This window comes from Vicugna pacos, chromosome 2 (assembly GCF_048564905.1).
Source record: "Vicugna pacos chromosome 2, VicPac4, whole genome shotgun sequence".
NCBI classification, from domain to species: Eukaryota; Metazoa; Chordata; class Mammalia; order Artiodactyla; family Camelidae; genus Vicugna; species Vicugna pacos.
The window spans coordinates 28,192,904-28,264,992 of NC_132988.1; positions in this window are offsets into that span (position 1 = coordinate 28,192,904).

Genomic DNA, 72,089 nt, shown 5'->3' on the forward strand with positions numbered 1-72,089 from the left:
ATAGTTATTTTCTATTGTTTAGTGCATTGGAATTTACAAAGTGGTACACATATCCAAAAATCAAAGGTTCAGAATTATGTAGATTAAATCTAGCAATCTAACATCAGAGATATTTAAGATTATTTTTATATCTTGTAGAAAATATTTTCAAAGATAAAATTTAAAGTCATTGGGAGATTGTGAAAGTAATACTTTCCAACAAAATTTTTATATTTTTCTAGAGTTCTTCAGTTATAAAAATCAGAATGTGTTCATATGACATTTGATGAAAAATGAGAACATGCTATTTCACATCTAAATGGATTAACAGTCAAGCAAGTTGTTTATGTTGGCCCATTCATGTAGTAGAATATGCTTCATTTTCTTGGGCATCTTTGGTAACATGGAGTTAAACATTTTGTGAATGACAAGATAATTATGAGTTCAGTACAGAGAAGAGTTATGGATGTAGAAAAAAATAGAGCAGAGATAAAAATTAGATGCAAAATTGGAATGATACTGAAAACAAGAGATGGAACTGCAGAAAATACAGAAAATGGGCTGATCACCCATTAATTTCTTTGCATGGTAAAAGTAATCTCTTGTCTATTTTGACAACTGAAATGAAAAATCATACCCTGGTGGAGATGTACACCAGTAAAGTTGCTGATCCCTATTATTTTATCAATTGTAGGAAATATATGAGAAAGACAATGTTTGTTCATTAGAAATCCTTTTCCTAAAATAGGAAGGAAGCACCACTGCATCTTTTTCATTTTCTTGCTCATATGTTTATTGTTTTCCTGACAGAATTTAACTTAAAAAATTTTTTTCAATATAGGTGTTTCCCATACTGTCCGGTTGAATTCATAGATGCAATGTCTCATGCAAGCACATTTTCCCCCATCACACAGCACATGCCACTAATCTTCAAGTGAGTCACCAGAGTATTTGTGTATCTTCACATAAACACATCATTGCAGCTTGAAAGATTATTTTGAGAAATTGTTGCAATATGAACATCTATCATTTTAAAAAATAAACAGAAAACTATTAACAAACAAATGAGTCGACAATCAGAAATTCAAGGATAGGAGTATAGCTTACTCTTCCAAAAATTTTGAAAATGAAGGCAAGATAATTTGATAGAACAGCTGTATTATCATTTACAAAAATGTTCCTGAATCTGTAAAGCAAGCAATTACTTTGTCATTTGATTTCCAAACAACTTAAAGAACATTTGTTTTCCAACCGTCCATTGAAAGAGTTTGGCAGGCTGTGTTGGTTGGCTCTCTACTTGAAGAGTTCTTCTTTATTATCTCTTCAGTATTTTCTCTATAATGGTGTGCACACCTTTGAATCTGAGCTCACAGTTGCCTTTTTTCTACTCCTTTTCAAAGAAGTCTGTTCTCTGTAATGCCCAATCACTGATTGGGAATTCTTTTCTATCTTCCACATTTCCTCTAAACATTCTCTCAAATATCCTTGCTTCAATTCATTACTGACTTTTTTCACTCTAAACCCTGACATCATTCTCTGTTTTTTGCATTTTCTGGGCTTTTTGTTTTGTTTTGTTTTTTGTTTTTTCCTGCTGTAAACATTAATCCTCCAGATTTCACCTGTTTTGCTCCTCACAATATTTAACTCTAAGGTAAATATTTCCTTATGCTTTTATTTAAGAGTGTCTCTCCATCTGCTTTTCTTTTTCTTTTTTCTTTTTTGTGTTGTTTTTGTCTGGGTAACATAATTATTACATTTACTGAAAATGTCTATTTTGAACTAAAGTATTTGTTTACTTTCTTAAAGTTGGCTTCTTAAGATGTACTGTGAGGTCAAAGAAGGTAAGCATGATATGTGCATGTTAATAACTGCCACTTTGTGTGAGTGTATTTTGTTTTATTTTACTGAAATTTTAGAAGTTATTTATCAAGTAATGGCTGTATTTCCCTGTGCTGTACAATATATCCTGATGCTTATTTATTTTATACTTAGTAGTTTGTGTCTCTTAATCCCATACCCCTGTCTCGCCTGTCCCCCATTTCTTCTCCCCACTGATAATCACAAGTTTGTTCTCTATATTTATGAGTCTGTTTCTTATCACATCTTTATTCTTTCATCTGTTCATGGACACTTGGGTTGCTTCCATGTCTTGGCTATTGTAAATAATGTTGCTATGCATGTTGGGGGGATGTATGAATCTTTTAATGTTAGTGTTTTCATTTTCTTCAGATATATACCCAGCAGGGGAATTGGTGGATCATGTAGTAGTTTTGACTTTTAGTCTTTGAGAGATCTCCATACGCTTTCCCATGGTGGCTGAGCAGCATACAATTCCATCTACAGTGTACTAAGGTTCCCTTTTCTCTATATCTCCTCCAACATTGTTATTTATAGACTTTTTAATAATAGCTAATTGGACAGGTGTGAAGTGATATTTCACTGTGTTTTTGATTTGTGTTTCTATGATGATTAGCAATTTTATGTGTTTTTTTAATGTATCTTCTTTGGAAAAATGTCTTCAGATCTTCTGCCCATTTTTTAAATTGGGTTCTTTGTTTGATATGGAATTGTATGAGCTGTTCATATATTTTGGATATTAACCTCTTATTGGTCATATCATTTGCAAATATATTCTTCCATCCAGTCGGTTGTCTTTTCATTTTGTTTCATTTATTGATGATTTCCTTTGCTGTGCAGAAACATTTAAGTTTAATTACATCCCATTTGTTTAGTTTTGCTTTAATTTATTTATTTATTTATTTGTTTGTTTGTTTATTTTTGCCTTAGAAGACAGATCTAAAAAATATTGCTACAATTTATGTCAAAGGGTGTTCTGCCTATGTTCTCTTCTAAGAGTTTATTTGTTTCAAGTCTTACATTTTGGTCTTTTTAATCCACTTTGAGGTTATTTTTGTATTTGATGTGAGAAAATGTTGTAATCTCATTTTACACGTTTCTCACTAGTTTTCCCAGCATCACTTACTGAAGAGACTGTCTTTTCTCTTTTGTATACTCTTACTTCCTTTGACATAGATTATTGTCCATAAGGGCTTGGGTTTACTTCTGGGCTTTCTATTCTGTTCCATTGATGTATGTGTCTATTTGTTTTATGACAGTACCATGCTATTTTAATTACCATAGCTTTGTAATATAGTCTGAAGTCAGGGAGCATGACACCTATAGCTTTGTTCTTTTTTCTCAAGATTGCTTTGGCAACTTGATGTCTTTTGTGCTTCCATTTAATTTTAGGATCATTTGTTCTAGTTCTGTGAAAAATGTGACAGGTATTTTGAAAAGGATTACATTAAATCTCTAGATTGCTTTGGGTAGGATGGCCATTTTAAGAATGTGGGATATCTTACCATTTGTTTATATCATTTTCAAATTTCTTCATCTATATTTTATCATTTTTAGAGTATAAATCTGACTTTAAATATTTTAAAAATTCTTTCCTCCATTGCGTTTTATAATTGAACTAACTTATTTCTTGGGAAAACATTCTAGCATTTTGATGCAACTGTAAGGTTAAGTTTGGAAAATTTTGTCATCTTTTAGTGTAAAAACCTTTTTTTTTTTTTTTTTTTAGTTTTAGAATAACCTTATCAAAGCTACTATGGACACGTGTTTATGGCTTATGGATTGAAAAGTTCATCTCTACCAGCTAATTAGCATTTTAATTTTTTGCCTACAATAGAAGACTGTTAGTATCTTTAGGCACAGTGTGTGACTTCACTGTCCTGTATTATATATACTTAATAATTATCATAAATAATGATAGTTCAAAGTGTTTCCCATTTCTTTTTTATTAGTTTCAACCTATTTCAGTGATATTTTCTCTAATTTAGGCTTTCTTGATTATTGCAGTGTATACTAAAAGTAAATTTTTATACTGAGCATTTAAAACACTTGAAAACTATCTTTACTATTTGTCAGCTTTTTCTGCTATTAGCACTGTTTAGCAAATGCCATGTAGCATGTCTACGAGTGATTTGAATCATATGATTTCTCTGATTCAAAACATTTCATATGCTTTAAAAGTCAAATTAGAAAAGAACAGTCAAGCCATGTAAAGATGTGATATTTAGAATACCAGTTATATAATAATGGAGGATAAGGTAGTTTTTGGAACATCTATCTTAAACATGAAATATTTAAATCTAATTTACAGTTTTTGCTTCAGGAACTTTCACACCACTAAAGGTAACATGTAAAGTGAGTGGAATTGCTAATTAAAACTTGGGAAGATTGATTATAAATTTTGAAGAAAATACAACAGAGAAAAATAATGGTCATAACTTCCCCAAGCCCAAGTAAATATTTTACCAATAGAAAAAAATAAGTAAAAATGAAAAGTTAAATAAAGCTACATATGTGTGTGTGTGTATGTGTGTGTGTGTATATGTATATATATAGTTTCTAAACAAAACATCAGTAACTAATAGAGGAGAACTGGAATTCTATTAAAAATATGTTCGAACCTTAATATAGATTGGATGTTTATAAATTTTTATAATTTTATAAAATATATACTTCTGAGTATAAAGTGTGCATAATACAAAAAAGAATCATTTTATCTTAAATTGTCAAAATTTCTTTTCTACCCTTTCTGATTACTCTCAATCTCAATGATATAAGGATAAGTGGCATTTATCATCCGAAAGAGAAAATTTTGGCATTTGATCCCATTAGATGGAAAATTATAATTTTTTGACATAGTGTTAATAGCAAAATTTATGTTTCTTATTCTAAGCAAGTGCTTAGTGGGATGAATCTGGTTAGTCTGTTAATGATTATTTGAGTTAAGCAGAGACCCGGAGAGGTAACCTGGAAGAAACGTTTATGTAGACAACACTAAATGAGAGAGACTTAAAACATCTGTAGTTGAACTTATTATAAATTTAAAGCAATGAAACTATTTGTAGTTAAGTAAATAAATAAATTAATTAAATTATCCCTTTCTCCTGCACATTTCATAGTGTTTTATTTTAGCTAGTTTACAATGAAAGCTTCTCATTTTTCTACTCATTTTAACCTGATTTCTGAGTAATGATACTGAAAAGAGGAAAATAGAAAAAAAAAAGTGATTTCCCAAATCTCCATATCTCTTTAGGAAGAGCTCTGGAGCAAAATCCTAAATCAGTGAGCTACACTTTCAGTGTTCTTATTTCATATGAATTTGGAGCACTCCATAATATTTCCAAAGCTGCAGAGCATAACAAAGGTGACCAATAAAGTTGGGTGGTTCTCATTTCAATTATAGAATTAGGCCAAGGCACCAGATAAGCAACAAATATTCACTCACCATCAGAAAGAGTTCTAAATTTAAATATTTCAATTGTTGTAACGGCCTGATGCCTATTGATGGTATTTTAGAAAATTTACTTTTTAAAAAATACTTTTCAGAGTGTCAAAGCTCTGATCAAATTATACAACTGACTTAATTTGCAATTCATCAAATCAAATATATAAAACAATGCAGTTAAAGTTAGAAAGCATTTTAAAATGGAAATAGATATCTTTATTTCTATTTTATATCCAGTGAGAATTGTTAGCTGCCTTATATCAAAAAAGTTATACAGAAAGCATGTTCACCCTATGGAAGAATCTCTAGTAATATTAGCAGCAATGACTTTTAAGGATAGAAGTAAGAATAAACAGAAATTGTACCACCAAATTCTCAAGGATTAGGTATAATTTCATTATTCTTTTTATATTAAGCATTAAGCAAGATCAGTATAAGAGCAGCAATATGCTGAAAAATAACATTAAAGCATTAAGGTGAGACTATATTGAACAAAATTCTTAAAGATAAGAAAAAAGGAAAACTAGTAATTTTTTCATACCCTCTTATTGGCCCTTTAATGGAAAAAAATATTTTCTAATTAATATTTCATTTACCTTGGGGACAAGTACATAATGCAGTCATCAATTTGCTTAGATTCTGAAATACCATTCATTTATGTACATATTTTCCTATTCAAATTTACTATTCATATCACTTGTCAATTTGCATATATTAAATCATCATGCATAATTTACCATATCTTGAATATTTTATTAATGAAAGTACCTTTCTAAGATTTTATATGCTCTTAAATTTTAAATACTCAAACATTTAAGAAACTTAAAACTCAACAGTTCAGTTTTAAAATACAATTTTTATGAAATGAAATATTGCATTAACATGTTAACTCTATGTTGTTGCTCTGACTATTGGTATGGACAGTGGGTAGTTATTGTAAGTTTTTTTATTAAGAATGGAATTTTTAAGAGTAACTTATTTAGGTTTTTTGGGATTGGGTGGGTAGGTAATTAGATTTATTTATTCTTAGAGGAGGTGCTGGGAATTGAACCCAGGACCTCGTGCATGCTAAGCATGCACTCTACCACTTGAGCTATACCCTCCCCCAAGAATGGAATTTTTAAAATAATATGTATTCTTTTCTTTTGTTATTTCATTTAAAGTTAGCATAGACATACATGTACCTGACCAATACTTTAGTTGTTCTTTTCCATTAACTCGTGATTACTTTAGCTCATGACTTTTTAATCAAGGATGATGATGTTTAGAAGTCGCTTCATTAACAATGTGGTGCATTGAGACAGAATAAAGTTAACTAATTTTGACAGTTTTATATTTCATGGGGTCTATTTCCAGCATTCCAATCTTATTTAATTTTATACACATTTAAAAAGTAAAATTTCCAACTCAAACAAATTCCTAGGCAAATAAATGGAAAGTTGTTGTATGAAAAAGATGCATACAAAGTAGTTATGTTTTTACAATATGAGAGTGAATTGTAATCGAGAAAAAAAATCTGCAGGTCTTATTGAGTAGTTCTACTTCAATAGTAAACTAGAAACTGGTAGTTCTGTTAAAGAAAAATTATTCTGATACTTCTTAAAACCATAAGAAAGACTTTATTTAGGACTATTGTGATAGGTGACAATATTATCGTAATAGGGGAGAGAGATTAGGTTCAACCCTGAACTCAGCAAAGATAGCTGGGGATGTATAGAAAAGGAACAGAGGTCGGGGTCAGGGGATGTCATCAGCGGATGGAAGATTACTAAGAGGAGACATAAAAGGATAGGGTAATTTTGTTAAACTGACTGAACAGGATTCTTGCTGAAGGCAGGCCAGTGTGACCAGATATCAAAGGTAGGAGATGAGTAATTTGATCAGCTATCATAAGAGATCAGATATCAAGAATGGGTTTAATTCCCTAAACTGATTTAGCAGGATTCTTGCTACAATTGGACTAGGCAGGCAGAGATACTGCCCAGAGATGAGACCGAGTCAAAAAGGGGGTCAGAGGAGCCTAAAATTTGGTCAAGAAAAGAATCTTTGTCTCTTCAGAAATTATTCCTTAAATTTCAATAATGAGCATCCTAATTACTGCCTCATGCTGAAGAGTGGACTCAGCAGCATGTATGCTATGAAAGAGATTAGGAAAAATCTCTGAAAAAAAGTTTAAAGGCAACATGAATATGGCCCTATGAAAAAATCAAATAGAACTCTTCTGGTCATGAGTGATTTATAAAATAGTTTTTAGATTGTCCATTGTGTGCATTAGGTATATATAAAATTTACCATGCTCATTTTTCAAAAATTGAAACATAGAGATACACATGCTAAAGCAATTTCTTTTAGTTCTTATAAGAATCTTTTTATGACCTATGTTACGTGATCCTGCAGTCTCTGTCTTAACTTTCTTACTGAACCTTATTTGAATTAATTAAAGAAATTAAGTCTGGACTATGTATGCCACAGTGTGTGAATTCATAGATGTAAATATTAGACATTAAAATAAAAATGGCCATTTAAATTTTCACAAAAATGATATTTCCAATTACAAATCTTTCTGAAATCTGACTCATATCAATCCAGAGTTTTCCAAATAGTTATTTAACTGATTTACTTGAACAAATATAGAAAATCTTATCGTAGTTTATTTACTTATTTTATTATATTTCTAGAAGTTTAGGGAAATATTTACTTCTTTTGATTCAATTTGGGTTTCTGGCTTAGTAAAAAATGTAATAATGGTTCAATAATGTGAATGTTTCTACCTAGGATGGAAAATACTCTGAATTATTTAGACAGATTTTCTCTGCAAGTAACATTTGCCTGAATAATATGGGCTAATATTAAAATCTATTTTTTTATATAGCAACACTTGGCAAATAGTGAATTTTCAAATGGTTCAGATACACAGTCTTAACAGGGACAAAGTTTCTCTTTTCTTCTTACTTTTCTCCCAAGCTTTTCATGTCATATTGCAAGACATCAGCTATTACTTCATTTATCCCATCCACAGTCCAGGCAAAATAAATACAAGCAGGAAGTCTGGCTAGCACATTTATACTTTTTCACAGAAACCTCTGCAAAAGCATCCATCTATACTTCAATTATAGGAAATGGTTCACATTGCCAAGCCTTTCTGAGTGAAGGCTAGAAAATCAAGAAAGAATTGTCATGAGCGCTTGAGAGCAAACAATTCTGGGCATAGGCTCATTGACCAAACTGAGGTTGTATAAATAAGAATTTAGGGTAAATTTTATACTGGGTTGGCAAAACCCATATTTATCTGCTTCTATTCATATAACTAAAATGTATATTACTAATCATGATAAATTGACTATTTCAAAAATGTATCCTAAAATTTATGACTACACTTAAAATACATTCATTAACTGTTGATATACTTTGGCATACTTGGATACATTTTTTTAGTGACTGATAGTGGGGAGAGGAGAGAAATCTTAAGTTTTAGAAAAATCAAAATTAAAGACCAAAACAATATAAATTCAAGTAAAAGAAAAGGTGGCAACAAAATTTTCAGCTTCTATATTAAATCTCAGAAAAAAAGTGAAACATATACCACCATTATTGAGTATTGAATAAAATAAATGGTAATAAATATAAATGAATTAATGAAAAATTGTGCATATAATATTGAATGATAAAGCATAGTGCAAAAATTAGTGATGGTAGGAACAAGTGATACCCACAGACTTAACAATTTGTTTCTAAAACCCCAAGTTTTCTAAATTCAAACTGGTAGCTTACAGAGGTCTTGAGAAAGGTTGGGGGTTTAGTACGATGATTGCATTTTGAGCTGTGCAACCGGATAGTATAGTTCATATCTCAGCACCACTATCAAATGGCTTTTTAAACTTGTTCATGTCACTGTTGGCTTCAGTGCTGGAAAGACCTCATTTCCACTGGCTTTCTAAGTGAAAGGACACTCTTGTGTCACCTCCTTTCTCATTCATTCCATTAAGAAATAGCTTATTAGCTGATTGACAGCTTCCAGCCCTGCAAAAACTAGTTTTTCTTTTGTTTTTGAACATAATCAGCCAGTGATGTGGACATGTTACTTTGACTTCTCAATTTTGACTCAAGGAGTACAGCACTTGGTGACTTCTCTCACACACAACATCCAGTCCATGAGCACCTACCTTTGAGATCTACCAGGTGACTGTCACTACCAGCTACCTCCAGGCAGCCATCATGGCCCTTAGATCATTGTAAAAGCTTCATCAATGATCAGCCCATTTCTCACCTTGTTTCCTAGAGGCCATCTTCCATCCAGTAGACAGAGTGATCTTCTTAAAACATAGATCAAATGACATCACACTATTGCTGATTGCTTCCTGAGAGCTCCCTTTCTCAGAGGAAAACCTAAAACTCCGCCACTGCGGGTGAACCTCCACATCGTCACATCCCCTGTTAGCCGGCCCCTCACTCTTTCTCTTACCACAGCCCTCATTGCTCTGGTTACTCTCTCCTCAGGATCCTTCTGACACTCCTTGAAAATGCCAAGCTTCTCCCAGATTAGAAACTTCGCTTGGCCCTTGTGTCTGCAGAAAAGCAAGGCCTGTAGACACTGGCACTACACCCTCCCTTGCTTTTGGGCCTGCTTAGCTGACACCGCTTCAGAGGAAACCTCCCTGACCACCTGCTGGCCTGTTTCTCTCTAGAACTTAACAGCATCGTAAATACTGCATTTTTCTTAAAATACCTTCTTCCCCCCAAAGAAAGAATGAAAGTTCTTTAGTTAAGAACTTTTATTTTTCTCTTTGCTCACTGTTTCACTTCTGGCTTAGAGTAAGTGGTTAATAAATATTTGTTGAATAACCTTGCATAAATTCACCCTTAGTTTGCAAACTGCTGATTCATTTTGCTCTGAAGTCAATGACAAAGTGAAAGAGTTGTAATTCTATTTTTTTTTCATTTTTTACTTAGAGCGAATATTTATTGCCAGTTTCATCTGTGCCCTGCAAACTGCTAAGCTTTCAAATCCACTTAGCTCTACTTATCTTGTGAGACAGTCACTATATCATTCAGAGTATATCCAGTAAAAGAGAAATTAGTGTAGGTCTTAAAAACAGTTTCATTTCAATACAGAGATAAAGTTATGCAAGTGGTTAAAAGAGCTGAGAAACAAAAAACCAGAGATGTGATAAAGTCCAGTGATTAGTACCAGCAGGGAGCCAACCCTTCTCTAGGAGATGGAGAGACAGTGGAGGAAAATAGTGGTCCAGGGCCAGGGTGAGGAGCCATTTCATGATAGAAAAGCTGCCGAGTGAGAGGTGGGGCCAGGGAGAAACCTTGATCTCTGACAGAGATACCATTAGAAACAAACAAAACAAAACAAAAATAGAAGAAAAAAACAGGAGAATTGGCCACCTCCTCACCTAGTCCTGCCCTCCCGTCTTCTGCTTTTGCCTTCCGTTGTCATTTTACAGAGGAGAAAATGTAAATCCAGAGAGGTGAAATAACTTGTAAGGACCCTACAGCTTTATAAGAACTGAACTGGGATTGAAAATTAAGGCACTCAGACTCCAAATCCCTCAGTCATTGCTAACAATGACATTTTAAGGAGAAAAAAAAAAAAAAAGCATGTTTTTTCCCTCTTAATAGGTATGGTGTTTTGATATTGCCAAATATGTATACATTTGTGTGTGTGTATGTGTCTGTGTGTGTGTGTGTGATGAGTCTACATACATTAAATCAAGCAGTTAACTTAAATTCCTCAAGAGAGAAAAAAGGAATGATTTTTCAGTAAGGGCTGGTGATATCCACCAAAGTACATTTTCAAGCACTAAAGTGACCCTAACTACCATTAAGGCGTACCATAGTAGCCCATAGCATACTGCCTAGTAAACAGTAGGCACTCAGTAAATGTCTTTTGATGGTTATTATGCCTTCGAGGGTATTACAATTCCAAAACCTTTCTGTGCATGTGAGATTGTACAAGGTTTGTAGTAGTTGTGATTGCTCCTATAATTCATATACAGACATTGCATTTTTAGTGTGAATAACCCATATATTTCACTTCTATTTATCCTTGTAACATTTACTTAATACAGACTTTATGTTCTTGCTGAACTCTTCAGTTAATGTTTTTGAAAGGCTTATTTGCTCTATAGGTTAACTGTGGAAAACTGTTTTATTCAACATTATAAGAAGGACTTTCCTTATTCCATTATTTCTACATGAACATCTATTACAAATGTATTTGTTTAAGTGACTATTTATCTGATAACTCACAAAATGATTTGAGAAAAATTTAAAGTTACATGGTCTGCTTTCCAAACATATAATATACACTACTAAGTAATTTATAAAAATCCATAAAATTGGAAATTAACTTAAAGGTCACTAAGCTCTCAGTAGAATAAATGACCTTTGATGCTAGAAATCACTGAAGTTTTTTTTTTCAGGTTTTGCATAATATATTATGCATCACGTCTCTTAAGATATTTCTTGTAAAAATTAAAACAAAATACACAGATTGAAGCATTATAAAATATGTAAATTTTTTAAGACTTTTATAATTGGATAGATACCTAAAGCACTGCACTGGGAGTAGAATTAGAAGATAAAAGGACATCTGTCTTAAAATAATAGGTTCTCTGTGATTTAACGTAGGTATAGATAGAGATTCTTAGGAAAATAGTGATAAAGTGAAATCACAGTAAAAATAATCTTTACTGATCAAATAACAGAACAGGATAAAAAATATTTTTATTAATGTACTTATCTTGGATTTGAAGAAAACATCATCAAGTATATAAAAGGCCAGTTTCATGTCAAGAACTGCCTTGGCTTTGATCTAAGCTAAAATTCTGAGGAAGGATTTTTGGGGGAGAGATTCTGCTGTGGTAACATTTTATATTAATTTCTTTTAATATACCCGATGCAAAATTTTGAATCAAGGGGTATGTTAGGCATTTCTCTACCTACCATCCTTCTAGGAGCTGATATTCATAACATCTGGCTGTTCTGTGGTGCCCAGTGAACCCCTGCGAGGACCTGGAATCATTCCTGACATTGGATTGCCTCTTTATCACCTTCTCATTATTTCTCACAGTATCATATTTTTGACGTTTATAATTCTTATATTTTAAGCATTTAAAAGACAGATTTTGAAGTTATTTATTCACAACTAAGTATTTACTCATTTAAATATTAATTCACATGTATTGAATCCAAACTGTGTGCCAGATATTCTTCCAGGTCCTGAAGATAAAGTAGGGTATAAGACAAACAAGATCTAATCTTTGTGGAGCAGACAACAGACACCTCCTTTGTCAGGTGCTAAACTATGCTGTGGGGAAAATAAAACCAGAAAAGTAGCTGGGGGCTACACTGGAGGTAGGAAGAGGAGGGTTTCTATTTTATGTAAGGAAGGCAGAGAGGGCTTTTAGGATTAAATGTCATTTTAGTGGAGATCTGAAGAATATAAATAAGCTCAAAACCATGTCTGAAAAGAGTGATCGATCAGAGGAAAAGGTAAATGCTTATGCTGTGGGGGAGAAATGTTCTTTATGTATGAAAAAAATGCACAAAATAGGTATGGCTAGAATGGGATGATGAAGGGATGGTTTTAAAAGGCACAAACAGGACAGAGGACTTGATAATTTAGGAACTTGTAACTCTTATTAAAGAATTCTATTTTAGTTTAAGTGAAATGTTAAAAAAAAAAAAAGGAAGATTTGGACCAGAGGAACAATTTGGCTTATGTGTTAAAAATATCACTTTGAGAGCTGTATTTAGTATAGGCTATAAATATGGACGTGGATATGGAGACTATTAAAATTATCCAGTCAAGAATAATGCTGCTTTCATCTAGTGGTAAAAATCGACATATTGTCACAGGTGAGAACTGGACAATTATCCTGATATATTTCAGAGCTAAGCTAAGCAAAGAACCTAATGGATTGCTATGCGGTGTAAGAGAATAAAAAAAAAAGACAAAATTAACTCCATGATTTTAATAATAGAGCAATAAGAAGGGTGAGTTTTCCATTTATTGATAATAGCAACAATTGTGCATTGTGTTAAGGTAATTTAAAGTGTGGGGCTTATGTGGAGATTACAAGTTTGGTTTTGGATTTGTAGTGTTGGAGATGCATTTTGATACCCATGTGGAGGGGAGTAGCAATTGATGGTTGATTATTAGTATCTGTTGCTCAGTGTGTAAGTCCAGGGTGTATGAAAAAAATTTGTGATTATCCATTGTAGAGGAATCATTTTTAAAGGCATGCAACTGACTGAGACCATCTATTAAATCAATGCATATAGAATAGATAAAATACGAAAAAATTGAACCTAGCATACCCTAATGATTAAAGGTGAAGGAACTGATGATGAAATAACAGCAGATTGAGATTTCAGAAGACAGTTGAAGAAAGTGTTAAGAAATAAGCAAAGATCATCAATTTAACATGAAGCTTGATAGGTTTATTTAGATAGGTCCTGAGAATTCAGTATAGTATTTGCTAAAGTAGAGATATATTTAACTGAAGATAAATACTTACCTCAGATATGATCAAAAATTGAATGAGAGATAGTGGAGTTAACAAAGTGTAGTAGAGAAATGTAGATGAGCTGGAAAAGGATGGATAATGAGAGAATTTTTTTAATTAATTTTTTTTGTTGCTTTTACAGTGGGAGACATTATGGCAAGTTTTTATATTGATGGTGATGACTTAGGACAAAAAGAAAATTGATTTTGTAGGAAGAGAATAACTGATGAAGTATGAGACTTTGAAATAAGATGACATGGATTAACAGTTCATGCATAGTAACAGGAGAAAAGTAGATTATGTGTATGTAGATTCAGGTGGATTTGGAAATATTATGGGGAAATGTAGTTCTTTTAAGATTATCTCAATATTCTCAGTAAATAGGAGAAATTAAATTGCAATTTTAGGTATTGGTCATGATTTTTTGATATTTGGCATTTTGGGAAATAATACTTTATTCACAAAGCGAAATACATGAATAGTAGGAATTCTTGTGCTCAGTTGGTGGTATTGAGGAGGATAGAGAAAGAACGTGTTAAACCGTATTTCATATAATGGAACCTCATAATGCTCCTCACATCACTGAATAGAAGCTAGTCATGGCACATATGCCATCCCATTATATTTGCATACTGATAATGAAGGAAGTGATGTCTGACATAGTTGTACTTTTTATGTTCTATTTACTTTAGAAATTAAGATTAATAGAATATGAGAATGATTTTTAGGGTAATGTCTGATGAGGAAAATACAGAAAACTGAAATTATAAGTTCTAAGATTTTATTTTAAAATAGTGTTTTCTTAGAGCCTATATTTGTAGGGCACTACCATGGATACTTTATATGGGTTATGTCTATAAATTTTCACAGTATAAGTATGAAAAATCATTATTATTACCTGATTTTCCAAAAGAGAGAAATTTCTGATTGTGTAAATTGTTAAACTACCACTATGTTTTAATTATTTGAAATATTGCCATGTGGATCAGTAAGATAGAAGGGAAAATGTATAATTTCATAATATAATAAAAGGCAACACTGATACTAACACACTGGAGATAACTGAGGCAACTGACACAGCATCAAAATAACTATGAAAAGAAAAAAAAACCCTGAGGAACTATATGAGCTATAAAATTATGTATCAATAAATTAAGAGGATCATTCTCATTGTGGGACAAACCATACTATCTATAGATAAACAGAGATAGTATATATTGAAAATTATGCATTGAATAACATGAGTTAGCTTTCTTTCAGATAGCTATAAGATATTTTCAGATATTGTTTATATTTTTTGCAAGAAAAAAGGCCATGCTGCTGTTGATGGAAATAATCAATAAACCAATTTATAATAGGAGTATAGAATAGTTTTATTTGAGCCAAACTGTGGACTGTAGCACAGGAGACACAAAATCAAGAAGCGCTTGAATTGTGTTTCACTGGATTACAAAATGGGGGGAGACTTATAAAGCCAAAAACTGCAAAATTGCATAAGCTGTCAAGAGTTATATGTAATTGGTGCTGGAAAGACGTAAGGTCACTTGTTAAGCAAGGGTTGCTTGGAGTCTGAAATGTTTGCATAGTTGCAAGGTGAGATCTTGAGGCCACAAGGTTGGCGCCGGCAGCCGCTATCAGATATTGTGTCCTTTTGGTTGTTGTTTGTTATTTGTTTGTTTTTTTTGTAATTGAAGTATAGTAACTTACAATGTGTCAATTTCTAAGGCTGGTAGTGTCTGTGAGTTTGATACAGTTCAGAAAATTCAGGTTCTCAGGGATGGAGGACTGTGTCTGAAATCACATCTACAATGGCCAATCAGCTATTTTGTAGGTAGCCACTTACTACATCTTGATTTTTAAATGCATTATTTTCTTTCTTAAATGGTTAAAGCAAAAATGTACAATGTTGGTTGACAGACCATAAGACAGACTATTCTAGTTAACACAAATGTCAAACCAAATCATGTATAAGCCAGAATGACCTCACTATACCTCAGAATGTGAAAATCAGTGCATTACAGAAAGTGGAAATATTAAGACAATATTAGTCCAAAGAAATATCCCCCTAAAAGGAAAGCATGTCATTACTCACAAATTTATAAAATTCCAATAATTACCTTGGTAAAGAAGTAAAACCTGTGATTAAACTCTTCAGAAGACTGAAATGAGACCAGTAAATAGAAAAATAGTGGATGTGTCCATGAATGTATTATAAGTATAGACAGATTAATATTCATTAAAAATTAGTAACTAATATTTTTTCAAATTATTTTTCTAAATAATTTCTAAAATTATTCTTTCAAATATTATATTTTTCAAATTACAAAACAAATGATGCTTGTTAGTCTGTTATTTAACAATTTTGTAGAAGTTTTAGCTCATGTCCTAAAAATTATATAGCCAAAGAGATGAAGACAAAATTGTCTTTTTCTATAAATAAATAGTAATGGATTTCCAGAGATCTTTCAAAAATATAATATTTAAGTATTGGAAGTAAAACTTTAGTAACAAATAAAATTATAAAATATATTCATGATAATCTAAAACTACTTATTAATATGCTGTAACAAGTCAGAAAATATGCTGGAACAACATTAATATTTTAAAAATATGCTGAAGCTACGAATATATTTATTAAGTAATGAGCAGATATCAAAAATAACTAAAACTTTACTATTTAAAGTAAGTGTTAATTCCATTCAATGAGAAAGGCTAGAATGCACTAATATGTTCTAAAACTCTAAACTAGAATAAGCTAATTAGGAATTAAATCATTTACTCATCCAAGAAAATAGTTTTAGAGTTTAGTCAGATCTTATCTTTTGACTTTGTCTTTTAGTTTTTTTTTTAAGATTATGATAATAATTAACATTTACTGGATATATCCATATAAATCAGATGTAGGACTAAAATTTTTACAGTTGTTATTTCAATTATTAATCACAATAATGGTATAGTAATGCTAAAATTGCTATGTTTTTTACATATGGAGAAATTAAATAATGGATGAGAAGCTGTGGTTCCAACTTAATTTGTAGTTTACCTCAAAACTCCTAATGTCTCTTTTCAAAATCATCAAATATTTCATATTTTGTTGTTTTTTTAAATAAAATATTTTTTGCCTTTAATATTCGCTAATTAGGTATCTTATTTATTCATACTAGAAATAAAACAATAATATGCTACATGAAATTAGCAAAATTCCCTAGTAAAAAGTATAAATAAAAGAAAAAATCCTGGTCTTCCTGGCCCCTGTCTTCATAATTATCTAAAGCCACTTCCCATAAAGAAACATATGTTAACAGCTCATTGTGCACACTCAAAGAAAACAATATGCAAACATTCACACCAACAGAATTTATTTATACAACCTGCTTTATTTACTTCAAGGTCTTAATGCACACTTCTCTGTAATTTTCTGTTTTAGATAGCCATCAATTATTTAAGTGTCTTCCTTGTAATCCACATTATACATATAATTATTTAATAGTCTCACTGTAAGTGACATAAAATTTTTTCTAATTGTCTTTTATACACAGTGTTACAACAATTATATCAGTAAATGCATCTTGTTGATTTTTGAATATTCATGTGGGGTGAATTTCTATTAGTATAATTGTTGATTCTAACTTGATATACATACTTTGTATAGTAGCTTCCAAGTTACCATCCTTTAATTATACCAGTTTAGAGTGTTGCCAGTAGTATGTAGGAATACCTGTTCCAGCATACCTTTGGCAATAGTACCTGTTAACAAACTGTAGTATTTTTTCTGTCCCCTTATATGCATTTACAAAGTGCTATGGATTGTTCTGTGCACTTCATATGCATTATATCAGTTAATCCTTGAATTGTACTTTCAGAAAATAACATTGACAGAGTTTCATTTACATTAATCTGCTTAATGAATTCTCAACTTTCTTTTATTATTTTAAACTTATTTTAATGTACTTTATTATGGATTATTTCTTTGACAGCAATATATGTAATTTGCTTTTAAAAATCCATAAATTCTCATTGAAGCCATCAACCTTTTTTTTAGATCATATTTATTACTCAGACGGGTCAGTTATCTGGACAGAATAGCATGGTGGCACCTATGCATCACTTGGGCATGGGTTTTCCTGACCAGAAGGTACAGACACATATAATTGTCTAGCAGGTCTCATCAGCGCACTGCCCTGGCCAGGGCTCTGTGCCTGCTAGGTTGGGAATGTGTATCAAAATGTTTGGTCTGTCTAGCATCTGCTTAAATTAACTGATTTAGTCAGCTACAAGACTGGAAGGATATTTGCAGCAATATATTCTAATCTGATTATATTCTAAGGTGTATTTTTTTTCTGATATCTATGATATTCATGCTACTGCAGAATAAAATGAAAATTTGGAATGGCTCAACACAGATGACTCTTGTAGTATACCAGGCGCTGAATTTCAATGTCTGTGTAGAGTACATAAAATCATGGTGGTCTTTATCCAAGCCTGGTAATACAGTTCTCTTTCATCCCAGAGTCTAGCATCCACTAATCTGCTTTGTGTTTATGTACTTTTGGCTTTTCTGAAATTTGATATAAATTTGAAATCCCTTCTGACTCCTTTCACTTAGTGTTATGACTCTGAGATTTATCCATGTTTCTACATGTATCATTTGACAATTTGTTATTATTGCTGAGTGATAGACATTGGATGGATATTCCAAAAATGTATTTATCCTTTCATTATTTGATGGACATTTAGCATATTCCAGTTTGGAGTTATTATGAATAAGGTTGCTTTGATCATTCTAGAACAAGTCTTTGTGGGAATATGTCTTTTCATTTTCTTGAGTAAATACCTAGCAGTGCAAATGCCTCCTCATGTGCTAGATGAATGTATTTGAGACACTGACAAACAGCTTTCCAAAGTGGCTGAATTAATTTTGCATTCCCACCAGCATTTATGAAAGTTCCAGTTGTGCCACATCTTCTCCAACATTTTGAATTGTAAGTCTTTTAAATTTTGTCCATGGGCTCTAGACATCTAATTTCCACCCTCCACAATAAACCGCACTGCAAGCAGGAGTTCTCTTTCTAAATTGCAGCTTGTCTTGCTCCTCTCTATTCCCAATGCTTACAATTCTTTTATCTCTGTTACATGCAAGATCAAGTCAGAATTCCTTTAATTACTGAAAGTCCCTTTAGATACAATCTCTACCTATGTTTGTAGCCTCATTTACATCCATATCCCTGCCTGCTCCTAGCAACAATGTCTTTCAAACTGTTCAAGTTCTATGTCTTTCCTTAAAGTAGTCTTAAAGTAGTCTTTCCCCGTTTATCATCCAATAATTCTTGATATTTAAGAAAAATGTCATCTTCTCTGGGATTTTTTTTTCTCTAATCTCATTGAGAAGTATTTGCTAATTTATTCTTCCAGGTAGGGTCTGGCTTAAACTTCCAATCTGTCATACCAATGTAATATATATTTCTTTAAAGTGTATTAAGGAGCATGCTTTGCAAAATTTACCACCTTAAAAATAACACAAAAAAATTTTAAGAAATACATATTGGTTATTAAGTGCTTTCTTTACTAAACTGGGTATTTATACACAAAATTTCAACAATAAATAAAATTTATATTGTGCAACAAAATTAGAAAAAAAAAATCTAAGCCCCAGTGTACTCTCTTGATCGCAACTGAGCCGAGCTGTTGAGGTGGTCAATTAAATCAAGCTAAAATGTAAGTAATACTTAAGCCACTAATTGCTTACTGAGACTGTATTAGGTTAAGCAAGAAAAATCACAGATTTCTCTTATGTTTCATTTTTCCCCTTGGAACAGTTCTGGGCAAGGGTCAAGTGGATCAGCACTGGTATGGGGATCTTCTCACTATCCAGGAGCCATGAACAGAAGGCTCTTCCTATTTTATAGCCATGGGGGTTTAGGGGTAGAAGAAGAGGAAGAACTAAGAGGGGAAATGTACTGAGTACTGAGTCAGAGTGGACAAAAATGTGTCCCCAGGGCTTCCTATAAAACATAGAAAATGATGACCAAAGTCCTCAGCAAACAGAGGGAGATCACAAAAGGAAAGGGAAAGAGAAATGACCTGATTTAAGAATGAAATATGTGGTACTCCTAAAAGAGACATGAATGGAGGCTTCCAGAGTAAACCCAAGGCCAAGAGTAAAGAGAGAAACAGAAGAAAATTTTGTTTGTATCATTAAGTAGAAATGCAAACATTTAAACTTTTCAGCTTTAGCTTCAAAGTAGAGAAAGAAATAGAGAAATGTGCATCAGAAATTTGCATCTAGCTTTTATGAAGTGTGAAAGAAAAACAATGCCCTTCAAGCAGTTTTTATGGAAGCCTATTTTTTATCAACAGTGTACCATAAGTTACATGAAAATATGTGTTTAACTTACAGAAGTTTATTAATAATTAAACTAACCATTTTATTTAGATTTTAAAATAATGTGATAAAATTTGAAACTGTGCAATGTTAGCATATTAGAGCCAGCCATTGTGTGAAAGTGCATATGGAGCAAAGTTCGTTTGTTGAGTCAAATATTTATCATGCATAGTTAATTAAAGAGTCTATGTTACTTGAAACACTCAATTTAAAAAAATTTAAACTTACCAAAGAGTAACTGAATTTTATAATCATATTAAATAGATAAAGAAGTAAATGTAATTAATGTTATCTTTATAATTACATTAAAACAAAGCATATCTGAATTTATACAATAAGGGAAATGTTCTATATCTTGACTTTGGCAGTGAATACAAAACTATATAGATTTGTCAAAAACATCAAATTGTCTATGAAAAAATCAATAAATTTTGCAAAGGCCAATTGTACCTCAGTAAATAGGGTTAAAGTACAATCCAAATATGTGTATTAATCCCCGTTAATAAATCCATGATATCTGAACTTATTATATAATATACTATTTAGTTAGAATAAAAAGTAGAAGTATTGGTTCATATTTTAATATTTGATAAGAATAAATATAATCTTGTTTATTTCAGTTTGTCATTTGCCTCAAGATTCTATGAATAAAAAGCTACTATGCTGCAATTGTTATGTTGTTGTATTATTAGGTTTTAATGTCTTGATCTTTTATAAGAAACAATTTAATTATTATTGAGAGCATTATTTGTGGAATATTATTATTCTACAATATTTGACCACCATGATTGAACCAGTTCTCAAATATGACACCTGAAGTAATTATAAGCAAAGAGAATACCAGTTACTATGACTCCCAGGTGAAGCATTTTTCAGTATAAAATACATAACGGATTTCTGGTCCAGACAGTATGCCACAGAGCCACATTTTTTCTTGTTTCTTCTGGTATGCACAACTATAAATTCTGGAAATGACACAAAAGACAAACTAGGGAAACCTCTGAAAGGTGTAAAAAGAAGACGAGCTACTTTGGGACTCTGGGTATTGGAGGAGAGGTACATCAGCCAGGAACCTTGTGTGACCCCACCAACAGTAGAAGGCTCCTAGAACTATTGTTTCCTGACCCCCAACCTACCAACAGAGGGCAGCCCAGTCAGTGGATCAATTAGGAGCCACTTATCAAGATCCCCATCAATAGTAACAGCTAGAAAAAGTGCTCCTCCTTCTTGACATACCCACGTCTACTCTCTGTAGTCTGAAGCACCAAGACAAGACTTACTGCACAGAGACACCCAGTGATGTAAGTACTGTTGTTATCCTTAATTTGCTAATGAGAAAACTGAGATAAAGAGAGGTTAAGATATTTTCCAATATCATAACAACAAAGAATTGATGAAGCCTGGATTGGCATCTAGTTAATCTGACTCCAGATATGACATTTTCCCCTATTATGGGAAAATGCCTGAGAGGAAAGTGGTGTCACTGAAGGCAAAGGAAGAGCATCTTCAGAAATGAAGGGAAAGAGAAGATACTGCAGTCATTTCAACAATGATGGCTAGGATAGAGAATGAAGTGTTCTCTTTGGAGTCAATCATAGTGTTGCCATTGGTGACCTAAGACGGGACAATCTATTGGAGGTCAGTTATTAGCTTAAGATATGAGGATGACAAAAGTAGTGTGTGTATGTGTGTGGAGGAGGCAGGGTTGTTGCAAGTGTGGATCCGTTGTGTGTGTGTTCTAAGAGTACAGACTTGAGTAAACTTTAAAAGATGATACAAGAAAGAATTTCTAAAAGGGAGAGTTTGAAGACAGATGGGAATGGCATAACTAATGTATTTAGGGCTCTGAGGAGTTTGGAGAGGATAATATTACAACCAAGTTGGTAGGGTTAGGCATACAGAGAAAGAAGCACATGTATCTTGCTCATATACCTAGATGTTGGCCATTACAGTAAATTGATGCTGAATTGAAAACTTTAGCTAGATTCTTTAAAAAAAATTTTAATATTTACTCAAATCTCAGAAAGTATAAGAACTTGAGCAAGTACCTAATATGTTATTCAACAACAGAACAGCTGATGGGAGCTATTGAAATAAACCTATCAATGTAAGAACTTGAAAGGATTTTAGCAATAAACTGTATAAACTTTTCATTTTCAATATAAGGATATTGGTCTCCAGTATCCTCACATTTATAATAAAACTAGTGAAATAGTAGAAATAGGGTTGAGACAATATATGTATTGTGACAGTCAAATGAAAATCTAATATTCATACAATCTCTTTTGAAAAAGTCTACCATAGCAAGACTATCTATCTCTATTTATATATTTATATTCATGTCCCTAAGCATGGTAGCTGAAAATAATGATTTATTCAGTTGACTTCAGGAATGTTAGAGTTATGACATTTTGATTAATTTTAAAAGGACTATGGTGGTCGTATTTTGGATAGGATATATCCTTAAAACATTTTACATTTGGAAATATCATTGATACTATACAGTCCAAGGCACCATTTATAAAGAGTTTCTATAAATGCACATGTTTTCATCTTTCATCAAAAATCAGTTTAACTTTTTTCAGTATTTTCTGTAAATACTAAATACAGCAAATGTAAATATAATATTAAAATCTCAAAGAATAGATATTTTATGTATTGTCACAGCTGTATTTTTGTCTGTAATATATTACAGTGCTATTAGACAGATATCTTACAGACCAGGAAACATACTAGTATGTGTTGTAAAGGAAATTTTTCAATGATTATTGTCATTTGACTGGCACATATGTAAAAGAAAGAAACAGCTATGAACAAAACAAATAAATAAGACATTGGGTCTAATTTGCAGTTTGCTTTTTTATTTCCAAGTAAATCGTCAGAATTGTTCCTGACAATTTCAAGTTAAAATATTTTTTGAAAAACTTCCTGAAAGAAGCAATAGCGTGTTCTGATTGGATTGCAAAATTTCTTTCCTTTTAACGAGGTTATCCAGATCCCTCAAGAAGTTATATTCTGAGTTTCATGATCATTCAAACTTAGAAAAGATGTGTGGTAGCAAGTCATTGTTCTGCTGAGCTATAGATAAATAAAGGATAAATAAATAATTGAAGAGTCTGGGACAGCTGGGTGTCTGTAGCAATTGAAGTAGAGGAATTCGCACTGTGAAGCTTTGGACTAAAGCATCTTGTTCACATAAGCTGACAGGGTGATAGGGGAAAATAAAACAACACATTTATTATAGCAAATGTTTGTCTATGATACATGATTCACTAAGCTGGAATTTATCATTTATATTATTTATGTGGATTATTAGTAAGTGCCTTTTGATTCTACTTACAAACAATTTAGAAAAATTCACGATGGGCCTGGAGAGGGACTAACACTGTCATACACATCATTTTAAGAACCTTTGACTATTGTTAAGTATTAAGCTATCTAATACTCTTTCTTTGCATATTGTCTTTTCTCCACAGAGCAAGAAAATAGAAACAAATATAAACCATTTGTCCTTTAGTCATATAATAATATTGTAATTCTCATCTTACAATAGCCTTAATAAGGTATCACTGAGGGAGAATGCTTTTGTTTAGTCATATTCCATTATTTCAGGCATTCATTTTTTTCACCTCACAAAAATCGTATCATAAATACATTTTTAATACACCTGTAAAAATTGAATTATTTATCCAAAGCTTTGTATCATCATGATTAATTAGATCATCAAGAAATACTTTTTATTTCACTTCCAATACAGGATGCCATATGGAGAGCAATTCTAGGACTCAAAAATCTGTGTATATTTGGGTGAATGAGATGATAGCTTGCAAAATACATTTATAAGCTTTGAAGCTATTGGCGTACGTTGTGTCCATGTGTGTACATTTGACTATGCATCCATTCTCAAATATATACTCTTATATATATGCATGTATACATTATATATTCTTAATCTATATATTGTCTACCTAAACATATGCATGAATATATAGACACATTATATTTCTCAAAAAAAAAAACAAACCACTCTAGGCATCAAAGATTCCCAAGAATATTCAGTAACAATTGATATTAAATTTAAAGAAGAATATGTTGCATCCACCATTTATAACACTATCATGTAAGTTCTTATTTAGAATATATTTTATTACAAAAAAGCCATGAAATTTAACTGTTAATGGGCATATTGGTATTCATTATAAAATTATTTCAGCTTTTTTGGATGTCTGAAAATCTTTATAATGAAAAGTTTAGAAAGAAATACAATAAAAATAAGTGTATAGTTTGATGCATTTTTACAAAATAAATACACTAATATAACCAACTTCCAAATCAAGAACTAAGACATCACCAGAATGAAACATAAACCCCTTCTACTCTCTTTCAGTAACCAATTTTCTCAGTGTCAACATTTTTTTTTTTTAGTGTCAACTTTCTAATTAGTGTTTCCTGTGTCTGAATTTTATATAGATGGATTCACATATTTTACTTTTTGTGTCTGGAGTCTTTCTCAATGTTACATTTGTGAGAACCATACCTGTTGCATTTCCCCTAAGGAACATTTTGTTTCTATCTAGTTTTCAGCCATTCTATACAGTGCCGATATGTTACTTTACTAGTTTGTGTGCATATGTGTGTATGTGTGTGTGTGACTGTGCACACGTGACTGTGCATGCATTTCTGTTGAATAGTGTAATAGACACTAAGACACAACAGCCCAGATCCAGGAAGAGCAAGAACCCACTGCCAGCTGCAAGGTCTTTGGTTAGCAAACAACTCCCAGCTGTAACCTCCTTCATGCTCTGCCCCAGACACAGAGAGCTACTTTGCCTGTGGTCACACACTTTCTGGGAAGCTGCATTTGAAAACAGAATGAAGTGAGGATATGGAGACTTGGGTCATTCAGGTTGTCCTGAGACAATTTTTTCAGGAACTTCTCCTTCCAGAGCTTTCCATAGGATTTGTTCAGGTTTTGTCAAACTTGCTTTGCTGCTTAACTTTTGACTTTGCCCAAGTTTGTTTCCTTCCACTTCTTTTATAAATATTATAAATATTGATTCTTATAACTTCTTATATCCCCACATTTAATTTCCACCCTAAACTCCATTTCACTGCTGGCTTCCAGGGGACCCAAACCACAGCATGTTTAAGCCTAGAAATAGAATCACTGTGTCACAAGCATGCATACTTTCACCTTTAATAAGTATTCTTGGTTAATTTTTCAAATTCTGTGCAACAGTGTCACCTCTACCACAAGGAAATAAGATTTCCAATTATTTCATATTTTTGTCTATATGTCATTTTTTTTTGTCATTTTAGCCATTCAGAGTGTAGTGGTATTGCATTGTGATTTTAATGTACATTTATTTATAATCATATTGAATACCTTTTTTTATTCTTATTATTAAGCTAGACATCCCCTAGTATAATCTCTTTATGTCTTTTGCTTGATTATTAGTTTCATTTGGCTTTCTTTCATGTTTTAAACAAAATTGGCAAATGAAAGTTTTTTATGTATTTCAAATTTTAGTCCGTTGTTAGAAGTATGTACTGCCTTGATCTTTTCTTTCTCTGTGGACTTCAGGGTTGTCTTCTCATAACAAATAAATTACTCTATTCAATATATCCAAATTAATCTTTTGTTAATCCTTTAGTAATTTTCGTGTCTAAGAAAAGCCTGTCTATTCTAAGGTCATGATGATAGTCTCATATGTTTTCCTTGCAAAGTTTTATCATTTTACCTTCATATGAAGATATGCAAGCAATCTGAAATTTCCTTTTGTGTACTGTGATAGAAGTTAATGTACAGTTTTTCAAATGAAGATTCAATTAACAAGTTTCTTTTATACATGTTAATCCTACCCTCTTTCACTGCAGTGACACATTTATCACAAATCAGGTGACCATATATATGTAATCCCTTATTGGACTCTGTTTCATTGTTCTGTTTCTCTAATAGAAATTAGAGAATTTCTAATTTCACATTAGTACCACACTGTCTTAATTACCATAGCTTCATAATGGGTTCTGATAACCCTTATAAAAAAATCTAGCTTTTTCTTTTTTTCTGGATTGTCTTGTTCATTTTTTATTTTTCATTTTTCCATAAAAATTTTAGAAACATGTTTATCAAGTTACACACACAGATACCTACCTAATCTACAGATCAGCTTGGGGAGAGTTATATATTTTCAACGTAGGATCTCATAATCAGTGAATATGGTATATCTTTCATTTATTTGCAATTTACTTATCTCAACATTTAGTCGTAATTTATGACAAAGCTCTTTCACATAATATATTTTTTAGATTTAAAAGTTGTCATGAAAATATTTTTTCTTATTTGTTGCTGGATTCCATTTGCAAGAATTTTTTGAGGTGATTTTGCATCAATGTTTATAGCAGAGTTGGAAGTGTGATTTCTTTTCTGTTTAATGTTCTTTCAGTATCAAGTTTATGCTGGCCTAATTAAAAGGAGTCAGCACTTTCTGGCTTCTACTTAGAATGTAAAATGCTAGAGATTGTCACTCTGATTTTCAAAATAAGGAAAAAAAATAGATAATCTAAGAAATCTTGAATACATTAGAGAGCTGAGACTGGAAGGCAACCAACTTACCTGAAATCTAAGAAAACACTCAGATTTCCAAGGGGAGAGATAAGCACGGAGACTGCCTTACTTGGAGCAGAGCACCAGAAAAATAAGGGAGCTCTGTAATAGCAGATACAAAATGTAATGAATTGCTAAAAGCCAGTTATTAGCTAAAGTTTTAAAAATGTCTGGGAGCCACAGATTTTAAAAAATAGGTTTGCACAGGCTTGCAGGCTCATCTCCACAGACAACACTAAGCATTCATAACAAAGACTGGGGACAGATACGGGGCTGGGGATAGCTTCAGGAGCTAGAGAAGCCAAAAGAAAGGGAACTCTTCTCCCAGGGGAAGAGAGTAAGCACTGTCACTCACAGGACAAGTATTTGTTATTTTACTTAAATGTTCTTTTTTTTTTTAAGGTGACTTCATGAAATGAATTCTCTTCATAAAATCCCCACATAAGAAGTTGAGATAATGGAATTTCTGAGAATAATCCAAAAATGTCCCCTCAAACCAACTTCTAACCTGCTCAAATAAACAAAGTGGAATTTTTTCAGATCTAATCAATGTGTTCTGTGGTGTGAAATTTTAGACTGAAACTATTCAACTATATTATGCAAAAGAGAATTGCCTGAAGAGATTGCTCCTAAAGAACATCTGATTTGATATCAGCATAGAACCAAAGTCATTGCTTCCCCCAAAATAAACTAAGGGACAATGCAGGATAGACTTGTTTTTTATTGTTGTCTTGAACAATGAAGAGGAGCACTGAAGCACAGAAATTTTGATTGTACAATAGTTATTCAATGATTTTTAATTACATTAAATGCTTGAAATATTCAGTTACTTTTCTATTTCCTGTTTTTTAGTAGTAAAACATTTATAGTCCATCAGTTAAGATATCTTTGGCCTCAAGAAACAGAATGTGCAAATAAAATAAACATGATAGTATGTTACATACAATATAAGAAATATTTGTTGATTTAGTGTTTTAATGATTTTTATTTTGGCTTCTAAGCAGTTCTTTTGTCTTCACTCTGATATTTTACAGTGACTTCTGGAGCTCTAAGCATCACATCCTCACATGACAATAATTCAAAGTCAGTAAAATATTAGCTTCTGTACTATGTCCTGTCTGAACTGTTTTCTCAGAAACCCCACTGGACGTATCCTTGGGTGTTATTGGCTTAGAGATGTGGCCTAATCTTGTCAGTCTAATCACTGGCAAGGGAATGGAAATACCATTGTTGCCCTGTACTAATCAGCATCTACCAAAGCACAAATGATGACTCTTTAGTAAGGAAGTAGAAGGAGAGTATTGGCTATTCTGTTAGGAGCCAGGAGGAATAGTACTTTAAATAACAATTTATATGTTTGAGGATCACACAATGTAATATTGGTTTAATGGGAAACAACTTTTTTTCATTTTCTGAAAGCTTTGAATCTTATTGCTGGTGTAGAATCAATGCCAAGCACATGCACTTGTCTACTGGGAGATGAACTGTTGGTAGAATATGCGTGTAAACACTCATATGGCTTGAAGGTAAAAAAATCGACTCATTATGTCATGGAAGAAAGTTTCTCTTCTATGCATAGCATTGGCAAATACACGTCATGTGAAGGCTTTTAAGGATGCTATGAAATAAGAGGCTCATAAAATTGGTGAGACATTTATCTCAGCCTCTTATGTCACTTTATTTCAATATATTAGGAATTAAATTTGACTTGTTTAAGAAACATTTCAACTTACAATAAGAGAGAATCAACTTAGACTAAATAACTCAAATTCATTAATGTATATGTTAAAATTGGTGATTATTATCATAATTAGGCATCAATACTCAGGCAACATTCATTACAATGAGAATTGTATTAGTTAATTGGTGATGACTATTTCTTCCATAGGCTTACAATTAAAATATTAACATTATTTATATTAATTTGGCCAGGTATTTTCCACTTTGACTTAAATATATATATACCAGAACAGGTAGAAGAAGATAAATACTTCCTAGTCTAGATTGTTATGAGAGTAAATAATATAAAGCATAATAGAATATTCCCAATTTATATTATAAATCATAAGTCTCCAGAAAAAGGAAAGAAATCAATATAAGGATGAAGTTTGGTAGAAAATTCATAACCTTGAAAATGATTAAATATCAGATAGGTGTAGACTCTCAAGGAGATTTATCATGCCAGACAATGAAAACAGATTGAGAAGGGGTTCATACCAGTAAGAAGGCATGTGAGCAAGGGAACTATCTTGACAAGAAAAGAGCCTTTGTGTAAATAAGTAGTTACATTTGGAATTCTTTGAATAGTATTTAACTTTAAGAAGGTATAAAATTTATTTTTGAAATGAATGAATCTGGAGACTAGATGATAAATTATATTGAATTTGAAAGTGTACAAGGATTTTAATTGTTTTGGTTTAAACTAGAGAATGATTTGAATGCTAGCTATATTCCAATATTTGAATTACTGTCATGTTGAAGAAAGTTAACCCAGAAAAACTTAACCCAGCTTAACATAAAGACAGAAATGTATTACCCATCAGCAACACAGATAAGCGATTATATTTGCCACTGAAAGTTTAAATAACTAAGAAATGGATTAAAAGTGTGGAAGGATATTTTAACCCTTAAGAATGATTTTGACCTTGAGGTTTTGTAATTATTTTGGCTTTAGACACTTGAATTCATTTGGGGAAGCTAAATATGTTCTGCCAATGCCTATTTCACTCTGACAACAGTTGTCTTTTATTTGTTTTTGTTTCCCTTCTCCTGTCTGGACATTAGTTTTCTTGATTGAGAACACAGAATAACTCTGAGTTAATATCTGAATAAATTTTACACAGTATTTTTTGTATGTTTAAAATTGTATCTTATTTCTAACGTCATATGAATTTTCTGATTTTTTTCTTGACTTTTCATCAGATGTATTCCTATATTTTATTTTTCTTTTAAATAAATCTTGGGCATATCATAGCATGTCACTTGTATGGTTCATTTTATGCAGAAAGTATTGACATTTTTGTGGCCTGTATAAACATATTATAACATTGTTCCAAAGACCTAAAAAAATAGGTATTTTTTTCTCTTTGTAGAGGATACATTTTTTATATAGTGTATTATTTTAATATTATAAATACATGTGATATTTACACTTAAACATAGGATAAATCATACAGCCAATATATATCTGCCATGTAATTCACTCTAGTACATTAATACATCTCCAGTAAAGAATATTTAGGTAATTTTCACCTAACTATTCCCTTAACACTAAGATATCATGACATGAATCTTTGTCATAAATGTTCCTCCATATTCCATATGTTAGTCTGCATGTATTCCTCACCTCGTTTTTCTGTGGAGTAATATTATTTAATTATGAATATTTTGTGGTACTTAATACTGAAATTTCTAGAGGCAAAGTCCTTGGCTATACCATTTTCTAGCTCTGCAACTTGGGCAAGATTCTCAGCTTCTCTGTATCGCAGTTACTAATCAAAAAATAATTTGTTTTTAATACCTACCACTGAGAAGTCATCTGAGGAGAAAATAATAATTACAAAGAAGTTCTTAGAAGAGAGCCTTACAAGTACTCATGAAACATTAACTCTAGAATTACCTTCCTTGCCTTCTTTCACAGAAGGCTGTCCTTTATGAATAAAAGATAATGTGATCATTTTATACCCCAAGCTACTCTACCTAACACCCCAAGCCATCCTCTTCCCCACTGCCATTGGCTTCCTTTGCAGTGAATTCAGCCTGGATGTTATCACAATTTCTGATTAAGTCAGGGAAAGGCTTTCATAGGCGTGGCAATAACTGCATTCTGCTGCTTAAACGCAACTGGTTCCGCAACAAAATCTATAACCAAGCCCTCTGCCCCTCAGGAAACTCTTGTCCTGAGATGTTAGGCTCCAGAGGAAAATCAGAGCCACTGGAGCCTGGGCTTCTGAGAGGCCAGGTGACCGCACTTTGTAATGTAAGTCTATCTTCTGAAACCCATACGACTATAACTTTCATATTACTTGCCATTGAGTTTAAGAGTTTAATAGACTCTAAAAAGTTGGGGTTTTATCCAAGCAAAAGACAAGAAAGGTCCTTGAGAAAAGTATGTACATATAAACTCTCAGTGATTGGCTACTTCGCCCTGAACTTTCTGATCTAGCAATGGTCTCCTCCAATTTCAAAATAAAGTCTTCTGAAGTCTCCTCCAGGCTCCAATATTATTATGAAAACTCTGAGAAGAGATTTTGTTATTACAGAAATACAATGTTCAATATTAGGCCCTTAAATCTATTTTTCTGTGTTCCTTAATTTGCTCTTTTCCTCACTCTTCTCTGTCTGCCTAAGACTTTGACAAATTTTTGAATACACTTTGAAACTTATGGAATATTCTAAAATTGATAATAACTCTGGGACTATGCATTTTTCCACACAGTATTGCTCTAATGTTTTTACAAGATATCTTTCATTTTTCTTTTCTTTTTTTTCTTTTTTTTGAGTAAAGGTAGATTTATTCAGAGAGACACATTGAAAGGCAAGAGAAAGGCCACGAGATGTGGGGGTTAGGTACTCAGATTAAACGCAGGTACACACTCCATAGACAGAGTGTGGGCTGTCTCCGAAGAGGGAGAGAGAGAGGGCAGCGGCAAGGCGATTTTTATGGGCTTGGTGGCTTCATAGCTAATAAGTGGAAGAACCAGTCTAACCAGCCTGGGGAAGGGGCTAGGATTCCCAGGAAGTTGGCCATTTCCACTCTTTCACCTTTGTGGGTAGCCTTGGGACTGTCATGGCGCCTGTGGGCATGTTATTCACCATGTTAGTGTATTACAATAGGCATACAATGAAGCTCAAGGTCTACTAGAAGTTAAATCTCCCACCATCTTGAGCCTCAAGGCCTACTGGGGGTTGAATCTTTCACCATTTTGATGTTAATTGCTGTAGCATTCCTTGAATGGCTGTGTCCTGCCCCCTTCCTGTATCATTCCCCTCTCAGATATTTTACTCCCATAATCTTACGGGGTTTCAGAGGGGTGAAGATCCAAGTCTTCTGAAACTACTTCCAGGCTGAGTAGGGGGGCTGATCCCATTTAACAGGGAGTAAAAATCTCTGAATGCCTAATCTAGGGGCCCTAGGGGCAGGACAGCCTTTTGTTTTTGCTTCCAGAGATTTAAGGGTGTGGGCTAGAATCCTCCTATAGCCATATATGATGTGGGGCTGCTGTAACCCACTGTTTCCATTGACTTCTGATGAATTTTCTTAAAGATGAAGCACCTTTGTAACAACAGTTTGACAGTCTGTAATAACAAAAAGACTTAAAAGGCATGGCTAAACATTTGTAAATGATAATGAGGCTTGTTTGTAATTATTAGAATTATGACTGATTATATTTAACATGTTAAATAATCCTAGTTAACTTAGTATATAAGATGTCTCTCTCTCTTTTTTTTTAAGCATCTCAAAGTTAGCTGGTGCTACAAAGAGCTTTTAGAATTTGTTAAACATTTAAAATCCTGATTATGCATGAAATTTTTTGTGTGTTTTATGAAACTCTTACTGAAAACGTACATACTTCCCCACTGCATATTAAAATACTTATTTTAGGAGCTTTAATTACATATTGTAATTTTAACCCTTAAAAACCTAAATCTCTGGGAAAAACCAAGAAGCAAGCAACTGTGAATTGGTTGTCATATCACCGTTTCCTGACTGGAAACTTATGTTTTAGTTTTTCTTTTTTTTTCCCTAAGGCAAATTTAGATAAACCTAGACCTTCCCAGCAATTAATGTTTTAATATTTTATAAATGACACAGATAGTGAAAATTTTAACTTAGTTTCAAGTTTTAAGTACTGAAATTTGAGGAGACAATTTTAGATATTTCCAAAACAAACACCTATAGAGTTTACCCAAAATCTCTTATTTTTGTTACTTTTTTGAAAGTTTTTTTTTAATTGAGTTATTTTCTTATTGACAAATTTGTAACAGATGTAATAGTCTTACTTGACCTCTAGTAAGCCTAGGCACAACAGAAGTATTATACTTAACACTGATGTCTCTAAAGACATGTTTATATTAATTAAAACAATAAGCTTAAGCTAGCTTTAATACCAATACCAGTACTGAATATTATTTAGATAATGTGAATCTGAAATTTGTTTTGGCCAGTTTTCTCTATGTTTGAGTATTTATATAGGTACTTAATTTTCTTAAGCCAATTAAAGAGCTTCTTTACCATTTAATTTTGCCAATACCATACAGCTATGACATACAAACCAGACACCTTATGGTTTTTATTTTAAAACTTTAGTCATGAATCAGATATAACAAAGTAAAACCCATTAGCTACAAAAGAGGTTGGATTTAAACTGGCAGATAGAATTAAAGTTGCCCATCTAGATGGCTAAGCCTTTTTACTAATACTTATGAAAAAGAGACAAAATTGTTACTTGTTCTTAGCAAACTAAGTTCCAAATTATTTATTTCCCCCTTTTTTTTGAGATTAGGATTTTAAAAAGATAGTGAGATCAGGGTTCCTGGAGAAGACAGGGTAGAATATTTGTATATCAAAGGCATAGGAAGGCGAGTTTCTCCCAGAAAGACTTTGTTTCTTTAAGGCTAGGAAAAAAAAAAAACTTAAAAAAAAAAAAAACTTGTCTCTAAAGATAAATATGTAGGGGAGGTTTTGGGAGGTGAAGAAGGATTGGTGGGCTTTGTAACATTTTCGGAGCCACACCCCTAGACTTGTAAAGACTAGATTTGTAGAACAAAGAGTTTTGTTTTTCTTCATTTAGCTTAAGGGAGGCTTTCCCCCAAAATTCTTATCAGGCTTCGAGTATCAGCTACGGTCAGCTTAGTCCAACCGATGGCCTCCCATTTGGCCATCTATTTACAAGCACTTTTGAGAAGCCTTTCTAGATTTGAGAAGTTTTTTACTTAAGGCTCTTGTTTTGGCCTTTGATCTGAAGAGACTTGCCTACAGCCTCACGTGGTCCCGTTTCTAATGATAACCTGACAATAGTAGCTCTGTCGGGGCTTTTAGGTTCCCAGATAGCAGGGTTTACTTGAGAAACGATATGGGGTGGAAGGGAGACCTCTTCTGGTTTAGTATTGGTGTGGGTTCTCAAGGCCAAAAGCAGTCATTTTTCTTGGTGGGTGCCTTCTTCATGAGGATCTCCAAATTGTAGTACTGTCTGGAATTTAGTGAGTAAATCCCTTCCCAAAAAGGGGCCATTTTTCTGATTGTATCTGTGAGGTTGTATTCAACACAGATAAAGATATACACTACCCAAGTATTCTCAAAAATCCTTTCTACATACCCTTACTTCAATTGAAGCAGGAATTCAAGGTCCCAAATTTACTTATCTATGACTGATCTCAATTTAGATGAAACATTTATTTTTTCTGGTGGGAATGAGCTCAGTATTGCTAAGTAAGAGTGAAAAACAAAACAAAACTCTCATTTAAAATTCTGAATTTTTTTAACCACTTAGTCACTCTAAAATAACTTCATGAATCTCTTGCTTCACCCTCTTAGAACTCTGGAGGTGATCTGATTTCCAGGGTTAGTGACAAAGTTTGGGATTATGGATCATACTTCTTCAGAGCTTGTGGGCTGCTTAATTCTTAACCATTCTTTGTCCATTCTGATATCCAGAGCTACCCAGTCACTTAGTGTGTTTCTAGTCACTGTCTGTGTGCCTCCCTTGTTGAAACCCTTCATTACAGCATGGTCTTTGACTACCAGTTTCACAAGTTCTTTGACTTGTACCTTTCTCAAGAGGCTTTTGGATATAGTAGATTATACTCAGCCTATCTTTTGTGCTCTCAGTATGCTTTTCAGTATTTGAATGCTGCTTCTCACCACATTCCATTTTTCAGTGTTCTCCAGGATCATTCATAATCTCTTTGCCTTACATGGTTCTCTTCCAGTCTTTCTCTTCCGCACTGGTCACACACCGAATGTAGGGTTTTCCTGAAAGTAATGTGGTCTCCTAAGATGTCTAGGTTAGTAACTTCCAAGGTGGTGGGGAAGAAAAGATGAGAGGAGGCAATATATGTTCCCAGGGGAGCATTTGGAAGTGTGTGGGCAATGCTTTCTGGTTTTCACAATTACGAGTCGTTTACAAGAGAACCACAAAACTAAAAATTATTCTCCACAAAATGTCATTAACATCCATTTATGAAACACTCCAAGAATAATAGAAAAATTTTCTCATAGCTCACAGATTAATTCTGCAGTAGCATCTACTGCCTGAATCTCTTCTTCTGCCCTGGACTTTGAACCAGAAGAGGATTTGATTCAGGAATCAAATTACTTCAACTCCAAATCTCTTGCTCTACAAATTTGTTATTTTGCTTAGGTTGAAAACTGGCACATGGGTAATTGTTTCAAGTTTGCTATTTGTGAATAAGCCACATGCTTTTTTTTAGGACTTTTTAAAAATTTGGGAATCTCATCTCCTTTAGTAGAACAATAACTTTTCTCCTTCAAATACATAACTTTTGCTTTGGTTTATATTAAAAACCTTTACTCTTAAGGAGTTCGTTTTTACTAACGTTTAAAAAATTAACACATTTTAAATGATACAATTGGCTTATTTGTCCCAATCAACTTTCCCTGTGAAATAGGAGGTGAAAGATCTCAATACAAGAAACAGTAAGAAAAGGAAAATCTGTTTACTGTTTCCAAATAAAATGTAAAAAATTGATTTATAATTCTATTTACATTATGTAATGATTTAATTTCATTGATATGATTGACGTACACAATAGTCTGTGACATTTCATTATATTGAGGTCTTTTTTTTCAAACTGTATTTGATAGAGATAAAAAGAAATAAGTGGATGAATGAACGAATATATTGATGCTATTTCCTTTTTGTTATTTAGGAGGTATATTTTACATTTTGAAAATGCATAACACCCATGTAATCCACACCTCTATCAATAAATGGATCATTTACGTTCCACCAGAAGTCTCTACATGCTCCTTTCCAGTAAAACACCCTTTTCCCATGACTAATCAGTCACTGCTCTGATTTGTATTACCATAAATTAGTTTTGCTTCTTCTTAAATTTCATATAAATGGAATTATACAGTATATACAGTTTATGTTTGGCTTTACCCACTCAATCATTTTCTCAGTGTAATGCTTTTGAGGTTCATGAATGTTCATGCAAGTATTACTAATTCATTCTTTTAAGCACCTTTTAAATACTGTGTAATATTCTATTGTATGAAGATTACAGTTTATTTTATTCTTGATGAGCATTTCATAAGTGTCTGGTTTCTTGCTATTTTGAACAAATCTGCTATGAAGATTCTTTTGCAAGACTTTCATGCAGATACATTTTCATTTCTCTTGGATGAATATCCGGGACATAGCATTTGCTATGTCTGCAGGGTAGTTGTGTGTTTACCCATGTACAAAAATATCAGCAGTGTGTGAATATTCCAGTTTCTTCATCTTCTCATCAATATCTAGTGTGGTCCCTTTACCATATTAGTTATTCTTTATGGTACATGGAATAAATGTACTATGGCTTTTATTGACATTTCATTGGAAGATAATATTGAGCAGTTACTCATGTCCTGGAAATTTTTCAGTATGTAGGGGGGGGGGTGTGTTTGTGTATTCATATTTTTCTTGCTGTGTGTTTATGTGTCAGAGAGAGGGAACTCAAGTAATTTGGCTATTCTGTTTTCTGAAGAAACTATTTATATGTTCTGGATAGAAGTTCTTGTCCAGTACATATTTATTAAATATCCTCTTTTAGTCTCTGATGTGCATATTTATTTCTTCAGTAGTGTCTCTGGAATAAGTGAAATATTTTAATTTTAATAAATTTCAGTTTTTCATTTTTATCTGTTGATTAATCCAGCTTTATAGACACTTCGAAATAGAAGAGTCCAATTTTTCCATTATGTTTATTTTACTATTATTTTGATTATTTTAGATATTTTGCATATTCATACGTATTTTAGAATCTGTCAGTTTTTATAAAAAGTAAGTTGAACCTATGGATTGTTTGGGGAAGAATTAACATGCTAACCATATTGAATATTTCAGTAAATATACATTGAATAGCTTTTCATTTTTGTAGGTTTTTCCTTAAGTTCAGTAGTTTAGAGAACTTAGATAAGTTTCTGAAGCATTCTATTGTATTGAATGCCACTGTAATTTCAGTCAATTTTATTTTTTAATATTTGTTTTGGCTAGCATATAAAAATGTATTTTATTTTGTATAATTCCTTTACATTATTGATTTATTATTAGTTCTAATAGTTTGGGGTAGATCCTTATGATTTTTTATGTGTAAAATTATATCATCCATAATAGAGTTTCTTTTATCCTTCCAAATCATTAAACATTTGGATTATTCTTTCCTTTATCATGGCTAGGACATGCAATACCTATTAGATACAAGTAATGAGAAGAGGAAACTTCAGCCTATTCTGATCTTACAGAAAAAGCATTAATATTTTGCCATTAAATATGATACTAGTTGTATGTTTTCCATACTTTTTTTTTTAATCAGATTGGATATGCTTGCTTCTGTTTCTCTTTGCTGTGAGGCTTTATCATAAATAGCTCTTGTAGTATGTCAAATGCTTTTCTGCTTCTATTGTTATTAAGTCTACTCATGTGGTGAATTGCATTGTCTGATTTCAAATGGTAACCCCATCATTATTTCTAAGAATCAGACATCTTGGTTAGAATATATTACTTTATATATTTCTGTATTTAATTGCCAATACTATGTTAATGTTTTGGGGTCGGTTTTGGGGGGGGAGTTATTTTGCATATAGATTCCTGAAGGATAATAGTCTATTATTTTCATTTCTTACAATATCCTAATCTGCTCTTGCTATCAGGATTATTGTTGCCCACTAAAATTAACTGGAAGGTTTTTCCCTCTTTTATTGTTACAAAGATTTTATATATTATTTATATTATTAATTTTTTAGATGTTTAATAGAATTTACCAGTGAAACCATCCAGGCCTGCAGTTTTATTTGTGTGAAAGTTTTTGATATAATTTTATGTTTTAAAAAACAAGTAACTATCAGTGGATTCTAGGAAGCTGGCAGAGTAGAAAGCACTGGAAATCCATCTGTCCACTCAATTCCACTGGCAGAATCTGTCTGATGTGACTGTTTTGAAACTCTGGCGTCTGTTGAATGTTTGTAACTTCCAGGAGAAGGCTTAGTTGGTGAACTGTGGTTAATTTTAGTCAATTTCAGCTCTTAACTCAGCAATGGCTACTCACACCCCATACCTCAGCCCCATGCAGGCAGAAGAACAAGTTTTCCTGGAGCAGCTTGCATGCAGCTAGTGGGACCCAGGGTGGGCATTTAGGACCCTGTACTTCAAATATCGGAGGTCTGTCTGTATTCAAATCATTGATTGTTGGGAGACCATTGTTTTGTTTTTGCCCCGTTTTTTTGTTTCCATCTGGCTAAAGTGACTTCCAGGGAATTTAAAGGCTGACGTCTTTTTCCCTGTTTGTTTTTTTCCCCACTTTTGAGAGCAAGACTTTACAGACTGGAACACTGAAAAATAACTTCATATACAGGGGAAATTAAAAAGTTCCTGTGCATATCTAGGAAAAGATGAAGAATCGGAAAATTTTCCGAAGAACTTAGGTTTACACTACAGGTTGACCTTTGTCACAAAGATAGTCTACAGCAATTAAAAAATAACAGAAAACACTGAGAAGGGGAAGAATCTGCTATCTAGAGTAACCACAGTATTAGATTCATATGTTCACTTTTCAACAAAAAAAAATCACAAGACATACAAAGAAAGAGAAAAATATGTCTCATTCAAAGAAGAAAAAATAAAAAAGAGAAACTTTCTCTAAGAAAGGTATGTCAGATCTACCAGACAGAGATTTTAAACAACTATCATAAAGATGTTCAAAGAACTAGAGGAAGACAGATGAAGTCAAGAAAACAATATATGAACAAAATGGAAATATCAATAAAAAGGGAACTTAAAAAATTTTGGAGCTGAAAAGTAAAATAACTAAAGTGAAAATTTCAGTAGAGGGTTTCAAAAGTGGATTTGAGTAGGCAGAAGAAAGTTTTAACACCATTTAAAAAAATAACAAATTAGCTAATTTGGTTTAGCCAGGTTGAACAGAAATACTGGTAAAAATATCAAACTCTAAAATAGAAGCAAAAAAATAAGAAAATTCAGATAGGAAAAACAAACAAAAATTAACACCAAAAAAAAAAAAAGAATTCATTTGAGATTAAAACTCTCATGCAACAACACATATCAGAAGTCAGTGGAATAACGTAATGAATGATGAGATATAAATAATGGAGAACATATCCTAGGTCAGAGAAGTGGATTTTAGACATGAGAAATCATTTGAACTAAGTAAGAGGTGAGTGATTTGGATACATAAACAAATGTATGCTTGCTGGTTAGGTCAGTAACCTGGTGAAGGATAGTGAAAGCACCACTGATCTTTGAGGAGGTCTACAATGTGTGATGGAAAACTTTTTTTTCCTGATCAGCTGAAGTACAATAAAACCGTTTTGAAAAATGATGCTTATGAAAAAGTATATTTCGAGCTATCACAGTACTTTTTAGTATTAATAGTAACATATACTATTTTTACTTTACTTTTATTGTTTGGAAAGTAAATCTCTCAATGGATTAACTCTTCTTTGTTTTTATTCATACAGCAAAAACGGTTTGTGAAAATAGTTTTCTTTAAGGACACTAGTAGAGTCAAAGAAAATTATGTATTTAAATAAAATTTAAAATCTAGGAATTATATATTTTAGAAAGGAAACTACTAAATTACAGTAAGTAACTATAGCATACCTGTGATAAGTATTTGATTTATAATGTATTATAAATTATTCAGCATTAATTAGATGGCCAATACTTACCAAGAACAAAATTGAGAATCAGAGAAGTGTGTTAGCAGCTTTCAGTTTGCCTTTTTTTCTTTTCTTTTCTTTTTTTTTTTTTTTTTTTGGTTTGGGTTTCCTTTCTTTGGACAAACTACCTCCTACCTTAGCCTGGTGCTAGTCGTACCTGGTGATGTCTAAGATTTCTGAGGACTTTGGTTCCTAAAGTCTAGCCCTCAGATTCTTGACAGTCCCTCTCTTAGGGGGATCTTTGGGGTTCCACCAAGTCAAAACTATTTTTATAATGATAGCAAGACATGCTTTGCCTTTTTTTGCCTTTTTTTGTTATATATATTGACGGTACAAAAGCAATGAAGAGTAAAAGCGTTGGCATCTTAGGGTGAATCAGGACAGGCACAGTACAGTACCAAAGATTATTGTATTTTTCACCTCCACACATAGAAGAAAAAAAAATTAACTTAACATCTACAACAAAAATCACTAATTATTATATTATTGCCTTTTGAAAATGTCTTTTTAATATTTTGTGTGAAGCTATGTGAGAAGTATGCATAAAGCACTATTTCCACTTGTCTCTTATTTCTAGCAACCAAAGCTTTAAGACTAATATATTCTTTCTGATTGACACATATGAAGAGCTCAATAAATATTCCTATAATCGATATTTATCAGCGCTACTAAAATGCTTGTATATATAAAACACAGCATAATTCTAAAGTTACACTGCCATAAAGTCACTTTCATCTATTTTGAACACTTATTGCCTCTGAATTCAGTGGCAGTTGTTTGCAAGCAAGAGACACCTGGTGAATGTAAGCTTGACCTTGAGTTTTTGGGGGACCCAACAGAGTCAGATGGAACACAGCTCTAGTCGTAGCAGTTGAAAAACTGAATAGCAGAGAAACTAGTTCTAGAGAATACTCAGACTGGCTCATTGCTGGCTTGGTGGAACAGAGACTGACTTAAAATACAAAAGCTATACCTGAGCAGCAAGCATAAATTGTGTCATGATTATCCAAGGGGAAAACAGCATTAAGCGTAAGGTGGCCTTACAGGCTCACAGTGAAAAATTAAGCAAAACAGTAGAAAAGTTGTTTCTAACAGAATAAACTTCAGAAGAGACAGGTAACAAACTAAGTAATAGAAGGAGGAAAAGGAAGAGGAGCTAGAACAGAAGGAGAGAGAGAAAAAGGAGGAAGAGAAGAAGGGGCAGAATATGGAGCATTTCAATGACTTTATTAGAACCAATATTTGTAGAATAAAAATATAGTTTTAAAATGTAATGTGTCCACAAGCAGTTATTTCTGTGTAGATCTTACTATTATTACTCACATTGGTATTCTGAAAGATCAAGTAGAATAAATATTATAAAATACAAAGAAATTAAAATAATGATGAAAAGGATAAGAAAATTGAAGGACAATGCAAAAACCGAAAATTCAAGTGATGAACATTTAGAAACATAAAAAGATACAGTGGAAGATAGGGGACTTTTCAGAAATAGTAGAAGCAATTTTATATAATATACAGAGATTTTGACTCAAAAGATTAAAAGCTAATTCGGTTTTAGCAGGGTTAAGAAGAAATATTGGGTAAAATATTGAATTCTAAAACAGAAGCAAAAAAATAAAATTAAATAAGATAAAAACTTGCAGACAGGTAAAACTAAAGTTAACGTCAAAAACAAAAAAAATTAGTTTGACATTATACTTCCCATGCAACGACACACATCAGAAGAAAGAAAGGAAGAAAGGAAGGAACGAAGGAACGAAGGAAGGAAGAAAGAAAAGAAGGCACCAAGGAATTTTCTAATCAGGTGAGATATTATTCACAAATCAAGATGAAAATGTGAAAACACATTTGCAAGATTTTAGAGCCGGTACCTGCAGTGCATGTATCCCATATGTATTGTCACTGATGGAGTCTGCAGTAGAGAATGAATTTAAGTAATGCACAGGCCAATATTTCAGTCTCATCTTTCTACTTACAACCTTCTGTTTTCTAGTAACTTTTTTTTTTAGTATTCCTATTCTATTTAGGAAAATTGATCGTGGACAACCGAAATTGTCATCTGTCCAACTAAATTGCATATCTTAAGAACTAATATCTTAAGAACTCGTTGTTAGAGAGAGAACTGATATTTGGAAATGTGTAAAGAAATAGATAAGTTAGTTTGAGTTAACATTGCTTTTTAGAAGTTAGAGATTTCTGAATGGTCAGTGCAAGTGGTATGACATTTAAATAGTTAGGTGTGGATCCCTGGAGAACGAAACATACAAAAAACAATGAATTCAAGACATTTCCAGTGAAAATTCTTTGCTAATAGAAAGGCAATTAAACTATTCAAATATTTTTGAGGAGCATAAAAAACTATATAGCATATGACATTTTATAAGCTACACCCTGCCATGGAATACTCTCAGACTTCGTCTTGTAAAATTCATGAAATGGCTTACGTTATCATTTCTCTGCACTTACGACCTCATAAACCAGTATTTAAAAAATATTCTTTAGTTAATGATTTCATACAGTCTGGGAGGAAAGAAAACAATTTATTGAACAAAACATTTTGTTCATTTACTCCTTCATATTGTACATGCAGATATATTTCATTATAACAACCATTTAGATTCATTTAAATTCTAAGTCTTTTTTATATTTGAATTAACATTTATTGGTTACTTCTTTAACTGTATTAATATCCATTTATACATCTGTATCTGTGCCTACCTATTTATCTATCTATAGGAGTAATAACCAATATAGAACATAAGAGATTATATTTGTAATGAGGGTATTAACTAAACACAGTAATTATTTCATTTTGTATTTTTAAGGGAGGAGATAAAATAGTTTTTGAATTACAAGAAGTGATTATTGACAGGTAATTACTTATATTGTAGACATATCTGTTATTATTATTTTAGCATGTACTTTGTATTGTAAAATCAAATGGTATTCATAATAAATGTCATCAAAATATGTAACTTTGAATTTATAGAAAATATGAAAACATTATATTTAGGAAATTTCATATTTATATACGCTTTGGAAATATGACAAGTTAAACTCAGAATGCAAATGTATAGGTTCTGAGAATAAAAAATATACTAAATTTATCATGCCAACAAGCTTCTCAGATTTGATTTTAAACTCACTGTGATGGCTGAACAGCAAGGTAACAATTATATCTCCTACGTAATGTATAAGATATGCTAGATTTAAGAATAAAAATGCCTCGGAAGAAATATTTTAAAAAACAATAATTTCAAAACAAACTTAATTTTACGAAGCAACTGTTACAGTCCTTATGGTATCAGTAAGAATACACACACACACAGTCACATAACCTGCTTCACTTTTTTTGCCATATATTCATTTAAGAAAATGTTAATATTTATGTTATATTTTGTTTAGGTGAATTCAATATTGTCAACTCAGTGTGGAGGATGATTATAACATTAAATAGATTACCATGAACACTTGCCTAAAGTCCAAACTTCACACCAAGCTTCTTTATCAATTATCTATGTATCTATCTATGTATCTATGTATTTATCTATCTATCTATCTATCTATCATGTATTCACTTATATTTAATTATAGGGGTTCTCAATAACATTTTCTTTGTTTGTTCTAAGTAAAACACATTCCTCAATATATTTTACTCTCTCAATAACTAACTTTTTTAATATACCATACAAATTCTCAAAGGTAAAAAACAATCTTATTTCATTTCTTGTAGAATTGAGTTAAAGTAAAAAATTAAAAGGAGAATTTATTATCCTGATTCATGTCCTCAAAGAAACATGGCTGGGAATTAATGTCATTGAGATCAGTCATTTCACCTGCCTGTCACTTCATCAGAACAAGTATGGATAGCATCAAAAAAATCTGGGCACTGTTGCCCAGGCTATAACTTCCAGGCTAATAAGTGATTCATGAACAACTATCTCACTTATAAATTTTGGCTAAGTCCTACAGAAAATTATGGGGCTTAATTAAACACAGGAAGTTAGAACTGAGGTTATATTCTGCCTAATGATCCAGAGCATTTTAAACTTAGACCAGTGACTCATCAATTTTAATTCTTAAAGTTTCCATAACCAAACACTCTATTAAAGTATTCAAATTTCAAAATTCTAAACATAAGTATACCAGATTTTTTTTATATTTAAGGCTTGAAAATAATGGATACATAAATCTTTATTTTCATTAGAATAAAGTGTTCTGATATTATATGTGTGTGTATGTGTGTATATTTTAAATCACTATCACATTTAAGCCAATGTGCTATGTTAGGAGAAGGAGCAGTTCAGATTAATCTGAACAAAACAGAACTTTTAGAACATATATTGATTTTCTACCTTCCAAAATACTTCCATCAATCATGATCATTGTGTGCCATTCCTATGTGCCCTTGATTCTGCAAACTATAATCTAATCTTTTACCTCAAGCCTTGAGAAAAGAACATTTTTCTTAGCATCTCTTCCTACTTACGCATTTTACTTACTTTCTCTGTCTTCCTTTTTTTATTTACCTACAATATTGCTAGCTGTACACATGGTGCTGACATCTCAAGGTCAACAAAATGAACTAATGAATAATAATACTTTTGTTCCCAGTGGGATTCTTACCAATGAATTTAATAAACTAAGAAAAAATAAATTCTCAAGCACATCAAGTGTTTGCAGGCTTCTAAATGTGATTTCTGTAATGCTTGAGAACAAAAGTCTTTATGACTACAAACACTTTAAATTGATGACCTAAACTTTATATAGACCATCTTTATCCAGTATTTTCTATTTTCTATATACACAAGAACATCCTATATGATCTGACATTTGTATTCAGGATAAAACAAACTGATAAATGTTTTGTAATTTTCATTTCATGTGAAATGAAGAGCAATATTATTCTGGTAATATTCAGGGAATGATTAGTCCTGTCTCATTTATATTTATTACTCTTTTCTATTTTGATAATTTTTCACATATTCTGATTATTCATTACCACTGCTCACACAATTGATTGGCTATAATGAATACTGTAAGCTCTACTCAACTGAAATAGCTCTTCTTCATAGGATTCATTGGAAAATAATAAAACTGTGACAGGTAAATATATTGGATAGGGTAGTGCAAGAAAATGGATTGGAACAGGACAATTGAAATGAAGAAAAAGAAAAATTATGAAAGACTTTATTAGAAAAGATAAATGTACAAAAATAGCACACGTTAGCAAGAAAGAGATTCTATGAATCAATTGTACCTTTGTACAGTGTTTCTTAATACCGTCTCTCTTGAAACACGTTCTAAAGAATCTCCAAAATCAAAGAATCTTTAATGGAATGCACCTTCGCTGAAAGGTAGCAACTTGACACACTTCTTTCAGGAGAGTTTGAATTCTATAACGGAAATATCATGACATTAACCAAAGGTGTTCTCTAACTGATCTGAATTAAATAGATACTAACCAAAGGAAAGGTACCCTTAGGAATTTGAGCGTAGAATAATAATGGCCTAATTTATTCAGAGTATAAAGTGAAGCTTAAGTTCAGCAAAGCAATTATAATTTCTATCTTCCAGAAATGTTTTATTTTAAACAGTGCATCTGGTTATTTTTCTTTCATAATAATTTCTTGCTATCCACAATAAACAATATCTACTTACCTATCTATCTAGCCATCTCTCTATATTTTCATTCATGAATGCAAAAGATGCTGTTACTTGAGGTTAAAAAATAAATCTATATTGCTGTTGACTTCAAAGACTCTAAAACAACAAACTAACCTGAGTAAACTCCTTTTTGAGTGAAATATATGCAAAAATAGTATTTTAAAAATAATAAATACAGGACAAAGTTAAGATTTATTATTAAATGTAAAAATAGCAAAAAGGAAGAATCTAGTTACTTACCTCTGACTGGTTTACAACTTTGGGATAATTTTCAATAGGACTAAAAATTCCTACAGAATCTTTTATCAGAATTTGTAAAAACAACTGCCTTTATTTTATTCCTACTTTTAATTGCTACTTCCTGAATAGTATGAAACAAACAATTCATGTACATGATTCAATTTCTGAGAATAGTAATACAATTCTAAAAATGTGCTTTTTAAATAATATACAATGCAATGCTCTTTATAATTGTCAGAAATGCTTTATTTATTATTTTCCTCTATCTAGTGAAGTTATGTTTGCCTTCACTAGATTTTTAGGAATAATGAATAGCATAAAATTAACAAGTATTCTTAAATGCTTACAATCAAAAAGGATAATGTTGTATAGATTAACTCAAAGTTTTTGAATGTTCAATAATTATTTATTAAAATAGATTTTCAATGAAGTGAATTTTGAAGGTTATCAGCTTTAACAAAAACTTGATTTTCTTTTGTTCTCTAATTTAAGTAAACTACTTGTTATAAATACAATTTCAGGTTAGGAATGGAAGTAATTTTGATGATGCTTTCTGCCTTAGTATTGACTCATTTGTCAAATTGAAGACTTGCTTGTATGTTTAACTTATGTTGCATCATCAATTTAACTGTATTTCGTCAAAGATAAATAAAGCTAGATATTAGTTAAAGCGATAAGAGCAGATTTTATTCTGTGACTAATGACAGTAGGGGAAAGAGTTGAGCTCCACTTCAGTTTTTGCAGAGGTGACTAGTGCTTTAAAGGAGAAAAGGGAGTAGGGAGGAGGCAAGAGGGAGCTCAGTATGGTCAGTCAGTGTTGATCAGTATAAATGCACTTAGGCCACCTTTGTCTGTTTCTGGCAGTTATTGAAGTTAGAAGTTTATCCTGCCAGAGAGTCTGGGAGACAGAGGCCCTATCCTTCCTGATAGATATTTCAAAGAAATAATTTTCGGTTCCTTGAGAAAGACAATCCTGTGCTGTAGGAGATGCATACATGCATTTCTCAAAGAAACAATGGTAGAATATAAAATTGTATGCCCCCTTTTTTTTTTTTAATGCATAAATGCTCTAGGAAAGGGGGATGTTGGCAAGAACAAATGGCAAATTCTTTTGGCAGCCAGGTGCTTTCTCTAGCAGGCATTTTAAAGGAGGTTGGGTTCCTCCTAATGACAGGATCTTAAGCTTTTAGAAGACATGCTAGAGTTTGGTCAAGTCTCTTAATGCAGAAGTTTGGACAGAGTCCCATGTGCCGAGTGTTCCTTGCAGTTCTCAAGTTAAAGGAAGCTACACTGGTGAACTATAAATAATTGAGACTGATGCAACACCAACCCATGCCTCTGCTTGGAAGGGGCTAGGGAAGAGAAAAGCAAATAGAATTAAACAAATGTATGAATGTGTCCAGCATAGCAGAAAATCAGAACAAGGGGATGTGTAATATTAATGTAATTATTGGCAATGTTAAATAATTGCTATAGATTGCATGTCTCCCCCAACATTCATATGTTGAAACCAATCCCAATGTGATGTTATTTGGAGGTGGTACCTTGGGGAGGAGATTAAGTCATAAGCATGGAGCACTTATGAATGGGGTTGATGTCCTTATAAAAGAGACCTCAAAGAGCTTCCTCACCCCTTCTGCCATGTGAGGACATAGAAAGAAAATGGTTGTATATAAATCAGGAAGTGTGTTCTCACCAGACAGTGAATTGGCCATCGCCTTGATCTTTGACTTCTCAGTCTCCAAAAGTATGAGAAATAAATTTCTGTTCATTATAAGCCACCCACCCAGGCTGTGGCATTTTGTGATTGCAACTCAATGGGACTAAGACAAACATTAATCACTCAAATGAGAATATCTTAAGAATTAGTATATGAAGTTGTGAAAATTAGTTACAAATTCACCACACTTCACTTTTGATTAATAGCATAGGTAATAAAATGGGAGTAAAATATATTAAAGTAATACAGTCAGCACTTTGTAGGCCATCACTTCCCATCAGTAATGCTAGATTCCGTACATTAATTACAGTACCCTGCTTTTACACTAGGAAAATTCAATTGTGTTACTCAGCCCAAAAATACTTCCTCTTGATGTCCACTTTTCTGACTAGAGAGTTTTTACTTGAATTTATTGAAATGAAATGTATGCATTTGATGAGTTTTGACAAATGTATATTCCCACGTAACCAGCATTAAAATTATTTCTATCACGTGCAAAAGTTCCTCTATCACCTTTTGCTGTCGATCCCCAGACTAAGACAACCACTGATGTTATATCTGTCACTATAAATTAGCTTTTCCTTTTTTAGATTTTCATTGAAATGGAATATTACGTACACTTGTGTGTCCATATCCTTTTGAGCATACACTATTTTTGAGATAAATGTGTATGTTTGCCTGTAGCAGTAATTTATTGTTTATAATTGCAGAGTGTAATCTGATTATGGATGTACCACAATTTGTTTATCCATTTACCTGTGAATGTAATTTTGAGTTATTTTTGGCTTCAGGTGATTATGAGTCAAGTTTTTGTGAATACTCGAGTATTAAATTTTGATGTGAATTTCTTCTTACTTTTTTAAAAATTTTAGCACTTTAAAGATATTGTTTCATTATTTTATGGCTTGCATATGTTTGCTGAAAAAATTACATTCAGTAGTAATTTTTATAATTGTTTTCTCTTTTTATATGTCTTTTTATTTCTCTTATCTGCCTTGAAGATTTTTCTCTTTATTACTGATTTTCAGCAATGTGATTAAAATAGTTCTTGGTGTGTTATCTTTGTTCTTATCCTGCTATAGTTCTTTATATCCTTCATGATCCGTGACTACACATCTGATAGACTGGTCCCTATTTTACCACTTGTCATGGAATCAGAATCTCTTTATCCCTAGTGCTGTGTGTGTGTGTGTGTGTGTGTGTATGACTTCCATTTGGATAGTTTCTATTGCTTTGTCATCAAGTTGACTTATCCTTATTTCTGCGGTAACTAATTGTTAATTCCAACCAGAATTTTTTAAAATTCCAAATATCACACTTTTCATTTCTTTTAAACAAGAAGTTCCAAGTGGTTTTCAATTTTGATGTAAGACATTGAGTATTTAGTATTGTTGAAGCTTGAGTTTTACTGTCTTCCTTTGAAGAGCTTTGAAATGTGAACTTTAACAATATGAGGTTTGTTTTTAAGCTTTATTAAGACTGATCTAGAGTAGTGTTTAGTCCAAGAACACTTTAGCCCTACTACTAAGTTTTGAACCTACTCAGATCTGTAATGAATATTCCAGATATTCCAGGAAGACTGTTACTGTGCCTGAGTGGAACTCAAATTATTGTCCAGTTCTCTGTGGGTTCTGTAGATTTTTCAGTTTGTAACACCCTTGTAAATCGTTTGTACTGTGTATGCATACCTCATCACTCAGCAAATGTGTACAGGGGACCCCCTTTGCAGATTTCTGCAGACATTTCTCTGTGTAGATCCCTTCTCTTTGCTACTCTGCCTGCAAATTCTAGCTGTTGTGTCCTCTTGGATCTTAAATATCTATCTCCTTAACTCAGTAAGCTCTAGTGTTCTGATCTGTACACCTCAGCATAGAAAGTACCTCTAAGCAGAAGCTAAAGAAATCTCCTGCCTCTCTTATTTTTATCCCTTTTCTTAGGGATTATAGTCCTGTGCTCTTGTCAATGTCTAAAAACCACTGCTTCTCATTCAGTTTATATTTGTTTATGATGAGAAGATAAGTTTGATTCCAGTTACTCTTCATTCTTACTTGGAACTGTGTATTGTGTGTGTGTGTGTATAAAGTATATATATATTTATATATATTATATATTTAAAGATGTTATATAGATATAGATGTATATATAGATATTGATAGCTGTATCTATATATCAGCTTTATTTTTGAGATAAAGAAAATTGATCATTAATACATTTAAATCTGTTTTATCATTAGAAAACTGTTCCATTCTTACTTAACTTTTATCATACATATTTAATATCTTATCTGAAACACACACATGTATACACACATATATTTTATCTAAAAATACAAAAATTAAAATCTCCTATCACGTGTATCACAAAATTGATGGCAACACTTTCTAAAAAGTTTAATGATTTTTTTTTCGATCATGTGAGTTTTCTTTTGAATGTAATACAATCAAGAACTGTTATGGACAATAACTAAGAATGATAATTTGTTATGTGTGACAACATATTCTTTTTACACAGACTATATATATAATCTCCCTTTTAGTGAATGTCTGATATTTTAAAAGGCTGTTATAGTTGAAATATTTTGAGCAATAGATCACCAGTGCCTTTCATCAGGAATAAAAGCTTTGTCTCATAGAAATCATACCAGTTTGAGAAATGCATTACTGTTGGTTCAGTGATCTCATTTGTTCTGCTCATCTGCATGGAGATGTGCTTATGATACTTTTCTGGACACAGTTTTTGTAATGACTCCATTTTATCATATTATGGAACACCTGTTTTTGTATTTGTTATCACATATCCTCCATACATCTCTAGCAGAGGGAAGATGAGCAGAAGCAAACATAGATAAATAGCTAGTAGGTATAATGCACTTCATAACGTAGAATCTTGCTCTGTTTAACCCCATCCTGTTGCTGTGATTCACTATAATACTTCTAAAACTCTGCTTTTTGCTACTTTTTTTTTTCCTGCAGCTGCATAAGCAGGTGCAGGTTTGAATCAGTATAAGGGATGTAAGAGAGTTTATCTTGCAAATAACACTATCGTTTACCCTACCCCAACCCTGTAATTGACCTGATTGATCATAATGAAGATTCTCTCTCTGAATTCACTAGAAAATGCTGGGTAAATAAATAGCAAAGGGTACTTTATTGTAGTCCCTAATAGCAGTCTATCTTTTAAAAATACATATTATTTTCCTAACAGAACCAACTGAGGTTTTCGTTCTATAAGTGCATCTTTCCCCTTGCTTTGAAATGAGAAATACCATATCATTTTGTTTTCTTCTTCACATTTGCCTCAGTCCTTAAAGGTTTCAAGCAAAGAAGAATAAATCATCTAGACATGTAATATTCACAACCATGGCAGTTTAAGTAAGATTAGGACTATTCCTTTTAATTCAAATTTCTGATTTTTTTCAAAGCTAGGTGTGCAACGGGCAAGAAAATCAATACACCTGTTTGAATAAATTAGGTGGCTTGACTTCTGGAAACTTTTTTGAAGGTTCAAATGCAGGAAATTATGCCTTAATGTCCAGCTATCCTTTCTAGCTAAGAAGATAACTATATTCAAAGAAACGTTTATTTGACTATATCTCTTATAACAAGAAATGGAAACAAATAAAAAGGAAGTGGTTCTGACTAACATGAAACAAAAGGGAAGGAAGCTTTGTGACACCTTTATGTAAAAGTTCGCAAGGTAAGGTAAAATAATCTCAAATAACTGACAAACTTTCCCAGGTAATAAGATAGTGTATAAGTCCAGAAGAGAAAGCCATATATTTAGTATAGATCAGATTTAAAGAGACAAGTGCTAATAAAATCAGATCATCTGTGTAGATGGCATTTTGAGCTGATTAAAACCATCTCATGTCAGAACTTAATATCAGTTTATATAATTCAAAATATAGCCAGATCCAAGGCTTCCTTCCAAGGTCCTAATACACAAGTACATGCACTTGATATCTAATTTGTCTTAGATATTCTATGAGTCTAATGCTTCAGTTTGCTTATATTTGAAGCACAGAGTTATAGAGCAGAATTCAAAATGTTTTAAACATTTCATTGAGGCCATTACTCTCTAGTGAGCAATACTGAAAATTTGAATGACTCTTAAAATCAATTTCTCTCTCTTACAAAACTCAATTTGGCACACTTAAACCTGAGGAAGATCTTAGATTTTCTTTTAGAGGTGAAATAGAGTAAATGATATATCTGTTTTATATAGTGATATTTAAGGTGTCTAGCATTTCATGTCTTCTTGTGCCAAAATAAAAGAAAAATAAACTTATCCAGGATACTAGTATAATAGTGAAATAATCCTGCACTTTACCCACTCAGCTTCAAATCAGATACTATTCCATTTTGACATGCCATCATGCCTAAGACAATTACAGCAAATAATGTCTTCCATGAATAAGGTTTGTTAAGAAGTTTCCAATATTAGGTTTTCCTTTATTTCAAGCTCATATAAATAAGCAATTTGGATTTTAAAAATATTCTTGCTGGTCAATCCAGATGTTCTTTTTTCTTCATCTCCTCTTTCCTTTCTCTTCTATTTCACTTATAGTCTCTAACTGAGATTATTTGATGCCCTCTGCACTGGTAAATAATAATAATAATAAAAAAATCACGATGCATTTAGCCAAAGTACAGTGTTTAACTAAGCCACATGCTCTGAGTCATTTAATAAAAAGAGAGATAGAATATGTTTGAGTTAATTCTGATGAAAATTTATTTTGATGCAGTATCAGGCAAAATTCTTCTAAATGTTAACTCTATGTAAAAACTATGTGACGTTGGTTAAATAGGCAGAATTCTTTCATAATTCTTGTAAAATATTTGGCATCAAACTTAAGTAAGATACGTGAACAATAAAAGATGAAGACATTTTATAATAATTCTGGTTTTAAGTTTTAAACATTATAGTAAAAAGCATTCTTATAATAAGAATTTTGTTAGTATATTGGGATAAGGATCATGTGTATATTACAGAGAAGTTCATTACACAAAAGAAGTATGGAAGGAAAAAAGAGCAAGAGGGAGAGCTAGAAAGAAGGAAAAAAAGAAAGGAAGGAGGTAAGGAAGGAAGGAAAGGAAGAATCTGTTATAGACATCTATTTTCATTGGTGACTAAGTCTGAGAGTTGTTGTTTTTGTCTAGTAGAAAAAGAACAAAAACAGAATTAATTGTTAAAATTTCAGTGATCTACATAACAGTTTTTAAGCATAAGATTTAACTGAAATTAAACTATAAAAATTTAATAAGTAAATTAGATAAAACAACAGTAACAATTATTCAAGACATACACTGTTTTGCTATAATTTAGTATCATCTATACTTGTGAGATTATTTGTATATATTTTATTTGTACAGTGGAAATACTCTAGATTGATGTGCTACTGTATGTCTATTTCTAACTCCCACATGCATTGATAACACCTTAATAGCTTGAAATAGGCCATGCTGGAGTAACTACACTGTGGAAATCAGAAAATGCTGCAGATCAGGATTTGAGTTATCATTCTGTTGATTCTTTTAGCTCTATCCATTGTTTTGTGAATAGAAAAAAAGTGAAAAAGGGAAGAGTGAGAGAGACAATGTTATTGTCATATTAAAAAAATGATAATTCAATTTGACAAAGAAGCACTGATATCACTGATAAGTGAGGAAAATCCAGCAAATGCCTTAATTGTTTCCGTGTTATCTCACTTATTAACCTAAGCAAAAATATCAAAATATTTCTGTGAGTATCAATTAGCTATATGAGATTTACAATAAAGCATATTGTAAGTATATTTTATTATTATTTGGAAATTATGTGCTAAATAATCTTTGTATCAGTAAAAGTTATAATATACATATTCAAGCTTCATTTATTGATTTGTTTATTGGTGTTAAGAGGGATACGCATATTTAACATTTGTTTCAGAGAAAATTTGTAATGAGGTCCTGTAAAGAGATATATTAATAAAAGGAGCACTTTGACTGAGTCCACACTTCTGGCCTGATGAGTGCAGCTGGGCAAAATGTAAGTTAAACAAGAAAGTGTATCTTAGAATATTTACATCTAAATTTAGATGCATATGGCAGTCAGAATTCTAAGATGGCCTCCATGTTTCTTGTCTCCTGGTGTCCATATCTTTGTGTAATAACTATTGCTTGATTGTGGGCAGGGCCTGTAACTTTGATCTAACCAATAGGAGAATATTGTAAATTCAAGAGATTTTTCCAGTCGTAAATTATTGTCCCTATTCAGTTGACTTCATGCTAATAAAAAGGAGCATTATCTAGGGTGGTCTGTCCTAATTAAGTGAGATTTATAAAAGAGGGTCAGAGGCAAGAGACCTCAAGCAGTTGACTCCCTCTGTTTCTCCATTAGTGGCTTCAGGTAAGCAAATTGATATGCATTCTGTAGCCACAAGGTAATTAATTCTGCAAAGAATCTAAAGGAGATGGAAAGTGGACACTTTCTTAAACAAACCTGAAGATGAGAATGCAGCCTGTACAATATCTTGATTATAGCTTGGTGAGACGGTGAGCACAGAACCTAGTTAAACTGCACCTGGAGCAATGATCAATAGAAACTGTAAAACAAAAAGATTGTGTTCTTTTAAGTCTCTAGTTTATGATTATATATATATAATCATAATACTATATATATATATCCATATATTACAACACAGTACAGTTACAAAAAACACGTAATGTATGAGTCTGTTTGTATGAAATATTCAGAATAGGAAAATTAATAGAGACTGAAAGTAGATTAGTGTTTGCCTAGGGCTTGAGAAGTTGGGGAATAGGGAATGACTGTTAATGGACACAGAGTTTCATTCTGGGGTGACAAAAATGTTCTAAAAGTAAACTAACATGATGATTGTATAACTATGTGGATATAATGAAAATCATTTTTGTACACTTTAAAAGAGTAAGTGAGTGGTATTGAATTATAACTCAATAAAACATTTTGTGAAAAAGAAATGATGGCATTCTAGGACATATAAAAATTGAAGAAATTAATGTTTAGCAGATCTACTCTGCAAGGAATGTTAAAGTTCTTTCTGTAGAAGAAAATTTATATATTCAGAGACTTGATTCTACGCACAAAAAAATAAAGAACATCAGAAATAGAATAATTTATAGTACCTTAACCATTGTATTTTTATTCTTAGTTGCTCTTTTACACTTAATTACTATTTAAAGCATGAATAAAGGTGAAGTGAATGATAAAGACTATAAGAATGGGAGGGAGGAATGCAGCATACACTACATATGAAACAGTTAAATATTTCTTGAAGGCAGGTATATTATTTTAAAATGGACTTTGTAAAGTCTAGGAAAGCCACTATACAATAAGCAATAGAGGAGATAAAATAGAATTATAAAAATGTACAATTGAATTCAGAGAAAGAAAAAAATGAAATAAAAAATAGAGGAAGCATAAAACAGCAAGGTAGGTGATAGCTTTTAATACAAATATAGAAATAATCATTTTAAATGGAAATGATCTAAACTCACTAGGTGAATGAAGACACAGACTGCCAAATTGGGTTAAAAAAAAAGAAAAGCAATCTAACCTAATGCTGACTGCAAGCATCTCCTTTTAAATGTAAGCATAGATAGATTAAAAGTAAAGGAATGGCGAAGTATGTAACATACAAACACTAACTGTAAGGAAAATAATTAAGAAAGAAATTAAATAGTAATATAGGGTCAATTCTACAAGAAGTTATTATGATTGCAAATGTTCATTCCCACAACACCATAGTTTCAAAATACTCTAGGACAAGAAAGATAGGCACATTTGGAGAAAAGAAAAGAAAATTCCGGAACTGTAGTTGGAAATATCAATAATTTTCTCTCAGTAGTTGATAGGATTAGAAGGTAGAATATCACTGATGTTATAAATGAATTGAACAGCACTATCAGACAACTTGGTCCAATTAGTATATGTAAAACACTTCATCCAACAGCAGAATACATATTCTTCTCAAATCTACAAGGAACAATAACCATAGTAGATCATATCTTATACCATAAAATAACTCTTAACAAATAAAAAAAAATTATATGAAGTATGCCCTTGAATGATAGAAGAGTTATACTAGAGATCAAAACCAAAGAAATCTGGAAAACACTAGAAGATACCTCTAATTCTAAAAGATATATGCACCTCCATGTTCATTGTAACTTTACTTACAATAGCCAAGATATGGAAACAACCTAAATGTTCACTGATGAATGAATGGATAAATGAAATGTGATGTGTGTATGTATGTGAAAGTGAATGAAAGTGAAAATGAAATATATTATATGTACTTGTAGCTAAAGCAGTGCTTAGATGGAAATTTATATCTTTAAAGGCTCGCATTAGAAAAGCAAGGTCTAAAATCAAGTAATGTAAATGTCCACCATAAGAAAATAGAGAAAGGAAAGCAAAGAAATACAAAACAAGTTGAAAAAGGAAATGATAATAAAAAATTAGAGTAAAATCAATAAAATTAGAAAAAACAACAAAAAGCAAAAGATAGCTCTTTTGAAAATATCAGTATAATTGATAAATCTCTAGTGATGCTGACCAAAAAAGAAACAGAAAGAGACAGAATAAAAAATTGCCAATATGGAGTGAAAGAACATCAATACTGCTAATAAGTTACTTATATATAAAGAAAAACCTATGGCAATATATTTGGCACCTAAATGAAACGTACCAATTCCTTGAAAGACCCAAACTACCAAACTTTCCAAAAAAGAAAACACGAGGGCCAGAAATTTTCACTAATAAATTCTAATACATTCTTAAGGAGAGAATGTGAATCCTTTACAATCTATTTCAGAAAATAGACAAAAGTAGAACACATTCTAACACATTCTATGATGCCAGCATTACCCTAATACTAAAAACATACACAGATATTTCAAGGACAAAACTGTAGACCAATATCTTTCATAAATAGACACACACACACATGCTCAAGTATATAAATGCAGTCTCAAAAGGATCAAATGCAGACTGTAGCAGATGAGTTTATCTATATGATAAAAAGATGATGGATGATGATAGATGGATGAATAGATAGATGATTGATAGATGACAGATACAGATAGATTTATAGACAGAGAATTCAAGCTCTCCTAGAAAGGTGACTTAAAAGAGCTGACTTAAGTACTTTAGCAAACAGTATTTTTTTTTAATTGGAAACTCTAATGTTAAAGAGAAAAGAATTGTATGTAAACATGGTAGTCTAGTTAGTAAATTTCTTTCTTACGGGAGTACAGGTTATCGACTCTAAAACGACTTTCAATTTATACAGTCTCTAAATTTAGTTTCAGAGTTAAATGGAATTATCTTTCACCTTATTCACAGCTTTAATCAAGTGTAAGTTAATAATCACATTTTGAGAAAAATTAATTTTAAGAAATTTCTTAAAAATAGTTTCTGAATTTGTGTAATAAAGGGGGGAAAGCACGTGGTTTAAACTTAGTATGTCAGGGATTCCTTAACCAATACTTGAGGAAGCGCCAGACATTGATACTCCAGGAGTATTAAACTGCCTGACAGCGATTTCTAGAAGCTGCTGAGAAGTCACTGAGTAATGAGCTATTTCTAAAGCATGGCCTCATATTAAAGTCACTTGGCTAGCTATCGAAAGACAAATGTTTATGTGTGTATTTAATTTAAAACTGGACCTCACTCCTAAGAAATATAGCCTATTACTAAAACAAAATTGACAAACAGGAAAACAATATATAAAATGCTAATATTTTCAATTGCTTAAAACTAAAGCTATTTGGATTATGACACAAGATATATAGCAAGTAGTGTGAGTAATAGAACCAAATTGCACACATATAAAATAAAAGATTAGTTTTTTCCTTTATAATGGTACCACTAATCGTATTTATTATAAGCCTAGGGCAATCATTCTTAAAACACCCTTCTAATTTGAGAATATGCGCTATATAGACTTTATGGTGCTATCAACATCTCTGTTTTATAAGCCTATTTCCTCATCCCAAGCCCAAATTGCTTTGACAAGGTTAAAAGAGAGATCAATAATTTCTAGGAAGAGCTAACTGATATTTAACTAAGAATATTTTTCCATATTAAATGTTGAAAATGTGTTTCACTGCAATAATAATGCTTCATATATATATGGTGCAGTTTAACTGGAGAAAAATGAAACAATCAAGAAATTATGGAAAAGTATGATTTTCCCCTTCAACCATGAAGAAAATACCTCAAAGTCATATCTAAAAGAAAACCACATATAAAAAATGAATTATCAGAAGTTAAGTCTTAAAAAAGTTTAAATAAAATCATAATAAACTATATCCTTCTTTAAAGCTGTGGATAACCTCATCAGTTTGACCTTTATCTGTACATCTAAACATAGCCTTTATTAACATATGTGACCATTTCTGACCCTGATTTCATCTCAGCTTTTTATTTAGTGATCACAATGCATTATGTGTGTATATGTGCTTGGTTACAAGTAAAAATTTGGCAAAAGAAAATTGCTAATACTTCAATGATGAATAAAAGTCACTTTCACTAAGAAATACACAAATAACGAAGAAAATGCATCATTAGTTCTCATATGCAGACGTTAAACAGAGGACTGGAAAGCATGTCATAAATACACGGTGTTGTAGAACACATTCTTACTATTATCTAACATAAAATTATATTTTACTATCTTTTATATTGTTAAATGTGCAATAAAGAGAAAGTCAATATTCCTTTTACCACTTGGTCTACTTTTATGTTAGTTTTAATTTTATTGAGATATCCATCGACAGCATTTTTAACACTCCAATAACTTACTTCTGTACGCAAGAAAAGATTATGGGTAGAGAGGAAGCTAAGAGATATTTGCATTTTGGGTTGTTTCAAAGTCATCACCCCCAAAACTAACACACAGAAAAACAAGTAAGTAGTTACCCAAACATTGTGCTTCTTGATCAAATAAATCAGGTTTTTCTTATAAGTCAGGTGGAGAGGGGAAGCTAGATAATGGTACACTGAAACATCACTTCCACATGTGGGCAAAAGTACCCTTCCTTTTACTGCTTCTGACCTAGGATTGTCTATTTTTTTTTAAAAGAAGAAATATTGCCAGATACATGAAAATATTCATTTAAATTTTATTGGGACTGCCTTGTTTCCAACCCTTCAAATTAAAGTAGAGCATGGAAATAAATAAGAAAACGGGAAAATGCAGAATTATGTCAAGTATATATGCACTAAATTTTCCTTCCTCAGAGAAATACATCCAAATAACTGGAATTTTAATGACTTTGCCTTGATGTCAATTCATATATAGAGGTGTAGCTGCTTCAGTTTTCTATTATCAGTGAAGACCATGATGTATACATAGAAAGAAACTAATGGTTGTAAGCTAACTTTTTGCTTTCTTTTGAGTGTGTAGACTTTATAAAAATAGAAATTCTATTTGTCTATGAGCTACATAGAGCAGAAAAAGTTATTTGAATATAGAAGGCTATGTTTTTTGGGTTTGGGGTTTTTCGTTTGAAGGTGTGATGGCTTTACAATTCATGAGGGATAAAAGCTCCTCTTTCTGTTGCCCCATTCTTAGCACATTTCCTGAAGTTTCACTGGCTACTGTGTAAACTATCAAAAATATATCTTGGCTGAAACATGGTACAAATAAATGTTTTGTTTATTAAAAGTACAATATAGGCTTCATAGAATAGTTTTCATTCAAGGGGTGACCTAGACACACAGGATCCTTCATTGTCTTGGAGCTGTCACCTCCAGCTTTGGACATAGAAGTGATGTCCTCACCTCTGCCCACATTCCATTAGTTATAACTATGTCTGAATTCTAGTTAGAAAGGAAGAGGATGAGGAGGAAGAGAAAAGGCATATGCCAGCTGAGTGACTCCCTTTATAAAATTCATAGCAGCTTCTCCTAGTAACTGTTTCAGATGTTTCTTGGACCAAATGTGTGTGTGTGTGTGTGTGTGTGTGTGTGTGTTTACTTAGAATTACAAAGGAGGCTGAGAAATGTATTTTAGTTTGTTTGATTGCTTTGTTTTCGTTTGGGTACAGTGTCAACCTAAATGAAACTGGAATTGGTTTAATAAGGAAATGGGAAAAAAATGGATGTTCAGTAGGCAACTAACAGTTATATCCCAAAGCCACATCGACAGGGCTAATTGTTCCAGAGATAACCACACACTATAAAAGTAGACACCTTCCTCTCTATTACTATTGATGTCATCAGTACTTTATTGTTTCTCATATTCATGAGCAGTCAACCATTCTGATTTCCTAACATAGTTTAATTATTAGTAGTTTAACCTATCCATTTGTAATGACAGAAAAAGGACTATTAATCTTCACATAGGAACATGAAGACATTTATTTCCCAAGAAATCTATTTTTAAGACCATAGCATTCTCCATTAATTTATACAAAACTAATATATCTGCTATTTGTGACTATCCATCCACCTTTATGATGAGTTTTGGGTAAGACAGAAGTACTTCAAAGTAGCAATGACACAGTAGAAATTTCTCACAAAAGTCATAGACTCATTATTGCCAAGTTAGACATTAAAAAAACAGGCATAAGACCAGGGAGTAACAACTTGTCCATATGAAGTTATATGAACAAGAAGTCCTCTCGAACTTCTCATATCCCCTTCCTGAACAACACACCCTCTGCCCACATCTATCTGAAGGTACCTACTTGTTTCACAATGGCCGTAGTTACAATGTCCACAGGCTCTGATTCGCCAGACAATTACAGTTTTCACTTGCTGTCACAATCTCCTTTTCAGGTACTGAACAATTCTACTTTCACTTTTTCAAGAATCTCTGCTTGGCTAATAGTTATATTGACCACCCAGCCATAGTTCACGCACAGTCATGTGATCATGCAGATTCCTTGTGGAATAAGTTCTACGGTTTGCAGATCCTATGTTCTCATGATCTCCACTGCAGTATCATGCAGCTATAATCACAAAAAAATCCCCCTAAATTCTTGATACTGGTAACATATAATATTAATTATAAACAAAGACTAAATATATTTATAACAATTCAACTAGATTTTGGTGTTTCATAATCTGTGGGACTATGAATGTCAATATTAGCCAAGCCTAAAGCAAGGCTTCCCAAACTAGAATGTGAAAGTGAATCACTCTGGAGGTCTTTTTAAAATCCAGATTCCGATTCACTGTGCCTTGGATGGGAAATAAGATTCTTTGGGTGACCGAGGTGAGCTGATAAACAAATCATACATTGGTCTGGTCTATTTCAAGATAATTTATTTTGGCTTGGAAAATGTAGTCAGTCATTTATCAAGAGTAAATACGACACAAGTGCTTTTTAAATTTGGATATTTTGTTTTGGTACATAAAGGATTAGAATTAAATTAAGCCGAGAAAAATTTTAAAGTAGTTGTGTTAGTTTGCTAGAGATACCATAACAAAGTATGAAATAAAGATGGCTAAAACAACAAAAAAGTATCTTCTCACAGTTCTGGAGGCTTCTGTCCTTGGCTTGATGATGGCTGTCTTATCTCTGTGTCTTCACATGGTCTTACCTCTGTGCATATATCTGTGTCTTAATCTCCTCTTCCTATGGTGATACCAGTCATGTTGGATTAGTGAGCACTCTAATAACCTCATTTAATTTAATCACTTCTTAAAGAACCTGTCTCCAGATAAGTCACATCTGAGTTACTGGGGATTAGGACATCAATTTAAAAATTTGAATTTATAAGCTTATACACAATTTCTTCCATTTCTTTGGTATTATTCAACTTTCCTGAACATGCAAAGTTAAAAGCAGTTCTTTTGTTTTTTGTCATCTTTTGAAGAGTATGAAAATATATATATTTTTCAAATTTAGTATGAATAATATTTTTATAATTGCCTTATAAAATGCATTTTCTTCAGGCTTTGACTATTTTTAATGCTAAATTACTAAACAAATATGTCAATGAGATTACTCCTTGGACTTAAATCTACATGAAATTGATGAGAGGATCCATTGTGCTGTAGAGGAAAGAGTCAAATTTTCAGTCAAACGGTCCTGCCATTTAATAAATGGTCCATGGTAGGGATGTAACTTTAACTTTATAAACATGCATTTAAAATTTGAAGCAGTTTCTACCTCAAAATATGTAGGAGGAGTTATTAAGATAGCATGCAGAAAACAGTAAAATAACTATATTTTCGGTTATTGGAAGAGTTGAAAGAAATAAGGAATGAAAAGAGAATGGTTTTGTCTTTAAACTTATCTGCATGACTGTAAGTCATTTTACTCCTCTAAGCTATTGTTTTCCTTTCTATAAAATGTAGATCACAGTGCTTAACTTGCAAGGATTTCATAAGTTTATGTAATTGTCCTTGTACATAATAGATGCTCAATAAATTACACTTTTAAAGTCAAATCATAGCTTTTCTTGGTAAACACTTACCCTAATTCCTCCCAATACAATTATTTTAGACATTCTTCAAATTATACTATATGTGTATGCTGCAAAACAAAAACTCACACATGATTATAATTATATACACAAAATAAACATAGTACAATTCTGAGATTTTTAACCCAAATCCACACCTCTACCATACACAAAAAGTTAAAAATGATTATCTGAAGTTTTTGTCTTGTTCGTTCATCGTCAAGGATGTTTCCTGTTTCTTCTGCCAAGGGCAAGTGGGTGAAAGAGAAATCAAAGTGAAAGGAAAAAAATTATTAATAAGATAAATTGATTGAATTTTGAAGTAAAAGAAAATTGGATTTAGGTAACTAACTTGATAGGAAAAGTTCTGTGTGATATGTAAGAACTTGGGCTGTTCAGTTTCAAAAAATAGATCTTAAAGGTTTATTTTCTTATGAATAAGGAATACTGTAAGTAAAGAACCAAATTACCCAAACTATAACAAGTTGTTTTCGAGGAGTGATTAGAAGCATTATTAGAAAAAGAGAGATATGTTTAGAAGCTCAGTGAGAACATAAATAAATGTTCTGATTCCCTCTATCCTGAGCTGAGTCCTGAGAGGAGAGAGTTGAATTTAGAAACTCCAGATCGGTTTGGAGGAACTGAAAATAAAACATGCCTCAGTATCTATATGAATACTGTGTACATGTTAAGTTTTGAGAGAGATTTTCCATGCTAGCATTGCACAGAAATGATGGCAAAGGGGATGTAACCGAAGAGTTTTAAGGTCGTCTGCTTTCAAAACCTTTACCCCCTATACCATGAGGTTTCCTCTACTTCCAAATGGAGAATCCAAATTTTCCATAGGCCATCCTGTTTTAGAGCCACTGACATGTCAGAAAGCTAGTGAAAACTTAAAGCAGTAATAAAGGAAAATATAGGATAATTTTTTTTCCCATTGTTGGAGATAATATCTTTAGACCACAGGACTCTGACTTAATGTTATATTATAGACTGCTCCCACTCCAAAAGTTCTGTGGCAGCTATGGAAGAATTAAGACAAGCTAAGTGAACACATTAAGAACTTGAAACAACTGGCTGTACCTAAAATTGGCTAATTTATAATTTAAGATATGAAAATGGGAGCATTTACTACAATAATGTAAATAACAGAGAAATAAAGATTATTACAGTCCTTTACAGCTGAATTCGTGTAACTGCAAGACTTTTGTCTACTAGATCTTGCAGTAAACTTTTTCAAATATATATTTCTATTGAAGTATAGTCAGTTTACAATGTTTTGTCAATTTCTGGTGTACAGCATAATGCTTCAGTCATACATGAACATATCTGTATTTGTTTTCATAGTCTTTTTCACCATAAGTTACTACAAAGTATTTAATGTAGTTCCCTGTGCTATATAGTATAAACTTGTTGTTTATTTATTTTATATATATTAGTTGGTATCTGCAAATCTCAAACTCCCAATTTATCCCTTTCCAGACCCTTCCCTGACTAGGTAATTGTAAGTTTGATTTCTGTGTCTGTGATTCTGTTTCTGATTTATAGGTAGGTTTGTCTTTTTTTCTTTTTTCCAAGATTCCACATATAGGGGATATCATATGATATTTTTCTTTCTCTTTCTGGCTTACTTCATTTAGAATGACAGTCTCCAGGTCCATCCATGTTGCTGCAAATGGCATTATTTTATTCTTTTTATGGCTAAGTAGTATTCCATTGTATAAATATACCACAACTTCTTTATCCGCTCATCTGTCAATGGACACTTATGTTGTTTCCATTTCTTGACTACTGTAAATAGTGCTGCTATGAACATTGGGGTGCATGTATATTTTTGAATTAAGGTTCCCTCTGGGTATATGCCCAGGAGTGGGATTGCTGGATCATATGGTAAATCTATTTTTAGTCCTTTGAGGAATCTCCATACTGTTTTCCATTATGACTGCACCAAACCACATTCCCACCAACAGTGTAGGAGGGTTCCCTTTTCTCCACACCCTTTTCCGAGTTATCATTTGTGGACTGACTGGTGTGAAATGATATCTCATCATAGTTTTAATTTGCATTTCTCTGATAATTAGTGATATTGAGCATTTTTTTGTGTGCCTATTGGCCATTTGTATGTCTTCATTGAAGAATTGCTTGTTTAGGTCTTCTGCCCATTTTTTGACTGGGTTTTTTGTTGTTGTTATTCTTGTTACTAAGTTGTATAAACTGTTTATATAATTATTATCTTTAATAGTATATACTCTGTATTAGCCTCCTTGACCATAACAAAGTGCTACCTGCTGTGTGGCTTAAACAACGTAAATTTATTTCTCAAAGTTCTGGAGGCTAAAAGTTCAAAATCCAGGTGATTTAGTCTGCCCTATAGATGGCTGCCTTCTTACTCTGTCCTCATGTGGCCTTTTCTCTGTGCATGCTTGGAGAGAAAGATATTTGGTATCTCTTCCTCTTCTTATAAAGACACCAATTGTACAGGTTAAGACCCCACCCTATGACCTTATTTAACCTTAATTAGCTCCCTAAAGATCCAATCTCCAAATGCAGTACCATTGGGAGTTAGGGCTTCAACATACAAATTTGGGTGGGGAAGATCACAATTCAGTCCATAAAAATATTCCCAAAATTTTAAAAGCAGATGCTGCAAAATGTAAAGAAAAAATGCCTGAAACTATTTCACTCAGAATCAATTGCTCTAAAGATTTGCTCACATCTCATATTAAGATTTATGGTCCATTTAAACATCAATGAGTCAAGATAACTGACTGAAATATAACATTTCACTTGCAGACTTATTGTAATTAGTCACATAATAAAATGTAACAATTATTGCTTTCATGAGGATTTCAAACAAAGTTAAACTTACTTTCTTTACAGATATGATGACCATTGCTATAAAATATAAATGTTAGAATATATCCATAGTGTTTCATTAAAAATAATTAAGGTGATATATTTAGGACATATAATGCTATTTCTTGCCAGAACTTTACTTTGTGGTATTTCTCCCAGTTTTGTTCCTTTTGAGTAGCTCTTGGAAACCATTATGTCACTCCTTTCTGACTTTTATTCACTAACTTGTGGACAATACTTAATGACCATGTCTATTGAACAGATAGATAAAAAAGCCCAGCTAACCAATGAAGATCTGCACTTCAGAGAATTTCCTTCTTTGAATTCTGAGTGTCTTTGTCAGGTTCATAGTGCTTTTAAGAAATATTCAAGTTGTTACTTTTCTTCTGATATTTAAAATATACTCAGCAGCTATCAGTATATAGTAGTTTTCTATCTGTATATAGACAACTGAGTTGTTCTTTTTAGATTTTTATTTTTTGTTTAAAAACAAGCAATAATTACTATTACAATGCACAAAATATGCCACTTTTTGAGTTTCCAAATACAGTGAAAGAGAAAGATCCTATAGGACTGATGGCTAAATTGATATAAAGTCATAGCCAGAGGATAACGTGTAGAAACAAATAGTCAAGTATAACACAACAGAGGCGACAGTGAGGTTATTTATTTTTGTAACATCTCTGTAAGTGCCTACCTATGGGGCAAATTATAATAAAATAACTTTTTAAGTTGAAATTGGTAATCCACAATGCTTAGAGAATAAACTGTGACTACTGAATTTACAAATAGCAGGTTGTGTATAATAATGTTGTTTGATCTTACTCAAGTCCAGAGGGAAAAGAATAATTAATTATTTCAGTCTGACTGAATGGATGGAGAATAATTATATTGTTAGATTTGAAAATTTGCAACTAAACTTAACACTGAATTACTATGTGGTCCAGAATTTTTCTGTATGTAGTGATATTCACATCATCTTAATGCCTGCGGAGGGAAAAACATGCCGTCACATCTAATTTGGATCCAAGATTGTTCTATTTCTTACTACAAAAATATCAGGAAATAAAATGATTTTTACTGTAAACATCACATATGGTAGAAAAGTATCTATAATACAACTTGCTGATTAAAATGGAATGAATGAAATGGCATTATGAATTTTAAGCAGAAATTAAAGTGGTATAAATGAAGACAAGTGGAAGCCACAATATTGACAATAATATATCTTATCTATTAGTAACTCAGAAAGTCTATTCCAATTATGTACTATGTTTTTAAACAAGCAAGTATTTTAGCTAATAGGGAAAGAGTGTTATAATATGAAAATTAAAATCATTATATAGAAAAATGCACTTCCTGAAGTGGGATCTCTTTTAAAATTTGAATCAACAAGGACAACTCCAGTCAACCAGAAGAAAAAAGACTAAACCATTTCCCTCAACTACGATAATTTTCTAATTGACCACCAAAACTGATTTAGTGAATACTATATGCTTAATATCATTCATGTGGCATGGGGATTGCAACATGCATATTAATCATGTTTCCTGAGTTTGCGTATCGATTAAGAGAAAGCAGATTGAGAGACAGACTATCATATTGACTATGATATTTCAGGCTTAACTGTCTTACCAGTTCATAGGGTATTAAAATAATATTTTTAGACACTAAAAGAATAAAATAGTATTGATTTTAAAAGAACAGAAAGTAGATATCAAACTTCAAAAAATTTTGTACATTTAAATTTTCTTGGCCATTTTTATGATACATTTGAAACTAAAAAAAATGTAGTATATATCTGGTCTGACTAAAGCTTGTAAGTATACCACTATAATTTTATTTTTTTTCTTAAAATTTAGATAGAGGATGAGTTTTGAAAATACATTCCAACGTTAATCATTAGCAGGGTTAGGAAGACATGAATCTGTAATACAAATGTCATTTTACTCTCACAGTTCATTCCAAAGTGAGAACACAGCAGTGATCATTCTAGTACAGTGAGCAGGCTTTAAGTATTGCTTTATTTAACTATGTAACATCCTTCACACCACAAGTCACTAGGAAATAAACAAATAAGCTATGCCATGGATAAAATATCCTAACATAATTGTGGTAGCTAAATAATGGTCCTCCAAAGTTGTCCATGTCTTAATCCTCAGAACCTGTGAGGATTACCTAATATGTCAAGAGGGACTTTGCAGATGTGATTAAGGATCTTGAAATGGGGAGATTATTCTCCTGACAGGTTGTAAATGTAATCACAAGTGACCTTATAAAAGGAGGACAAGACGGTCAGTGTAAGAGAAAGCAATGTGCCAGCAGAAGCAAAGATTAGAGTGATGTGGCCAGGAGTCAAAGAAGGCAGCAGTCTCTAGAAGCTGGAAGAGGGAAAGAACAGATTTTTCTCCTATAGCCTCCAGAAGGAACCAGCCTTTCCAACATCTTGACGTTAGCCCCTTAAGACTCATTTTGGACTTCTTACTTCCAGGATGATAATGTAATAAACTTGGTTTATTTTAAACCAGTAAGTTTGGAACGTAATTTGGTACAGCAGCAATAGAAAACTACTATAACAATAGATATAATTTTATATCTATTTGGTAATTTGCTACTCAAACACATTTAATTTGTCTTCAAATGCAACCATTTGTGAAATGTTTCTGACAACTGTGTAGTATTAACTAATACTAAATAGTAGCAAAATTAATGGTTTTCCTAATACAGTAGCAGGAGTTAAAATGTTCACTTCAGTGCACAACTCCAGGTGCAAGATTGACAGGATATTCCATAACTGTGTTGCTCTGTAAAGCAGTGTAATGAAACGTCCTTACATAGGCTCATCATCCTACTTCCACCTCTCAGCAGGTTTAATGTTTTAGTTCCCCAGTTCCTTGTACCAAGTTTTGTATGTTATATTTGTATAACAAATATAATTCACTCTGGATTAAGTAATAAGGATTTTTTTTCTATCATAAATTGGAAAGCAGTAAACCAATGTGTGTCATCAAGAACTCTCTTGTTTCCTCTCTTCTCTGCTGTCCACGATGACAGCTATATGCTAAGGATGGGTCATCTTGTCATCATAATAAGATTACTGACAGTAAAATATACTATATTTTTCTTTATTTCATGAACAGTATATAAAAGAGAGTAGCCTCACATACTAATGCAATAGAAGTCTTTCCTTTGAGTCTGATTGAGTCTGTTAGGTTACATGCAAACTCTTAAAGACTATCTTTAAAAGAAATCATACATTGTGTTTGAACTAAACCTTTGTTCTCTAACCAAATATTATCAAAATGCCATTTACATGGTTATCATAGGCTTATCTGACTCTACCCCTGGGGCCGGGGTTGCCACCTCTGAGCCATATGGGTTGCTTGGAGGAAGAGTGATTATCTTTCCAACATTTTTATGTTATAAAGGCAAGGGGAAAGAAGAATGGATGTTGAAAACAGAAGTATATGTTTCACTAAAATAATTTCAAACTGAGATTTCTTCAAAAAGCCTTTTCTTATGCCCATATCACTGTTCACCTACCTAGAACTGAAAATAACTTATTCTCCTTAAATTCTAATAAGTACCTCATTCCTGATCTTATGCATGCCTCTATTCCAGGTTCTTGTCCTGTGGTACAAGTCCCTTTGCATGTACATAGATGTCAGACCTCTATCACATTGTCCTATGGAGAATTGGGTCATGGGGAACAGGCACTAAGATGGCCAGTAAGCAAACAATTGATTTGTCCTGTGATCCAGAAACCTTGTGTTTCCTGTCAGAATAGAGACTTTAAGTGAGTAAGTAAGTAATTAACCATTTTGGAGACAAAGATGAGATATAGTTGCATAAACATTACCTTCAAAAAAAAAAAAAACAAGATGAGTGCCCCATGGGTCAATGTAAATTGATAGTTGATATGTTGAAAATTGCTTGATCAATTGGGAAATGCATTTTTCTACACTCTGTTACCTATAAAGAAGAATTGGGAAGGTGGTTGAAGATCAAATAACGGAAGATAAGGCTGAAACAAGAAGCTGGAGTAGTGCTTTTGTTTTTTGTTCTTTCCTCCAAGTAGCAGGAAACAAATTGAAGAGTCCTGAGAGCCAAATGGGGCTTTGGTGAACCAAACTCATTTTCAGGAGTGGAGGCATTTTCTGTGTCCCTTTATTCCTAGTTTTGCTTCTATCCTGATCTCAGAAGCCTTAAGGATTAGGGGTGAGACCAAAGTCTGCACCCAAGTAAGACTTCATCCTGATAGACTGGAACTTCAGGGATGGGAGGAATTCAAAAGTTTATGGTGCTGTTAGAAACAGATAGCCAAGACACGTCACTGGCTCTAAAACAGGATGGCCTATAGAAAATTTGGATGCTCCATTTGAAAGTAGAGGAAACCTCATGGTATTATGGGGTAAAGGTTTTGAAAGCAGATGAAGTGGATGACAGCCATGGAATGTAGGGTGAAATCCTGATAGTGTAGAAATCATGCTGAGTGGTAGATAGAAAGAGCCCTTGAGACAGGCATCACCTAGGTACTGGAAAGTGAACAGGTGAGTAGGCAGAGGGAAAAATAGTCTCTGAGGATGCTAAAGCTATCTCCACAATTTGTCTCCAACACCTGTCCCCCAAATACTAGTACTTTCCAGTCCCCATCTAGGAGATAAAAGGATCTCCTGGGAACTCTGAATGTAACTTTGGAAATGCTGAACTTAACCTATAGGATAGAGCAAAGCTTGCAATGAAGAAACATAAAAGAAGTTTAAGTGACTTTGTATTGTTTTAGTGCTTCTACATATGGATGTATGATAAAAATTGATATTGGATGTTATATGCCCGTAATTTCCCATCTCATAAGTGACAAAGGGATCATTCTGACAAGGGCAAAAGCTGGAGATAGATAAGTGATTTAATGAACCAAACTCACCTGCTTTTTGCCACCAGTAGTTTTGTTAGGGTTTAGCATGAATTTTAATCAATTTGTTGGACCTTATGGGTGTTGAGACTAGAACAAATTTCTGTGGTGCTAATTTTTGCTGATTGGAAACTTTTGCAAAGAGAGGATTCATCCACAGGGATGAACCACTTATTGGCAGGTAAACTTGGGTACTTTGGACTTGGGGTTTTGAAAGAGCTACAAGATACACCCTGTTACGACACACAGATTGCTAATGAGGTTTTATTAAACTCTATGCCTCAGCCGTAGAAGTATGGAGACTCAAACTTTGAGTCAAGTTGAAAACTATGGCTGAGAACCGAAAAGGCCCCCAAAGCATGTGTTCTAGTGACATTGTGGGTAACCTATCCCCATCAGCTTCTTGGCTTTATGTGAGAAAGTGACAACAATCCCTTTGAAGGGAGACAGTAGCATGTCAGTGAGGAGGGATTTATCTCCTACTCTAGTGCCTGACATAAAGCCAGAGCTTCTGGCTGTTTTCAAATTCTTACCTCACAGAGTTTCCACTAAGTGCCAGGGCCTGGATGACTGATGTTTAGCTAAGCTGAAACCCAATGGTGTCTGCTATACTTATTGTAACCTCAGTACCGCATATTCCAAACTGAAGCAGACATGGCCATTCTGCCTAGGGCACAAAACTCAGACTCTGAACTTGGGCAGATCAAGGACATTCTTTTGGGAGGACATGGATGTGGAGATGAATCGTGAATGTGGGTTGTACCTGTCTAGGTCAGTTTTGTAGATACACTCGGCAAGTGTCTTTTCTTTGATGAGACCAACTGAAATTGTGCTACTTATAGGGTCACTTTGTTTTGGAGGGATGGACAATAACTTTAATTCAGACTAATGACTTCTGCCAAATATACCCCCTTTATCTCTAGATTTGGGAGGCCTTATTCCATGTATTACGTTGAGTGTGCCCCAACCTCTCCTGGCACATTAACTAAAATCGTACACTCAGAATTAAGGAAGAAAGATGACATTGATTCAAGTCCATATATTATCTTGTTTGATAAAGAATAAGTACTAACAAAGCCTATTAAAGGTATAGTATCCTATTTAAATTTATCACCAGAAATAGCTACTTTGTATCAGTAATGTTGATCAAACATACTAAACTAAACATTTATATTAAAAAGTAGTCCTTTTCTTTTTCCCCCTTTTTTCTTTCTTCTTATTCACAGATTGTCTATATCAGTAGACAATTGACCTGATATTGTTTTTATTCACCACTGTTATGGATTGAATGTTTGGGCACCTCCCATTCATATGTTGAAGCTTGTAGACTGGAAAAAATGCACAATGTAAAAGCAATGAGTTTCACTTTTATTCAAGGACCTTACTAAGGACTATAGCCTGGGAGGTAGCCTCTCAGATAGCTCTGAGGAACTGCTCTGAAGAGTTAGGGAAGAAGCCAATATAAATATGAATTTGGGGGCTGGGAAATATACATAATCAAGCATGCACCTTGATAAAAGATTACTGCTAATCATAAAAAACAGACATCTCAAGTTAATGATTTCAGTGTTTTTCTACATATGAGAAGATGCAAGAATCCAAAGTCATTGAAATTCTTCCTTAGATATGTATCTTAACTACTTAGGGGCCATGTACCCCAAACACAGAATGTTTCATCCCATGTTTCTATATTCTGAATTCCCCTCAGGATGTATGGCCCGTGACTGCAGTAGGTTGCTACTTAATCATTGTATAACTGGATGATGAATGAAATTCTTTGTTCTTGTTGATTACCAGACCTACCCTCAATGTGATGGTATTCAGAAGTGGGACATTGGGAACGTAATTAGGTTTAGATGAGATCATGAGGGTAGGGCCCCATGGTGGGATTAATGCTCTTATTAGAAGAGGAAGAGAGACCAGATATCTCTCTCTCTTTCTCTGGCAGACATAAAGGAGGTTTCATATTAGCAGACACTGCAGTGGTGACCACCTACTACGCCAAGAGAAGAGGACTTTGAATGAAACTTTCCTTGCTGGCACCTTGATTTTGGACTTCTCAGTCTCCAGAACTGTAAGAAAATTTTCTTTTCTATCATTACTATGGTATTTAATCATTTCAAATCCGACTCACACAATTATCTATTGCCAGAATCTCATTTTCTGCTACCTTTTCCTTTCCACTGATAATATCTCTTCTAATTAAGAGCAGTATTGGTTCACAATGATTTGTACAAGGATTTTTAAATGAGTGATATTTATTCAGATTATAAAATTAATGTAACCAGAAAATTGATTCGAGTTCTTGATAATTTTGTGGAAATGCATTTATTTTCAGTGTTACTGAACTTAGGCCTGGCTGCTTTAAAGCCAATACTGGAGTGACAAATGTTGATTGGAAAGAAAAAGTTGCTTTATTCAGGAGGTTGGACTGTGGAGATGATGTACTCATGTCCAAAAGCCTATTCCCCACTGCCAATCAAGGGGCAAGAGCTGTTAAAGGGGGAGTGTCAGGAGTGTATACATGGAGGGAGGGGTTTATGTGCAAAAAGCACAG